Genomic DNA, 71,899 nt, shown 5'->3' on the forward strand with positions numbered 1-71,899 from the left:
AACTCGATGGACATGAGTTTGAGTGAACTCTGGGAGTTGGTGATGGACAGGGAGGCCTGGGGTGCTGTGATTAATGGGGTCGCAAAGAGTTGGACACGACTGAGCGACTGAACTGACTGACTGACTAATGTCAGATGATGTGAAGCATCTTTTCATATGTGTATTTGCTGTTGACATGTCCTTTTTTGGTGAGGTGTCTGTTAAGGTCTTTGGCCTGTTTCTTAGTTTGGTAAGTTTGTTTTTTTATTATTAAGTTTTTAAAGTTCTCTGTGTATTTTAGATAACAGTCCTTTATCAGACATGTTTTTCACAACTGTTTTTTCCCCAGCCAATAACTTGTCTTCTCATTCTCATGACATTATCTTTTGCAGAGCCAATGTTTTAAAATTCAGTGAAATCTAGCTGATCAATTATTTTTCTCGTGGTTCATACCTAAAAATTCATCACCATATCCAAAGTCATCTAGATTTTCTCCTGTGTTGTCTTCTAGGAATGTTAGTGTTTTTTGTATTTTATATTTAGGCCTGTGATCAGTTTTAGCTAAATTTTGTGAAAGACTTACGGTCTGTGTATAGATTTATCTTGGGGAAAAGATTCTGTATCCATTCCAGGGGGCAAAATCCACTTTCCTGCCCTCCTTTAAGGTGGCCAAGGCAGAGCAGTCTCTGTGCTAAACAGCCTGGTGAACTTTGAGTTTCTGGGATCAGAAGGGTTCATGCCTCGCCCTTGCAGAGGGTTATTTCCAGAGAGAGACCTCTCCTCCTGCTTAGGTGGCAGGTCAGCTGGACTCTCAAGAGTTTTCTCTTCCTATAACGTTATAACCCCCTGATCAAGCAGTTGCGTTCTTAACATATGGGATGGAAGGAAGGAAAGAAAGAAGGAAGGAAGGAAAGAATGGAGGAAGTGGGGAGGGGGGAGGAGGGGGGAGAGAGAGAGGAAGGAAGAAAATCCTCAAAAGAAATCAAGAGTAAAAAAAAAAAAATTGTACTACTTTAGTTTTTATCTTCTATGCTTTTCCTGAAAAATAAGTGAAAGTGAAGCAAAAGTCACTCAGTCATGTCGGACTCTGCAACCCCATGGACTGTAGTCCATGGAGTTCTCCAGGCCAGAATACTGGAGTGGGTAGCCTTTCTCTTCTCCAGGGGATCTTCCCAACCCAGGGATAGAACCCACTGGGTCTCCCGCATTGCAGGCGGATTCTTTACCATCTGAGCCACCAGGGAAGCCCTAAGTAAGTGTGTGTGTGGGTGTGTGTATGTGTGTTTTCAGTGGAGAGACGTGACCAGGAGTGTCTGTGTCACTTGCTGTCTGGCCTCAGAGGCTCCTGATCGCAGGGGCTGGTGTGCCCGTGAGTGTGAGGCAGTTCCCCGGGGCCCTGGACTTAATTTTCCATAAAAAGCGACAGGAGAACCACGCACAGAAAGGAGTAGAGGCCAGAAGTAAAAATCCACTCAGACCCTTGAAATGATCTTCCTTCAAGTACATAATGAAACCTGAACACGGGCATGCTGGTTGGGAACATTTCTGGGAAAGATAGTCAAACTTTCTTTCCTAATCCCTGCAAGAATCACACCCCACCCCAGGCCCCAACCCCAGATGCATGACTCTCCAAAAAACCTGCCTAGCCTTCCTCAGCATTTCATCCTAGAGATCGCGAGGGAGCACCTCTTCAGTAGTATCATACAGGAGAACATGCAAAGGAGGAACAGTCGGAAGACTTCCCTGGCCGTCCAAGGTTAAGAATCTGCCTGTCAATGCAGGGGATACGCGTTCGATCTCTGGTTGAGGAACTAAGATTCCCACATGCCTTGGAGCAATTAAGCCCGAGCGCCACAACTACTGCTGGAATCAAGATTGCTTGGAGAAATACCAATAGCCTCAGATATGCAGATGACACCACCCTTGTGGCAGAAAGTGAAGAAGAACTAAAAAGCCTCTTGATGAAAGAGGAGAGTGAAAAAGTTGGCTTATAGCTCAACATTCAGAAAACAAAGATCATGGCATCCAGTCCCATCACTTCATGGCAAATAGATGGAGAAACAGTGGAAACAGTGGCAGACTTTATTTTTGGGGGCTCCAAAATCACTACAGATGGTGACTGCAGCCATGAAATTAAAAGATGCTTACTCCTTGGAAGAAAAGTTATGACCAACCTAGATAGCATATTAAAAAGCAGAGACATTACTTTGCCAACAAAGATCCATCTAGTCAAGGCTACGGTTTTTCCAGTGGTCATGTATGGATGTGAGAGTTGGACTATAAAGAAAGCTGAGCGTCAAAGAATTGATGCTTTTGAACTGTGGTGTTAGAAAAGACTCTTGAGAATCCCTTGGACTGCAAGGAGATCCAACCAGTCCATCCTAAAGGAAATCAGTTCTGAATATTCATTGGCAGGACTGATGCTGAAGCTGAAGCTCCAGTACTTTGGCCACCTGATGTGAAGAGCTGACTCATTGGAAAAGACCCTGATGCTGGGAAAGATTGAGGGCAGGAGGAGAAGGGGACAACAGAGGATGAGATGTTTGGATGGCATCACCGACTCAATGGACATGAGTTTGAGTAAATTCCGGGAGTTGGTGATGAATAGGGAGGCCTGGCCTGCTGCAGTCCATGGGGTCTCAAAGAGTCGACTGAGCAACTGAACTGAACTGAACTGCTACATCTACAGGAGCCTACATGATGTAAGTACGGCCTGTCACAGCCAAATAAATGAAATAAAAATTTTTTAAATGGAAAAAAGGAAAGAACAGTCAGGATTGCAAAGTCCCGTGGCCTGCGATCCAGTTATCTTACGGCAGTGGAGCCATTCAGTCATTCAGTGGAAGTGTATTGATCATTGTATCAGTCGGGGTCTCAAGAGGAATCAGGTGACACATTCAAAATAGTGCTATTCAAAGACAGACAGTGGCAGCCTGGAGGGGTGGGGAGTTTGGAGGAGAATGGATACATGTAGATGTATGACTGAGTCCCTGCGCTAATCACCTGAAACTGTCACTACATTGTTAATTGGCTATACTTCAATGTAAAATAAAAAGTTAAAAAAAAAAAAAAGGATTGTTTATCAAGATGGAATGTAAGGGGTCCTAGGGGGACAGTTTGTGACCCGCAGTGAGTAGCAGCTCACCCCTGAAGGAACAAGGAAGCGATCCCATCCCTGAGGGAGAGAGCATGTGGAGGAGACCACGTGCTTGGGGGTCAGCCTGCTTGAGGTGGCTGTGGGGAGTCAGAAATCGGTCCCCGACCCTGAGGTTCCTGCCTGAGGCTCTCCTCCCTGGCCATACAGGCTGCGTGGTCCCACAGGTGTGTCCCGGGGAGGAGAGCTGGGTGGGGGTGAAGGATGAATCTAGGGTGGCTGATACAAGACACCCGCTCAAGGGTCCATAAGGCACCAGCATTCCTGGAGGCTCTTGGAACGCATTAGGGACCAAGTCAGAAAAAACCCTTGTTCTGATGGAGGGAATATCCTAGCGAAGGAGGTGAACGACAAACAATAAGCATAATAATCAAGTGAAATATATGGTAGGTTAGGTTACCTAACCTAACCATATGTTGGGCTTCCCCGGTGGCTCAGTGCTTAAGAATCTGCCTGCAGTGAAGAGGCACAGGCAACTCAGGTTCCATCCCTGGGTCAGGAAGATCCCTTCCTTGGAGGAGGGTGTGGTAACCCACTCCAGTATTCTGGAGAATTCCCATGGACAGAGGAATCTCATGGGCTATGATCCATGGGGCTGTGATCAATGAGGCTACAGGGTCGAACACTACTGAAGCAAATGAGCACAGCCCATGGTAGATTAGAAAGCAACAAGTGCTAAAAAAAAAACAGAGAAGGAGCCTGGGGGGGCAGGGTCGGTGAGGGGTGGGGAGTATGAAAGGGGAGGACCTTCACCCTGGAGGGGTATCTTGACATGCCCGAGATCACTGGACCCCCAGGAATTTTAGAGACAGCCCGCTGAGTTCCTGTGGTTTTCTCCCCTTTGCACACAGGTACTCACCAGTTTACTGGAGAAGCTATTACCTGCCATTCCTGTTTCATCAGTGGAATGGCAAGGTGACCGAGGTCCCCTCAAACTAGACCTGTCTGAGGGCTGGAGACTCAGGATACCGCTGAGCTCTGCAGCAAAGGTGTGACATTGGTCCTGGCAGCTGGAAGTAAAGCGCTTCTGATGGTCTTTTCTAACAGTTATGGAGAAAAAAGTATTTGCCGAGAAGGGTAAGCGTGACACTCAGCCTGCACTCATTTTATTAATGCCATGACATCCCATCGGGCTCATAAATGGGTCTTCCTTCCTGAGACTGAGATTGGTCAGGTATCTCCAGTGGAGATGGGCGGAATTTCAGCAGTGGAAAACTGGTGGTTTATTATCTGTGTGCTGCTGACATCATGTAACCTTGTGAGACATCGCTGAGTAGTATCTTTGGCAAGAGGGCCAGGATGGCTAAAGAGGAATGGGGGGCAGTGACAGGTGAGGTCAGAGGGTAAGGGCCATGGACCCCATCCACATTTAGGGACCTTGGCTTTTCCTCTGAGTGAGACAGGGAGCCATTGTAGGGTTTTAAGCCAGAGAAGCTTAATCTAGATTCATATTTTAGAAGGCTCATTTCCTTCTAGATTGAAAATAAAATGAAGGTGGAAACAATGAGTCTAGCTGTGTTGTGCTGTGCTAAGTCGTTTCAGTCGTGTCCGACTCTGTGACCCTATGGACTGTAGCCCACCAGGCTCCTCTGTCCATGGGATTCTCTGGGCAAGGATACTGGAGTGGGTTGCCATGCCCTCCTCCAGGGGTTTTCCTGAGCTAGGGATCGAACCTGCATCTCTTACATCTTCTCCATTGGCAGGCTGGTTCTTTACTACTAGCACCACCTGGGAAGCTCTGATGAGTCTAGTTGGGCTACTGCAAAGATACAGGTGAGAGCTGAGGTGGTGCGAGATGGCTGGATTCTGGATGTACTTTGAAGGATATAACAACAGGGTTTGGGGAAGAGACTGGATACAGGATGTGAAAGAAAGGGAAACTGATGATGACTTCAAGGTTTTTGTTCAGGGCAACTAAAAGCATGAATTAGCATCACTGTTTGCTAGTGAACTTCTTTATGCCAAGCACAGTGCTAGACTTCAGAGCGGGGTAAAAAAGCATGGTGTGTGCCCCTATCCTGCTCCCTGTCCCTTGCCCCCTGCCCTCCTGCACTCTGGAATAGGGCTAGAGAGGAGGACGGACAGATATCTCAACAGGTAACTACATAGGATGCTGGAGAGGCCAAAGGAGGGTGTCCATACTTCACCAGGGAAAGTGGAATGCCAAGGAAAGCTCTGAGTTGGTGACGGGTGAGCTGAGTCTCAGAGAATGGGTGAACATGCTCAGCCAAAGCAGAGAGGAGGTCTCCAGGAAACAGGACAGGTAAGGACTCATGTGCTTGGAGATACGCAGATAGCGTGGACTCACGAGCAAGTCTGGACAAGCCATCTGTGGTTTATCGTGACAACTCTGCACTGTGGAGAGAGCCTGTGGGTTGAAGAGTGGCTGAGGGGTGGGTGGGCTACATACAGGTGGGCAGGAAGCTATTTCAACAGTGGAGAAGTGGAAGAAGACAAGCCAGGCCCAAAGGTCTGGAGTGGACGCTGGGATGAGAGAGGTGGCAGAGTCAAAGGTGACCCTGGTTTCCAGCTTGGGTGCCACGCACAACAGGAACCATGACGAGGAGAGGAGCTCAGTTTGGGGTATGAGCCAGGCAGAGAATGTCCAATATGGTTTGGATTTGGAGCTAAAGGGACAGTTTGGATTGGAGAAAGAAATCTGGGAATAGTCTATGCTCAAGACATTAGAATCTGAGGTTGGAGAGATGAGAATAGCAGCACTTCCTGGGCAGGTGTAGGGTCAGAGAGGGTCAGCCAGACATAGGAGAATCAGAGGATGCTGCCCGGTAAGTGTGTCTTATTCTTTCTCTGACCCGTGTCCCCTCTCCAGTCTCCCCAAAGCCCTGATTTCAATTTTCCAAGCTGTGTGGTTGAGGGGAGGAGACTTTTTTGGGGGGATCTGATGACGGTTCACCAGTGGATGGGTAAACTGAGATATTCTGATCCAAATGAATTTCAGGACATTTGCTGGGAGTCCTATGCCTCTGGACTTGAACCAGGAGACACACGGATTTAGGAATTGTTGGCAGTCATCTCGAGACCACACAGGGAGAGTAAAACTTAGGATGGAGCCCCCAAAGGAGGCAAGAAATTAGGCTGCTGGTAACATCAAGGTCCAGGACCAACCTGGGCCACCTTCAGCTTCAGCGTTAGGAGAGCAACACATTTCCTTTATTGTTGAACCAGCTTGTCGTTTCTGATTTTGCAACCAAAACTTTCTAGCTGATATACCCATCACGAAAGCCAAATAAATTGAGAAGGTTTTCTTTACGGTCAAATGTCCGAGAGAGAGAGAGAAGACGAGCAGCTAGGTCATCCACGACCTTGGCTGGAGCGTTTGCAGTGGACACAGCATGTGAAAGTGGAGAGAACTAGAGGTCTGGAGGTGGACACACTGCTTCTTTCCCCAGCAGTGTGCTCTCCTGGGCCTCAGCTGTGAAATGGGGCTACACCCCACTCACTGGCCCCGGGAGGATTAAAGGAGACCACCCAGCATCTGGCAGAGCTCACTGCACGGTGTGGCAGGGACAGAAGTCAGGCTGTCCCGGGCTGAGAGTGTAAGAAATGAGGAAACGGGACAATAAACAGACTAGTCTTTCAAGGAGGTAAACAGAGAACAAACAGCCCCCAAACAAGAAGTTACGCTCAACTGCCCTCCAACAGACAAGAATCAAAGCACTGAGACGTCGAGAGACAGACTCACACTCAGTGGGCAGGAATGAAACTGGTTCTCTCTGGATAGCAGTTTCACAGTCTCTACATAAAGTTTACTGACCACTATCTCTGACTCGGTACTCCTCTGCTAAGAACTCACTGTGCAGTTCCACTTCACAGGTATGGAAGGACAGACCTGTCCACATTTTTTGCAGCAATGTTTGTAATAGCAAAATTTTGGTCTAAATGTCTACCAGTAGCTACTGATGTGTTGTTCAGTTACTCAGTCGTCTATGTGACCCCATGGACTGTAGTCCACTAGGCTCCTCTGTCCATGGGATTCTCCAGGCAAGAATACTGGAATCTCCTCTAGAGAATCTTCCCGACCCAGGGATCGAACCCGCATCTCCTGCACTGAAGGCAGATTCTTTACCATTTGAGCCACCAGGGAAGCCCTGGGTACTGATTAGACGGTGGTCATTTCTACAATGGAATACAATGCAGTCACTAAAAAGAACTCATGTCTAAAGAATAGTGATAAATGAAAACATCTGCAAAGAATAGTATGACCCTACCTGCAAGACAATATGCACAGTGCACCTGAGTTTGCCTGGAGGATTCTGGTGTGGCCTTGGAGAAACAAATGGCTGGTTCTCTCTGGGGCATTGGACTGGGTGTCAGAAAACTCACCTCTCAGAGAGACACTCTTGTGGAGCTCTCCTTGTTCCTTCTCATGGCATGTGATTTTTTTCTTGGCATGTGTTACATTTGTAAAATTTTCTAAAATTTGGCTAAAAGATTTGAAGGGGGATGATGGCTAAAGGAGTTCAGGATCGAGGGTGTGTGTATGAGACAGAAATGAGCGGAGCAGAGAAGGGACTGTGGCCTGTTGGTGCACACCTGCTGTGACGCCCTCGGGGCAGCCAAGGTGTGGGTTCAAGGCCTGACCACACCGCCCACCAGCCCATGCTTGTATGCTGGTGGCAGTGTCTGCAGGTGAGACACAGATGTTGCTGACACCGGATGACAGTGATACGCCAGCTCCACAGGGTGGACAGAGGACACTGACCTTGAACGAGTGCACACCTGGTCGGCGGAAGCAGGTATGGTGACCCCGCCCTCTGCACCTGCGGGCTGCATGCACCCCCTGCGACTCTGCCCCCATGACATCCAGTCGGCTCCTTGACACCCCTGCTCCAGGGCCCCGGCTCAGGAGCTGTTTTCCTGGCTGCCGCCAGGTTAGGCAGATGATCCCCACTGTGTGCCATGGGGCCAGGTCCAGCCACGTCTGAAGCTCACTTCTGAGCTTCTGACTTCTAACCCGTCTCACTGCTGATGTCCTGCAAGGGGCGGGGCTTGTCAAGGGCACCAGCTTGTCACCTCATCATTGCAGGATCATTGACTGAGCACCTGAGCACCGGGCAGGCTGCCAGCGATCCAGGGAGACAAGAGGCTGGGGAGGGCGGCAGGCAGGTTAGGGTCACAAGATGCGGTGTGTGTGTGTGTGTGTGCAGGGTCAGGGGACCTGGGCTCTCCACTGGGGAGACAGGAGAAGCCCCTCGCCTCCAGGGCAAAGCCAAGCTCTGAGACAAAAGGCAAAAGGTAAGTGACCAAGGTAGAAAGAAACAAAGACGGAGGGAAGGCAGGAAGTGTGAGGGGACGGGGCAGCAGAGTCCAGAAGGGTCCCCTGGGCCAGGCCACAAAGGCCCCACCCCACAGGCTCTGGGGCCTCAGGGGACCATGCGCGGGGTCTCCCCCTCAGGTGTTCTGACCTGCGGCCCCAGGATTAGAGCGAGAGGTCCACAGCCATTGCAGGAAACCTCCCTGGGAGTTACTTCATTTCTGCGATCATGTGTTCACTAGAAATATACTTCAGTGTCTATCACATTTTGGCCCTGGATTACCGGCGGGTACTTAACAACAGCCGTTTGATTTAGAAATTCTGATGATCTGAAACATTACTGGTAGATTTTTGTTCCTTTTTTTTGGCCAAGCTACACAGCTTACAGGTTCTTACTTCCCTGATCAGGAATGGAACCTGGGCCCTCTGCAGTGAGAGCGCAGAGTCCCAACCACCGGACCACCAGGGAAGTCCCTGGTAGATTTTTAAACCAAACATTTTCTGTTAAGCTTTAAACTAAGAACTCTGAGATTTCAGGTCTGAAAGCATTTACCTTAAGCTTTGGTGGTTAAATTTTGGTAGTAGTTAAAAACTCAGTTGGGGCCCCCTCGGTTAACAATTACTCAGATCATTTTAGACCCTCTAAGGTGAGACTAAGAGGAAAGAAGAGAGTTTTCCCAAGTTACATGCTGGGAAACAAGGAGAAAACATGAAAGTGATTCTTTTTAGCTCTACTTTTTAAGATCTGAGATTCTGCTTTTACTGACTAATGAAAGGAAAAGCCAAGATGAATAACAGGAAAGGACGTATTACGAAATAGACATATAAAATTTAATCCCTTTGGTTTAAAATACATCTTCAATTATACAATTAAGACAAAATCAATTTCATAAAACAAAATACAAAATATTGTTATATGACCCGTGTCCCATAACATCTTATCTTAGAAAGCCAGCAATTAAGTTCACATACTTCATTAGAATATTTTAATGGAAGAATGTAACTATCAATCCTATGTATACAAATAGCCTATTCTACTTCCCTGAACCTAAAGATACCTGCGATTTTTATTTCCATTACAAAATTACACTCTTTAGTATTTTTATATATTTAAACACGTATAAAAATGTTCCCCATAGTAATACAGTCTCATAAACTCATGAATGCTTTTTAGAACTGTTAGCATACAAGACAATCAAAGCCTGGAGGTTCTGAAACGTGATAAAACAGAAGTCACTTCCTGTAGCTCAGAGATCTGGAAGTACTCCGTCCCGAGTTGCATCTCCTGGTTCACGGTGACGACAGTATGTGCCATGATCACCGTGTTTATGCCCGCGGTCGGGGACGCCTGACTGATGCTAGCAGACACAGCAGACGTGAGCTGCGGTAGTGCTTTTTCCTTTACTTCATTTGTTAAACAGTGCAGATTTCCAAATAACAACCTTCTCAAGAGCGTGCAGCATCTCTGTCATCTGAGGTTTTGCTATGCTACAGAATGGTGGCTGTGTTTGGGAAAACCCAGAGAAAGCTTGTGAGTGGGATTCACTAAGCACAGCATGCTACCTGCTGGGTGTACGTGGTCTGAAATAACTTATCCTCTCAAGAAAGTCCTTAGGGTAGACCTCATCGCGTCTCTTCACTGTATGTACAGACACCACACATATATATTATCTATTTATATAAGACAGGTATGTACACATTTACAGACACAGGCCTTCAAGACGTATTGCACTTACACACACGCAGCTTTAGCCTGACGGAGGCGCACTGTCACCGTTCGCGTTCTTCATAATAGAGGCAGTTGATATGTTCAAGACAGTCGCAAAGGAAGATTTCGGTAACCTGCCCTGTTGGAGTAAACACGTACTGGGGAATGAGAGGCCGAGGAGAGAGGGCACCCCTGTCTGGTGGGGGCACCGTGCCCATGACCTGAGGCGGTCAGAGTCACACCGAGTCTGACCTGCACCGTGCTGAAGAGACAGTTCCATAAATAATGTAGCAGATATCCTAAAGGTTCCCAGGTAACCTAGCAAATCTTGGAACAAAGTTTCCACTTTTAATCCTAAGTATTTATAGCAGAAAATTCAAATATGCTTTCTGGGGTCATCTGAAAAACGTCAATGCAATACATTCAATGCTATCTCCAAGCCAAAAGCAGTGCCACCTCCAACTTCCACTGACATCCACCCACATTTGGAAGGTGGCCGACTGGCAAACCTGTGGCCTGCCAACCCCAAAGGCCCAGGTGACAGCTTCGCTGAGCTTGCTGGGAGTCGTGGGCGGGGCGTCCTCAGATCTCAGTGAGGGTGAGCTTGAACGATCCCCCGGACTCTTCCATCTGCAGCTGGAAGGTGTCTTCGTTGGAGTAATGCTTCACGATATTGTCATCCATGTTCACCAGGATCCTGGAAAAGGGAGACGAGACAGGCCTGCTCACTCCTACCCATTCTGCAGTCACACCCAAACTCCACAGCTAGCGCTGCCAGTTGCTAGCTGTGCCACGTGAGGCGAACTAGTTACACTCCCTATGCCTCACTTTCCTCATCTGTGAAATGGGTATAATAGTAGGGTCAATCTTACACGGTTGTTGTAGGGATGAAATGAGGAGCTTGGGTAAAGCACTTCACATGCAGGGTGTACGATAAAGAAAACACAGTAGCTGAGTTATTATTTCAGTGTGCAGTAATCATTCAATAAACAGTACTTATTACAGTGAACAAAGTACGTCTACAGAAGCAGCACATGGTCCAGCTACAGAAGGTACATCAGTCAAGTCAACCTACGCGATGGAAGCCACAGCTCCCTGACGACTATTTTCCCCAGTGAGTTACCCTCAAAGTTTAGCCAATCTACTATCAAGGCCAACCCTTCCCACTAGGCCCATCAGGGACATTCCACGTGCTTTAGAATTAAGCCGAAAAATGCTTACTCTGTACCCTGCTTACCCATGCCAAACAGTACTGACACTTAAGTACAGTTCTAAAAATATTAACTTCTGAACAAAGAAGCAACATTCCATGACTGAAAACATGACTCAGGGCAGGAGGGTGGAGGGAGATGGAGCAAAGGCTTTGATGTTGGTCAAAACAGAACCTGAAGCTTGGCCTTGGCACTAAGCTGACCTTGATCCTGGAAAAGCTTCCTAGGCTCTCTGGGGCTCGGCTGCCTCATCCAGAAACTGAGTAGTAACCCCTGTCTTAGAGTAATGGTAACATGAGAATTAAGTAACACACGTGTGCCTGGTCCAGCACCCGACTCATGATGGGGGCTCAATAAATGGGGCAGCGACTGTTGTCAGCCTTGGAAAATTTTATCATGCGCTCTGGAATTTGGAGCCACTGCACTGCTGCCAAGCATGGGAGAAGCAAAGGTTCTACTCAGAAAAAATCCACAAAGATGCCCTAGAAAAATAAATCAACTTTATGTGGATAATCTAGTATGAAAAACTGTATTTTTGACTGATATTTCTATAACTGGTTCTTGACTGGGCACAAATTCAGGTGGATGAAAGTAATTTTCTATGACACTGACATTACTCAGAGAGGCTGTTCTATGAAACTGACATCACTGAGAGGGGCTGTGCTATAACACTGACATCACTCAGAAGGGTTGTTCTATGACACTGACACCACTCAGAGGGGTTGTTCTATAACACTGACATCACTCAGAGGGTTTGTTCTATGACACTGACATCACTCAGAGAGGTTGTTCTAAAACACTGACATCACTCAGATGGCCTGCTCTATGACAGTGACATCACTCAGAGGGGCTGTGCTATAACACTGACATCACTCAGAGGGGTTGTTCTATGACACTGACATCACTCAGAGGGGCTGCGCTATAACACTGACATCACTCAGAGGGGTTGTTCTATGACACTGACATCACTCAGAGAGGTTGTTCTAAAACACTGACATCACTCAGAGGGCCTGCTCTATGACAGTGACATCACTCAGAGGGGCTGTGCTATAACACTGACATCACTCAGAGGGGCTGTGCTATAACACTGACATCACTCAGAGGGGTTGTTCTATGACACTGACATCACTCAGAGGGGCTGTGCTATAACACTGACACCACTCAGAGAGGTTGTTCTATGACACTGACATCACTCAGAGGGGTTGTGCTATAACACTGACATCACTGAGAGGGGCTGTTCTATGACACTGACATCACTCAGAGGGGCTGTGTTATAACACTGACATCACTCAGAGGGGCTGTGCTATGACACTGACATCACTGACAGGGGCTGTGCTATGACACTGACATCACTCAGAGGGGCTGTGCTATGACACTGACATCACTCAGAGAGGTTGTTCTAAAACACTGACATCACTCAGAGGGGCTGTGCTATGACACTGACATCACTCAGAGGGGCTGTGCTATGACACTGACATCACTCAGAGGGGCTGCTCTATGACACTGACATCACTCAGAGGGGCTGTGCTATAACACTGACATCACTGAGAGGGGCTGCTCTATGACACTGACATCACTCAGAGGGGCTGCTCTATGACACTGACATCACTCAGAGGGGCTGCTCTATGACACTGACATCACTCAGAGGGGTTGTTCTATGACACTGACATCACTCAGAGGGGCTGTGCTATAACACTGACATCACTCAGAGGGGTTGTTCTATGACACTGACATCACTCAGAGGGGCTGCTCTATGACACTGACATCACTCAGAGGCTCTAAGGCTGCCAGTCAGCACTCACCCTTTTTTACACTTCTTGAAGATTTTCCCAATCTTTTCTTGGGGAACATCATATTTGTCAGAGATCTAAAAGAACAAAACAAAAATAATATTACAAAGTTGTGTGTTCATGACTTGACAAAACAAATACATTCATACAGTGGTATAGACACTTAGCTTTCTGTTTCTCACATCTGCACACACAAAGACGAGGGCCTATCTGTCCTGGGGAGCGGGGGCTACCCGCCTTTGGAGAGAGCTGGAATCAGGGGTCTGTTGCTTCCCAAAGTCACAGGTGTCACAACTCTATTATATGGCCATGGTGTTTTGAAATTAATACCTTACAGAGCAGTGTTAGGTTTACAGAGAAAGTACAGAGCTGCTCTCTCCACCCAAAATCCAAGTGCTGCACTTGTCCTGTCTGAGGAGCAAACGCTGCTGCAGCAAGAAAACTAAAGTCCTCCATCCACCTCTCTGAGCTGGGAGCTCCACGCATGTTGACATCCATGTGTGTTCCTCTCTGAGCTGTGTGCTTCAAGCGTGCTGACGTCCACATGGGCCCCTCTCTGAACTGGAAGCTCCATGCATGTTGACATTCACGTTGGCCCCTCTCTGAGCTGTGTGCTCCAAGTGCTGATGTCCACGTGGGCCCCTCTCTGAGCTGGGAGCCCCATGCGTGTTGACATCCATGTGGGCCCCTCTCTGAGCTGGGAGCTCCATGCGTGTTGACATCCACGTGGGCCCCTCTCTGAGCTGGGAGCTCCATGTGTGTTGACATCCACGTGGGCCCCTCTCTGAGCTGGGAGCTCCATGCGTGTTGACATCCACGTGGGCCCCTCTCTGAGCTGGGAGCTCCATGCGTGTTGACATCCATGTGGGCCCCTCTCCGAACTGCAGGCTCCATGCATGTTGACATCCATGTGGGCCCCTCTCCAAACTGCAGGCTCCATGCGTGTTGACGTCCACGTGGGCCCCTCTCTGAGCTGGGAGCTCCACGCATGTTGATATCCATGTGTGTTCCTCTCTGAGCTGTGTGCTTCAAGCGTGCTGACGTCCACATGGGCCCCTCTCTGAACTGGAAGCTCCATGCATGTTGACATTCACGTTGGCCCCTCTCTGAGCTGTGTGCTCCAAGTGCTGATGTCCACGTGGGCCCCTCTCTGAGCTGGGAGCTCCACGCATGTTGATATCCATGTGTGTTCCTCTCTGAGCTGTGTGCTTCAAGCGTGCTGACGTCCACATGGGCCCCTCTCTGAACTGGAAGCTCCATGCATGTTGACATTCACGTTGGCCCCTCTCTGAGCTGTGTGCTCCAAGTGCTGATGTCCATGTGGGCCCCTCTCTGAGCTGGGAGCCCCATGCGTGTTGACATCCATGTGGGCCCCTCTCTGAGCTGTGTGCTCCATGCATGTTGACGTCCACGTGGGCCCCTCTCCGAGCTGCAGGCTCCATGCATGTTGACATCCACGTGGGTCCCTCTCTGAGCTGTACACTCCAAGTGTGCTGATGTCCACATGGGTCCCTCTCTGAGCTGTGAGCTCCAAGCATGCTGACGTCCACATGGGCCCGTCTCCGAGCTGCAGGCTCCATGAGTGTTGACAAGCATCCTGTCTAGGCACTTTACTCAACGCACAAAGGCCTCACTCTGGAGTGAGACACGCCTAAACGGCGTCAGTTCTGACTCAGTTTCCACTGGCAGGTGACTGTTCTAACCCTCGGCCTCCTCTCAACAGGAAAGAGAGACCCTCACCTCACATACCCCACGACTGTCGTGGGATTAAGGCATGTCCAGCACAAAGCAGGAGTTCATTTCAGATACAGACTCACCGGAAGGAAGGAACTGATTCCCCAGCTCAGAAGGCACATCCTCGCCGGGGGCGGAGCCTGTCCGGAGGGCAGTGGTCTCTGGCTGAGGCGTGGCCGCGGGCCCCACTCCCGGCCCCCCCCCCCGCCCCCGACCAGGGGCGTGGGGTCCACACGGTGCAGTGAGCTCTGGAGGTTTCCTCTCAGGCACGGAGCGGTCTGCACAGGGAGGGGACAGCTACTCCAAGGACCAGGGGCTGATTCAATCTAGGTCAGACACTGTTACCTGAGGAACTATCCAGACCGCTCCCACCCAGGGGTCACTGCCCTGCCCACCCTCGATCTGAAGAGCACGGCTCTGCGCGGCCCTGAAATCGGGGCCACAGAAGACCGGCCTGCAGATCACTTTCAATCTAACAAAGATATACCGTACACATCGAACCACATCCCAGCTGCCAGCATACACGTTCACCTCTTTTCTGTACCACTGGATGCTCACTGTGTTTATGAAACCCCCAGCCCAGGAGATGGGAGGCTGGGATGAACTCTTTAAGCGCTGTGAATGAATTATATTTGGCATAGCGAGTCCCAGTCTTTTCCACACTCTCCTCTCTCTCCATCATCAAGAAGTGAGGAAGGGCTGTCAGGAGACAAGGAAGCCGGAGGAACAGGGAGAAGTCACAGGAAGCTGAATGACCCAGAGCAGAGGGCGACAGGTGGCACTGGGCGCCGCTGGCTGAGGTGCAGGGGAGGAGCCGCGGTGACACCCCGTTCCCAGAGACTGAGCGACAGCACCCCCTGGCTGCCATCCCCTGCACTGCCTTAGTTCTCCCCGTAGCATCCAACAGTTCAATTCAGTTCAGTCGCTCAGTCGTGTCTGACTCTTTGTGATTCCCATGGATTGTGGCACACCAGGCTTCCCTATCCATCACCAACTCCCGAAACTTACTCAAACTCATGCCCGTCGAGTTGGTGATGCCATCCAATCATCTCATCCTCTGTCGTCCCCTTCTCCTCCTGCCTTCAATCTTTCCCAGCTTCAGGGTCTTTTCAAATGAGTCCGTTCTTTGCATAAGGTAGCCAAAGTATTGGAATTTCAGCTTCTGCACCAGCCCTTCCAAAGAATATTCAGGACTGATTTCCTGCAGGATGGACTGGTTGGATCTCCTTGCAGTCCAAGGGACTCTCAAGAGTCTTCTCCAACATCACAGTTCAAAAGCATCAATTCTTTGACATTCACCTTTCTTTATAGTCCAACTCTCACACCCATACATGATCACTGGAAAAACCATAGCCTTGACTAGATGGAGCTTTGTTGGCAAAGTAATGTCTCTGCTTTTCAATATGCTGTCTAGATTAGTCATAACTTTTCTTCCAAGGAGCAAGCATCTTTTAATTTCACGGCTGCTGTCACCACAGTGATTTTGGAGCCTCAAAAAATAAAGTCTCTCACTGTTTCCACTGTTTCCCTATCTATTTGCCATGAAATGATGGGACCAGATGCCATGATCTTAGTTTTCTGAATGTTGAGCTTTAAGCCAACTTTTTCACTCTCGTCTTTCACTTTCATCAAGAGTCTCTTTAGTTCTTCTTCGCTTTCCGCCACGAGGGTGGTGTCATCTGCATATCTGAGGTGACTGATATTTCTCCCCGCATCCATCAGTGCTACCTGGCAAATTACACGGTGGCCTCTGCCGATTTCACTGTAGCCATCTTCCTAACCAGAACGTAAACTCCATTCAGCACTGGGTCACGTACTCCTGTATCTCCAGTGCCAAGAACAGTGCCTGGCACAAAGTAGGCCCTTCACAAACGTTTGTCAAATGAATTCTACATTCAGCAGTAGTCAGGGGAAACCTGCTTCCAGCCGAGTTATGGACTCACTTTGAGCTCAAAGATTACAATGATTTATAGGGGCCCGCGGTGGATACATATCAAGACACAGTGCTGATCCCTCGAATTTCACTCTGGGGCAAAGCCAAAACAGGGATCAGCCTGGCACCCTTCTCGTGTCTCTATGATGTCCCCAAGGGCAGGCTGGGGTCAGTGTGCTCTTGGGCCATTTGCTGAGATGCTGCGGCAAAAGGATCTCCGAGCCATTGAAGTTGTACGGGCCCCTTCTCAAGCTAGACATGCAGGTGATCAGAAGTGTGCAGCTAGTGACTTCACTTTAAATCACCTGGCTGTGGTCACCTCTGGTCACAATTCTGCCTTTTCACAATTTGGCTTCAGGTAAGATCTTGACACGAATTCAGTCATTCCCCAAGATCAGGAGTTCCAAAAAAAAAAAGGAGTTCCAAAGGCCGATGAAGGAGCCACTGTTTCATGTGTCAAGTTTTTAAGATTTTGATAGAAATAATTTTTTGTTGGCTTCTAAATAGTCTGTTAAGTGGCAATCTCTTTTTAACCAAGCACAGGAAAGTTAAACCATTCCAAGGGTCGTTACAAATCCACTCAGTTCAGTGGACTAGACGCTGGTGGGTGATTACTACCTACCAATGGGTGCGCTGGGCACAGTGGTGTGAGGTAGGCACAGCCCTGCAACTGCCGAAGACTAAGTTCTGGGGCGGGGGGAGGCGGGGGTGGGTCAGGGTGAAACGTGGCACGTGCCTCAGCCACAGACAAGGTGCTGGGACTCAGGAAAGGCTTCAGCACCACCAAGGAACCCGGACGGGCTGGTAAAATTTGTTCTGATCGAATTCTGTGCAAGTAAGAGGATTACGAAGTTCCTACTACTTACAGCTTCCATCAGGCCTTTCAAGGATGGAGTCTTGAGCATCAGGGCATCGAAGACTTCTTCTGACTCCTTCCGCACGTAGAGCAGCACTGATCCCCAGTGGGGAAGAAGGAGGGAAAAGTGTAATTCATTGATAGGAGCAAAACAAGAAAACGGATTGTGGGTATTGGGAAAAATAAAAAGAGAGGTCCACATTAAGGACAGCAAACATGAAACAATATAAACTCTGTCTCAAGGAACACAGCTTTCAGCTTCTTTTTAACTCTGCTGGAAGTCCCAGCTCAAGCCAGGAGGAGCTGCTCTGATGGAGAAACACTCAAGGGAAGTCAACACTGATGAGGTCTGTTTGAGGAATTCATGCTTTGGCTGGATTCAGAGCTCACTTCCCACTGAAAACTCCCACTATGAAACGTAAACCAACGCACCTCTCTTTGGTTCCTCTACCCGGGTCAGCTTAGCAGGAGGCGGGATCACAAAGTCGTCTTCCGTGCTGTACGGCCCCCTCTTCAAGCTGGACCTGCAGGTGATCCAAGGTGGGCAATTAGTGACTTCACTTTCAATCACTTGCAGAAACAAAAGGAGTTTCCAGGTGTTACCACTGGATTTTACATTTAAAACGCCCTTCGTTTTAAAATGGGCCAGGCCTATTTTGTGGATGAAAATCTGGGGCTCAAGGGAAGAAGCTGACTGAGCCGGGCTCGTGTGACTGAATGGCAGAGGGGGCCACACGCTCAGAAGCCTGCAGGACACCCTGCTGCTCTCACATGGCTCCAGCTGCCCTCTCGGGAAGGGGGTTTCTCTTCAGGAAAAAAAAACTTATGAAGGAGGTGGGATGTGAGATGCGTGTGAAGGTGGTTAACAGAGGAGAGAGCACGTCAAAAGAGGGAGGGTGTGTGAGCGGGAAAACGCTCAGCCACACTGGCTGAGACAGAGAGTCCCGAGGAAGATGAATTGAATCCAGAAAACCTCAATCACTCAGCTCTCGGGAGGCTTAAGACTTTTATGTTGCAGTGATCAGGGTGTGGCAGAGACTGGAGCGGACACCAGGATCCATGAGCAGAAGACAAATGGGAAGACTCTGGAGACAACCACAGCACCAAACCCCAGAGGATCGGAAAAAATACAGCAGTGTCAGCGGAAATACAAAGGGAGGGGAAATATTTCCAGTTGCATATGAAGAAAGAAGGGCTTCCCTGATAGCTCAGTTGGTAAAGAATCCGCCTGCAATGCAGGAGACCTTGGTTCAATTCCTGGGTTGGGAAGATCCCCTGGAGCAGGGATAGGCTACCCACTCCAGTATTCTTGGGCTTCCCTGGTGGCTCAGCTGGTAAAGAATCCACCCTCAGTGCGGGAGACCTGGGTTCAATCCCTGGGTTGGGAAGATCCCCTGGGGAAGGGAAAGGCTACCCACTCCAGTATTCTGGTTTGGAGAATTGCATGAACTACAGTCCATGGGGTCACAAAGAGTCGGACACAATGAGTGACTTTCATGAAGAAAGAAGTGAGAGACCGGTGGGACTGGCTATCAAAGGCACAAGTCACAGTGAGCTCACTGTTGGGAGGTTCAGTGAGTGAGCAAGAAAATAATGAAAAAAAAAAAAAAACAAACCCAAAAAACTGAAAATGAAGTAAGTGCGAGCTTCTGAGCCGAACCATCACTTTAAGAATAGCAGCTGGACCTTAACATGCTGTCTCAGCTTCCAGCACAGAACAGGTCTCCAATGAAAGCACTTGCAGGACTCAGGTCTGAGAACACGAGTTAGAGAGGCTGCGGAAAGTCTGCCTTCCGCGAGGCCCGTGACCCATTTGGGTGGGTGTGGGGAGCCAGGATGGCTCACAGAAGGTGACCAGACCCTCGCCTGGTGGAGTGCTGGGCGGGAGGGCTGCCGGCGAGGCTGAGAAGGGTACCCCTGGGAGCAGGGGGCATTGACACCATCACAGCAACCAGCACACCCAGGGGCCTCCTCCGGCTTTCCGAAGCTCGATCTCCACAAGGAATCTGGGTTTCTTAGAGCAGAGGCTGATTTCGGGGCCGGAGTAGGGCAGAAAAACAAGTGCCTGGTAGACGCCATGCCTGAAGGTGAGGAAGTGCTGGAGCAGTGAGGGCAGAAGGGTTGAGCCGGAGAGATCCAGGAGCAAGTGAGAGGGACCCCGCTGGCTCTGGGACCACGTGAGCAGAGTAAATGACGATGACAAATCACAGCGTATTAAATACAATGGGAAACCACAAGCCCATGCAGATATAATGCAAATGAGAAATTAACAGCTTGACAAGGAGTGAGATGTTTACAAAGCACCTCCCCTCAAAACACCTACAAGAGGAGAAAGAGTTTCACTACACAGCAGAGAAGCCTGGCAGAGCCTGCCTGAATCAAGTGACCAGAGCGAACATCACCAGCAGGGGTGCCCTGAAAACACGTGTCCCCGACAAGACACGCTGAGAGCAGGGCCTCGTCTGTGCCAGTCCTGCCCAGATGCATCATCCACCCCAAGAGGAAACCATGGACAGATCCAGACAGAGGGATAGCCTACAAAACGGCGGGAGTGTGACCTGCAGAAGCATTAGCTCAGGAAAGCCAAGGAGAGGCGGAGGCTGTTCCCAGTGGAAGGAGATTCAGGAGCCAGGACAGCAAAAGACCCTGTGTGAGACTGAAAGGGACCCTTTTCTGCCATAAAGTATGTTTTTGGAACAATTAGCAAAGCCTGGACTGGCTGGTACCATGCTAAGGCCTTGATGTCAACATTCTGACTGTGTTATGCAGGGGAACATCCTCATTTGTGGAAACATACAAACCTAGACAGAGTATTAAAAAGCAGAGACATCATTTTTGCCTACAAAGGTCTGCCTAGTCAAAGTTATGGATTTTCCAGTCATGTATGGATATGAGAGTTGGACTATAAGGAAAGCTGAGCACCAAAGAATTGATGCTTTTTGAACTGTGGTGTTGGAGAAGACTCTTGAGAGTCCCTTGGACTGCAAGGAGATCAAACCAGTCTATCCTAAAGGAAATCAGTCCTGAATGTTCATTGAAAGGACTGATGCTGAAGCTGAAGCTCCAACACTTTGGCCACCGGATTCAAAGAACTGACTCACTGGAAAAGACCCTGATGCTGGGAAAAGATTGAAGGCAGGAGGAGAAGGGGACGACAGAGGATGAGATGGTTGGATGGCATCACTGACTCAATGGACATGAGTTTGAGCAAGCTCCGGGAGTTGGTGATGGACAGGGAGGCCTGGCGTGCTGCAGTCCATGGGGTCGCAAAGAGTCGGACACGACTGAGCAACTAACAACCACCACCACCAAGGACTCAGGGGCACTGGGTCACTGCCAGCAACTTACTCGCCAGTGGCTCAGGAAAAAGTGAGTTCTTTGTACTGTAATTATTCTAGAGGTTTGAGAATGTTTCAAAATAAAAAGTTTAGTAAAACAAAACATAAACCTTACCCTTCACCCTCCAATTCTTCTGAGGCAATGGGAAGGACCTAAGACCAAGGGAAAAAAAAAGATTGTTTTTCAAGCATATGCTAAAGTATTTCAGACCTTAAACAAATTATTCCTAAAACGAAAGTAATTTGGAATGTAAATCTCACACAAAATCCGTTAGCCTTATTCAATGACCAGATTCTTAAAGATGTCTTGAACTCCTCCAGTTCAGGAGCTGGCAAACTGCAGCCCATGAACCGAGTCTGACCTGACGCCCATTTATGTAAATACAGTATTTACTGGTGCACGGCCACGCCCATTCCTGGCGCAGTGCTTAAGGTGATTTTGGCCCCGCAACAGCAGACACAAGTCACAACAGATAGCCTTCAACCCCAAAAAGCCTAAAATGTTTATTCTTGGGCCCTTTACAGCACAAGATTACTGAACCCCGCTCACCCGAGACTCATGAGAAACTGAATACCCTGGCAGTGCCCTTCCTGAAGAACTCTGCAAAAACATCTGTCTGTCGGAATCTGTGTACAAAGCTCCTGGCATACGTCTCTGGGGCATCTACCTGAACTCAGGTGGAGGGCATGCTCCACTCCGCCCGAGTCCAACCTCCACTGAGCTTCTGCTCCAAGTAGAGTGTGCCTGCAGCTTTGATAAATTTCAGATTAGTGGCCAAGACACAACCAACCATGTGCCAGTGACGGTCCCCTAACTGAAACTGCGAGGAGAGTGCTCAGACATCCTTCATCCTATTAAGGCTCCCACTCCTGGTGTTCCTCTGGCTTTTCCCTCCTGTCCAGACCCATGGAAGTGAAATTCACAAGATCACAGACTCAACTCCACATGTTATCATTCCAGTGTCTTTTAAAGAGCGAAGACACCAACAGATAACATCCATACAGAATTAAGTCGGCAGGTCTGGGGCTGCGGATCCACAGCAATGATGCTTACACACACCTAACCATGAGAACGTCACGTCGCCCAAACCAGACACTCCAAAGAGCTGATCCCTAACCCTGAGCAGACCTCACCAAGCTCTGGCTTCTGTTTGCCAAAGACTCTCCTTCTGGGGCCTGTCGCCTCCTAGCAGCCACCCTGGGATCCGGGTTACCTACGTGAGCACCCCGCTGAAGGCTGGCAAAGTGCACATCGGGGATGAAGAGGACAGGCTGCGTGTCGAGATCAATGAAGGGCTTGAAAACCGTGATGTCCATGCGCTTGTGAGAGGGAAGAAGCGGCACTTTGACGTCGGAAACTGAAAAAAAAAACCAAAATAACACGAGGACACCACAGTCAACAGCTTCCATTCCCAGACTGCAGGCAGGCTACAGAGCATCTTCCTTAAGAGACTTAAATTATAGCAGAACAGCAGATACAGGTCACGCTGCCTGAAGTGCGAGAAATTACACTTAATGTGTTTGTATTTGCACTAAAATCAATCGCACATCTTACCAAAGGCGGGAGAGAAAAAGCCACGTTTAAACACAAAGACACACACACACAGAGAAAGATCCAGAACAGAGACAAAGTATGTGACTGTTTCTGCCTGAAAGGCTAAAACTTAACGATTGTATAAACATAATTTACAGGTAGTTTCACACTGGCTCTCCTCATTAGGTAATCTGTTCTGACAGCAGTGTACTCTTGACCTCAGAACAGGCACCTCAACTCCAGACCTTCATCTTCAGAACCGAACCCCAGGGAGGCGGAGAGACAACGTGACTGTCTAATTCTTTATTTACTGAATTACAGACTCCACCGTCCCCCAGCCCCCGGCCCTGAGGTGCTTAGTGATGAGCTTTCCGAGCTGCTGAGCGGCTCTCTGAAGGGACATCTCCTGAGCAGCACTGTGAGACCAGCAGCAGAGCCCGGATGGGAATGCTCAGGCCACATCTGCTGGGCGGCAACCATGCAGAGAGCAGGTGCGGCCGTCTGAGCTCCAGCTGCACAGAGCATATGCCCCAGCTCCAGGTGTGCAGAGTGCGGGCTCTTTTCCTTCTTTTTAGCTGAGAGCTACGGGATTCTGTGAATATGAATGCTGGCCATATTAAAAAGGAAAAAGAAAAAAAAAAGCTTTCCCAGTACAACGTCCAAACAGAAGCCCTATAGATTCTGCAAATGTTAAGAATATCTGACAGAAGAACACCATGCTATTTCAAATTAAGACAACCTGAATTCCAAAGGGTGTTACTATTACTCTTAAAAATCTAGGCCAGTTCCAATCTCATCATCAGCTATTCAGGTGGAACGTGTGTTATTTGTCAGGAACGGGAGCCAGCAACCTGAACCAGAACTGAGGGCCAAATCGTCTGAACTCTGGAAAAACTCAGGACTTCTTCCTGGAGCTTCCTGAGCATGACTTAGTTCAGGCCCTCGTCGGTCTTTGCTTCCTAGTTAAAGGAAGCAAAGCTATCACTTCACAGCAGTAAGAAGAAAATACCCACTACGCTAGCTTCTGTTTACAAACTTGAGTTACTGTTGGAACGAAAAGGTCTAAAACACTTGGCAGAAACACTTCTACTTACAGGCGTTCAACTGGGAGCTGGGGTCAGTGCACTTGCCTTTTCTTTTGCTTTGTTTTCGTTCTTCATCTCTGATCTTCCGTTCGGCTCCCTGGGTGGAGAGAAGACAAGACGTGGCTCTGTTTACTGACCCTCTTAAAATGCTTAGCTCTTATCCTGACCTTCAGTGGGAAAATACCTCCTCTTTGGAGATGAACTGCACTGCTTATTATACTTCTGGAGCTTATTACGGTAGTTTCCTCTAAAAAAGCCCTTTCTTAAAACTATTTTTAAACTAGAAAAAAAATCACAGGAAAACCCTTGTTTAAAAAACTGAGAGCGCAGAATTCCCTTCAACAATGGATGAGGCCAGGTCAAATGGAAGCCAAGAAAATCAGCTAATGTACTGCACACTGGCTTCAAAGACACAAGTGACTTTGCTTGCCGTCTAATAACAAGAAAATGAGAGAAAAAAATACAAGCTGGTCCCACTTTGAGTATACCGTCCTGTACGGCCAATGTGGTTACTGAAAACTGTGATTCTGTCCAAAGTCTTGGCATTGACTAAGTGATAGATCCAACCAACTATGACTCATAAGAGCAAATATTTAGCTAGAAATCTGCAGTCACTTAAAAGAAAAACTTTACTCCCAGGCTTACAAAGAGGATATACACACAGAACTACACAAAGAACAGCAGGGCTGCACGACTGGACCCACAAGTACATCAGGAACCAACGCAACCTGAAATTGAGCAAGCAAGCAAAATGGAAACAAAATTATTCGTTAGCTATTTTGCTTGACCTACTTGCATTTATTTCTAGATGGTACAGATTTGTTTACAAAATTATTCACATTCCCTGGTAGCTCCACGGTAAAGAATCTGCCTGCAATGCAGGAGATCTGGGTTCGATTGCTGGGTCGGGAAGATCCCCTGGAGAAGGTAGTGGCAATCCACTCTAGTGATTTTTGCCTGGAGAATCCCACGGACAGAGGAGCCAAGCAAGCAACAATCTATGGGGTTGCAGAGTCAGACACAACTGAGTGAATAGCACGTTTTTTTTGGTTAAAGAACTGGTTATTTATTCTTCAGTAAATACATTCCCTGATAGCAAACAGTGGCAATAAAAATCATCCAGTTGATTCGGCACGATTATACAATAAAACATTTTAAAATATGGAATGAAAAACCAGCTTCTACATTTATCGATACATCACTAATGTATCAACACACACAAACTTTCCCACCACCACTGCTAGCTGATGCAAACACTACGTCCCTGCTGGAGAAGAAGAGGCGAAGGTCACCAGGCTCCTTGCTGTTACCATCTGGGGTTGGTCTGTGTCTTGCTCAGTTCCCTCTGAGAGTCTAAAAATAACTCCATATCAAAGTCTTTGCAACCCCACGGACGGTAGCCTGCCAGGCTCCCCTGTCTGTGGGATTTCCCAGGCAAGAATACTGGAGTGGGTTGCCATTTCCTTCTCCAGGGGGATCTTCCCGACCCAGAGGTTGAACCTGCGTCTCCTGCATTAGCAGGAGGGTTCTTTACCACTGGGCCACCAGGGAAGCCCCCAGACCCGCCTAGCAGACCTGGAAGATCCAACAGAAGACCTGGAATTTGCAACTGTTTCCAAGGAGGTTTGCCAGATCTCAGGACAAGGCTCAGGAAGACTCATGGCTGACAGGCACACCCGACAGCCAGCAACGTCAAGGTCACAGCCTTTGGTGTCCTGTAAGATCCCAGGAGCCAGGAAACCCCGAGTGAGGAGGAGGATGAAACCACCGCAACAACCCAGAACTGACACGGGAATCCATGGCTAGGCTACTGAAGCCACGGTCCATGTGCTCAAAGAGCCTGTGGGAAAAACTGAACGTGGTAAGCAGAGTCTTGGAAGACATAAAATAGATCCAAACTCATCTTCCAGAGACGAAAACTACATAGGCGGGACTGTAGCAGTGTGGCCAAGGCACAGGGAAAGATGTGAGCACATGTGAAAAAAAAATTTTAATTAAATGGATAAAACTTTAACCTCTCCCTAGAATTTTTAGAAAAAGGACATGGACATAATGATCATTTTTCTTTTGGCTCTAAGAAGAATGTGGCATGAAGGAAGAAAATCCGAGTCAGGGTCAGAGACCTCTGCTCCAGAGCAGATGTGACTTACCCCCGGTTAAGATGCAGCATGTGAGAAAGCGGGGGGCAGGCGGGGGGAAACGGAGGAGGAATGAGCCCCCTAAGAGACACCCACATCTGATGCCCAGAGCCTGGGCCTCCATCGCTTCCACAGCAAGAGGAGGAGGCTGGGCTGACTGCAAGACCGGGAGAGTCACAAGTGTCCACACGGAGGAGCCAGAGGAGGAGGGGGCAGGATGGCTCGCAAGGTGGCGGGGCCACGAGCCAAGGACTGCAGGCAGCCCTAGACAGCGGAAAGGCAGGGGAACGGGTTCTCCACGAGAGACTGAAGATGGAATCAGGCTTCTGGCACCTTGACTTTTGCCCAGTAAGACTTGGGTCAGACTTCCTGACCTACAGAACTGGAAGAAGACAGACACGTGTCGTTTCAAGCCACTAATTTTGTGGTCATTTGTCAACAGCAACAACAGAAGACTAATACAACTGATAACAGCATGACGAGGCAAATGGCAGGTACTCAACATCACTGGACCTGCCCTCTGGACCTAGAAGGTCTCAGGCTCACCCCCTGGAGCCGACACAGTGCTCCGTGCACCCAAAGCACAAGTCAGGACACCAGGCCTCTGATGGCAAATTCACTTCCGGGTTCTTAGCACTTTCTAAAAAAATCTTCATAACACAGAGGTTCAAACAGGATGAAAAGAGGAGATTTTCAAGAAAAAAAAATGCAACCTGGTATTTCTGAGTGGGAAAAGTCAGAGTCATCTTCACTCTTAGTTCAGTGGACAGTTCTGCCCCGTTCTGGAGGACACCACTGTCTCCAATCCCCAGGGCACCAGGGCCTGCCAGCTTCTTTCTGAATTTAATCCAGCTGAGCGCTGCACCCGGCAAAAGTGCCCATTTCTTCTCCAGAAAACAAGGCGTCACAGCAGACAAAAGGAATGACACTGACATCATGAGGGCCCGTGCTCTTGCTTCCCACCCACCTGCTGACCTGCTGCTGTCAGCAAGAATCTGAAGCTCATCTTCCCCTTCCTTAGTGAGCTGCTGAACAACCTGCTGAACAGCCTGGAGGGAGGTGTGCCAGTGACAGCACAGACTGGGAGTCCGCGGACACAGAGCTCAGAAAGAGCTCCAACTCCAGGCCACTGCCCACAGGTCCCTGCGAGCTGAGGGCACACCCAGGACTGGGCGCACTGTCCCTGCGTCCCACCCTATCAGGCACGCCCGAAAGAACGTGCTTATCGACCCTTCTGGTTTTTCAGTCAAAAGGATAGTAGTTTTCTCCCCTGTGTAATGTGGTTTTGCATGGCTAAAACATGAACTGCTAATTTAAGATCAGCTATATTATGTGATCAGCAATATCTGCTTCAGTTCTGTTAGTTGCTCAGTAGTGTCTGACTCTTTGCAACCCCATGGATTGCAGCACGCCAGGCTTCCCTATCCATCACTAACTCCCGGAGCTTGCTCAAACTCATGTCCATTGAGTCGGTGATGATATCCAACCATCTCATCTTCTGTTGTCTCCTTCTCCTCCTGCCTTCAATCTTTCCCAGCTTCAGGGTCTTTTCCAATGAGTCAGTTCTTCCCATCAGGTGGCCAAAGTACTGGAGTTTCAGCATCAGCATCAGCCCTTCCAATGAATATTCAGCACTGATTTCCTTTAGGATAGACTGATTGGATCTCCTTGCAATCCAGGGACTCTCAAGAGTCTTCTCCAACACCACAGTTCAAAAGCATCACCACTTCTCTAACACCACAGTTCAAAGTACATCCTTACTGGACTTAAGTATAAGAAAGGCCCTGGTCTTTTCCTATGAGGAAGGGTGGATTCTAAGTGTCCATATCCAGTCGATGGCCTTACCTTGTCACAGAAGACCTTTATCTGGCAGTATGCCCGATGCACAGGCTTGTTGCTGCGGTTGTTATAGCTGTAGGTGTCAATCTGGATGTTCAGAGGCAACCCCTTCACACCCTTCTGAGAAGAGAAGTCTGTGCTCAAGCAGTTCACAGAGATGAAAACCTGCAAACGGAAGAAAAAGATCCTGTAAGCAACAGGCACCGACAGTAACCCATTGCACAGCTGGTAAAAATACTAACACCATGGAAATGATTCAGATTATGTTTGAAATGAGAGCTTGTCTTCTCATTTAAAAGAAGATTTTTTTTTAAGAGGTAATAAGGGGTTAATTTAAAACCACTTTGGGCCATAGGAATGACAGCTCTGTCCCCTGTCAATTCTCCTCCCAGAACACTTATTTAATAATCGGAAGGTGGATGAGGCTGGTTGTCTTTCTTGATGTCATCTTTAAAAGTTCCAAGGGGCACAGGTGCTCTTTGCAGCTTTTTGAGAGCCTGCTGCAAACTCTTTGGGGATTCTGCCTGCATTTGTGTCTATACCGTCTCCTAGGATAACCTGTAAAACCTATGTTCCACCATCCTGGAGTTTATGAACTCAGTGAGTCACATGGTTGAAGTGGCACTGAAGGCTGTCACTTAGAGAGACTCAGGTAAATCCTGTACACAAGCATGAACATGCTCAGGGCTCACCGCCCGCCCCCGGCCCCTGTACCTGTGAGTCTGGATTCTAACCTCCCCATACCCGGTCCACTGGTGTTTGAGTTCCCAGTCAATGCTTTTATTTTAGAATTTATTTCTGATGCATAAGCACCACATGGTGGGTATTACTGGAACTACAGTTTGTTAAACAGCCTGGCACATTTCGAAGGCCCCAGACCCTTATTCTAGATTCTGGCCAGTCCATGAGGTGACAACCCAGCAGCCCTAACAACTAAACACAGACCTACCACAGTGGTGCACTATTAGTGAGTGAGCCAAAGTCGCTCAGTCGTGTCCGACTCTTTGCAACCCCATGGGCCATATAGTCCCTGGAATTCTCCAGGCCAGAATACTGGAGTGGGTAGCCTTTCCCTTCTCCAGGGGATCTTCCCAACCTAGGAATCGAATGGGGGTATCCCACATTGGAGGCAGATTCTTGACCAACTGAGCTATCAGGGAAGCCCCAAACTAGATAGTAAATACTCAGTAGGCTAGGTCCATTTTCTCCATTTGGCACCTTTTAAAATAGAAACCTTTTATTTTATGCTGGGTCTAGCTGATTAACAATGTCGTGAGTTGCAGGTGGACAGTGAAGGGACTGAGCCACACGTATGCATGTGTCCACTCTCCCTCAAGCCCCTTCCCATCCGGTCTGCCACAGAACATCAAGCAGAGTTCCAAGAGCTGTTGGCACTTTTCTTAATACTTGGCACAGTTTCTGATCTAGTACTGCCTTACCTTGCCTATCTTTTTTCTTTCCGTTTACCTAATCTTCAGCATATGAGCAAATGGCTCTAAGTTTTTAGATACATACGTCTAGATACACAGGCAAAAGTAGCACATGTGAATTTCAGATCTACGCAAACTCAAGGCTTTGACTTTATACCTTTTCATATGTTTTTTTTTAAAAAACATTTCATATACATTCTGTAAGTCCAACTTAAAAAGTTAGTCTATGGAATAGATGAAAGAAGGACAAACAGAATTGCAGACAGAAAGACAACAGTTCATGCAAACAACAGAGCACATACAGTAACCGAACGGTCACATTTTTTATTTTACAACTTGGTAGAAAATCTAAGCTTTTCTCTTATCACTCTAGGCCGCAAGGCTCAATTCCTAACTCAAAAACAGCTGCCTGGGAAAACTGCACTTTACCCTCCACAATTCCAGGAAGTCTTTGCTCCAAAGTGATATTCCCTTTACAAGAGGATTTCACGGTAATCCAACCTAAAACCTAACCTCCCCTGGCTTCCCAGCATCAAGTTTCTATTCAGAGCAGAAGTAAGCAGGCGCCAAATCCCAGGGTCAGTATAAACACGGAGCCTTCAGAGAGACACCACTCTCCCTGCCGTTCACGACCACTTGCGATAACTTTCTTGCATACGCTCTTCTAACACCAACTCTTTCCAAACCTGACAGTTTTCTACATGGGATCAGAGACAGTGGACAGCATCCCTAACTCAGCATTAAAAAATGCCACCTTGTCTCGACAGACACGCAGACATACCAGTAAAAGGTGAACCGCATGTGCAGTGTCTGGTCCAGGAACACAAAGTTCAGAGTCAGTGGGCTAAAGGCCCGCAGGAGAAAGACAAGGGCGGCTCGGGAACACGCCGGACAGTCACAGGGACAGCCAGCACTGAGGGGGACTCACTGGCCCTGAGGGGGACACACCAGCCCTGAGGGGGACATGCATGCCGTGTCTAAGCCTCAACCAAAGGCTGACAAGGGGGCAAGAGGCCGTACGTGCGTCCTAGCAAGCAGTAATGTGGTCAACAGGAAAGGCTTTGGTCTGAAAATCAAAGCATCCAGTTTCGGTCCCAGCTCCGTCACTAACTGTGCTGTGACGTGGGCCAGGGTCCACTGGTCAAGCACAGGGTTGTTGAGACCACCCCAGGTGACTTGTAACTGCAGTGCCAGGTTGGTATTTACACTGAAAGACGATGAACCCTACATTCCTACTCTGCAAGTCTAGTAACAACAGTTTTGTGTAGTATGTTGATCAATCAACTTTTACGTATCATACTCTTAAAAGAGCACCATGTAAGGCTGCCACTTAAAGCAATCATACTAACTACTTGTATAAAATTCAGAATCTTGTGCAACAGTGGTTCTCAAAGTGTGGCCAGAATATCAGCCTGCCTGGAAGTGTGAGCGCTGATCACCCTGACTCGCCTGAAGTCCGGGCCGTCAGCCTGTACCGGAGACCGTGCGGCCGCCCCTGCTGCTCCTGCTCCTACCGGCCTGGGGTGGGTTCTGGGCTTGAGGACAGTTTCAGGTCCTCTCTGGTCATTCTTGTGATTTGGCCAAGTCAAAACCACTGCTGTCAAGTAATTACTGTTTACAAACTTACACACTTTGAGCCATAAAAGAGCTCCTTTGGATCCAAAACTCTGAGGTTAGTAAAACAAGTTGCAATGTATGATTTCCTTTCTTTAAGAAGTTCAGATGTGCTTACATGTGTTTATATGCATCCCATCAGGCATTTTTATATTAAAAAAATTTTTTTACAGAGATACAGTCCTATCAAATAATAATATTCATTTAATCAATGGAAAGATAATGATTAAAGCATCTGCTCAACCTTACTATTCAAGAAGGTCATGCAAATCCTCAAGAATTCCTAGTTTAGAAGACAAACAGACCAGAGAAGAGTGTCTGTCAGACTGTACTTCTTAAGTTTATTCCTCGCGTGACGTTTGGTTTTCACAGGGGCTGATGGCGTGGGGATGAGCTGTGTGTCTGGATGGGGGTGTCAGGCTGACTGCTGGTCGTCCCCAAGGAGGACAGAGACCAGCCTTTCTGCTCCTGGGGCTGGGACACAGCACATGCTCGGCACGCAGGTTTTTAACAAGAGAAAGAAAATGTAGAGAGAGGAGTGAATAAACACAACCGAGATGCATGAAGGAGTTCTCAAGTATTCTTCTAAACCAGGAGTGGGCTAACTTTTTCTGCAGAGGGTCAATAAGAGTTTCGCCTTCATGGGCCAAATGCAACCACCCAGCTCTACAGTGATGGTGCTAAAGCCGCCACCACAAACAACACGTGAGCAGAGAAGGGTGGTGGTATCTTGAAAAAACTACTCACATGAACAGCCCGCTGGATGGCCAGAGCCTGAGGGGCAGTCTCCAAGCCGCTGGGACGTAACTGACCTTCACATCGCCACGACATGGGAACAGTGAGGAAGTGTCAGGCCCTTTTTGTGACTCAGCGTTTCCACTTTCCACACAAGTGGCCCCCTGAGAAGGCAGGCGCTGGGGACGTCTCACCAGTGTGACCTCTCCCGTGGACCCCCACCTCTATCAACGCAGCCCAGGCTCGCAGAGGGGACTCCACCAAGTCCTGAAGGAGAAGCGCGGTGTCCGGGAATCTTTATTTAGGAAGGTGACAGACTTTTATCAGTGGCACCCATGACAGGGAGACGGCAAATGTACAACACAAGACCCAGCTCTGCCCCGGGTCCCAGGGCGGCAACAAGACGGGGGTGTTCTGTTCCTCACCTGCGTCAACCCAGGGGCTGGTTCTACCTGGCGGCTTGGCCTTGACTTGCCCTTGGACAACAGGCCAAGTCACCCACGTCTGGATAAGAGAACGTTCAGACCATTCTCACTGTGTAGAGAAATACTTTCTATAATGAGATTACAGAAAAACTCCAATATCCGCTAAAGAAGGTGGGAAAGAGATAGAAAGATGAACTATTACACGTCCAATCCCTCCTCTATAAAACACAAGTATGTGTGCATGCACACAGACACACACAGATACACACACACTTTAAAAAGTCTTATATCTGGAATCTGAGAGTAGGCTGAATAATGCACAATCTTCCTTCTTCAGAATGACATAAAGATCTTTAAGAACTCAAATAATGACGCTTTCTCTATTTTCGTATTTCTTTACCACTGATTTGGAGGAAAAGTTAAATTTTATTCAAATAATTGGAACATAAATCTCAAAAGATGAGGAATCAATGTCCCCATCCAAAATCACTAGAGAAAAAAAAAAAACCCTAACCCTCCCCTCCATCACACACACACACACACACACACACACACACACACACAAAACCCTGCTAAACAGGTGGAAGATGCTTGGCAAGATTCCTCTTTCAATGTCCAGCCCATTTTTCTAAGACAGTTCCTCATTACTGGCTGAGAATTCACGAACTTAGAACTTTTCAAAAAATCTAATTTTGTTTTCATGTACTTAGAATTTTTCAAAAGATTTAATCTTGTCCTCAAAACTCAGTTTGAAAATGAAAACAAGAGAATAAAGAATTGCATTATCGAAGAAGTAACTTGTATAGGTTTTTTTTCACTCCAAATGTTGACAAGCACAGAACCAACAAGCAACCAGACCCTGAGCTAGTTTATGATGACTTTCCCAGGAAGCATTACGGCAGCCACGCAAGACAGGTCTCCAGCCAGCTGCCATGCCCATGACCACCCCTCATGGAAAGAAAGAGAGGAGGAAGACAGAGGGAACCAGTGTGCTCAGAAGCAGCTCACGTTCCAGCAGGTGGAGAGAACGTGGCTAAGAACAGATTCTATAAATTCCCAACTTGCCTGCTCTTCAGGGGCTTCGTCATCTATACCACCAACCAAGACATAATTCCAGAAAACTTACTCTCTAGTCTAAAGGGAGTAGTCAGATGTGTGAGCTTAAACAAGTGAATTTCATCTGCAGGGAGAAGTTCTAGAAATATTGTTCATCTACCTAATTCACAGAAAGAAAGCACTAACAAAGTAAGAAGAATTCATAACGTGACAGTTACAAAAATTATAAGCAGTTTAGTCAAAAGCTGAGTGATGAGACCAATTAACTTAAATATATTATATTAGGTTAATTTTCATAAACAAAAAGGCTGTTTCTTATCAAAAATCTACCACAACAGTCATACTCACTCCCTATTCTTCACATACAAGGAAAGAAACTGAGAGCCAGATAATACAGTTTTAATTTTTTTCCCCACTGATTTAGGTGAAATTTTACACGTTATTGTATGACAATGACCTTGCTGCTACACTGGTGAAAATCATGTCCTCTGACTTTCATAGTATGGTTTTCTCAATGAAAGGAAAGAAAAATTTCAAAATGTGAACCTTTAGATTCACTGAGAACATTCTGAACCACCCTTATGACAGTTTGGATCAAGTTTTCTTAATTAAACTTTTTTTTTAAGGAATAAACTTTTCATTTTAAGGGCTCCAATTTTTACATTATGATAAAGTATCAAAGCAACGCTCCTAAGTGAGAGGTGAGAGTTGAGGAGCCACGTGACATCACCTCGGTGACGGGGACAACTGAAGAGCTTAGAGAAAGAGCCTGAAGGAACGGACCTGAGTTCCCAAGCCCTCCTATGCCAGCTCTAAAAAACAAAACACTATTCGAGTACCGCACCTCCTTCACAAGACTTTTTATACACACTTTGCAGGGGTCCTTATTTTTGTGGCTCAGCTGGTAAAGAAGCTGCCTGCAATACAGGAGACCTGGGTTCGATCCGTGGGTTGGTAAGATACCCTGGAGAAGGGAAAAGCTACCCACTCTAGTATTCTGGCCTGGAGAATTCCACGGACTGTATAGTCCATGGGGTCGAAAAGAGTCGGACACGATTGAGCGACTTTCACTCACCCAATTTATGATAACCTTTATTTCATTCTCTACTGGCATCTCTCTTATGACTAAAGACCTAGTAACAACTGAAAGGACTTCTCTGAGATGCGTTTCCCTAGCCACCCCCAGAGAATCGCAGCTCCATTTTAGTATCTATCACGTGGTAGTTGAGTAGCCTCCCCAGACTCCTGTGGCCTTTTTCAGGCCAAGGGCCTCTGCACCCATCACTGAGGTCAGGGAAAGGAAAGAACAAGAGCACCGAACATGCCACCTCTACCGAATCCCTGGTCACTGCGTCACCCTGTGAGTGCTGCAAGCCAAGGGTCCCCTACTGCTCGACGATCTGAGATGGAGCTGATATAATCTCAATAGAGAGAATGTGCACAGTAAGTCTCATGTGCCTGAATCATCCCAAAACCGTCCTCCCCACCCTGTCCGTGGAAAACCTGTCTTCCGCAGAACCGGCCCCTGGTGCCAAAGAGGCCGGGGACCGCTGCTCTAAGCCCCTTGATGGCAGGGATTATGTGTGATCCATTAAAAAAAATTTTTTTCCCGGTGTTTAGTATATTTTTTGCATTTCTCCTAACTGGTGCTGGATTAAAAACTGTTAATGAGAGACAGAAAAACCATAGGTAGATAAAAAATCCACCTATTAGCTCCAAATCTTAATTTAACAAGTTTCAAATCCTAACAAAACTTTAAATACACATAACAGTGTCCTGCCCCCAGAACAGACAAAAGCACACAACCAAAAAAAAAAAGCTAATATAAATTTACATAAATTAACCCACCTTTCTTCCAACCCCTAGGAGAGGACTGTCTAAACAATAAAATGGCCACAAATCAGGAAATGAAAAGAGAGAGCCTGCTTCCTTGACATTAGGCAACCACCAAACACCGGGATCACTACAGAACCTTAATCATTTATTCTTACTCAACGGCGTTCAATCACTCACCTCTGCCTATGTGACAGACTAAATTCCTCGGCAGTCAAAAGCTGCCTGTGATGCAACCCACCTGTCCAGCTGTGTTTCTTACCACCTACAGCATGTTTCTCAAATGTGAATAACACATGCATCCTTTTTGAAAGAGGAAAAAAAAGTTCCTTGCCCCCTAAGAACATATCCAATCCTAGTCTGAGAAATTACTGCTCTATTCAAACAGCTGAATGCATAATGTTTGACCACATAGCACCCCCAGGAACTCACCTGGCCTGTGTCTGGCTCTAACTTAATACCTAAGCACAAACACTAGCGATGAAACCTCCTGGCAGCAGCTGGCCACCAGAGTATATCTGTGAATTTAAAAAGTCTTATCACTGAATTGAAAACGCAAAGAAACTCCAACCCTGATCTCCTTGGTCGATAGACCCCCAAGGGTTTGAGACAGCTTGCTTACAGGGTGACGTCCAAGGTCTTCACTCGGGCAGGACGGGGCCTTCAGAGTCTGGACTCACCTCCTCACCCCACCTCTCACTCGTCTTGGGTGTCAGATTTGAGCTCTGTACTCACTCATATCACAGGCTCATTCTGGGCTCTGAACACTTGGCTCATTCTTAACTGTTCTTTAGGACTCACTCAGTTCAGTTCAGTTCAGTTCAGTCGCTCAGTCGTGTCCGACTCTTTGAGACCCCATGAATCACAGCACGCCAGGCCTCCCTGTCCATCACCAACTCCCGGAGTTCACTCAGACTCATGTCCATCGAGTCAGTGATGCCATCCAACCATCTCATCCTCTGTCGTCCTCTTCTCCTCCTGCCCCCAATCCCTCCCAGCATCAGAGTCTTTTCCAATGAGTCAACTCTTCGCATGAGGTGGCCAAAGTACTGGAGTTTCAGCTTTGGCATCATTCCTTCCAAAGAAATCCCAGGGCTGATCTCCTTCAGAATGGACTGGTTGGATCTCCTTGCAGTCCAAGGGATTCTCAAGAGTCTTCTCCAACACCACAGTTCAAAAGCATCAATTCTTCAGCGCTCAGCCTTCTTCACAGTCCAACTCTCACATCCATACATGACCACAGGAAAAACCATAGCCTTGACCAGACGGACCTTTGTTGGTAAAGTATTGTCTCTGCTTTTGAATATGCTATCACAAGCATCGCCTAAGGGAACCTTCTCTCATCTTCCTATTCTAAGGTAACTTCTACTCTTTTGTGTTTACTTCTATGACTGCACATACTAGAGTAGAAACCTTCACTAAATTCTGAATTTCCAGAGAACTGGGCCATGTTCCACTCAGCTTTACACTCCCAAAGCACCCTGGCAGTGCCTGGCCAATAAGAAAAAAAAACATTCACTGAATGGATGACCCCCAGATTCCTAAAGTCCAGCCAAACAAAACTACATGCTGCTATGATATGTGAGTTACATTTGCTGTACTCTGACAATGTACCTGACTCTTTGGCCCTCAAAACAATATCTGAAACTGGCTCTCTTCTGCCCCCAGTGCACAGATGAGACTTTTTCGAGGTTAGGTAACTTGCTGCCCAAGTTCACAGGTTATTCACTTCACATCTTTTTTCCAAGCACATGTGAACACTGAGGTCATCTTTAGAATCCAGGACATCAAGCAGTTTACCATACACACCAGATATAGATAACTGTAAAATGAACAACTGACTACATATACCCCTCAATCTGGAAAAAGATTATGGAGTTTCGAGGCTCACTGACACAGAGAAAGGGACAGATATGGAAAGTTCTAGGGCAGAGGTAAACCCACAGAGTGAGCCATGAGGTGACTGTCTACTGTACTGATTTACTTTTACACTTTAAAGTATTATGTACAGTGACATCTTTCCTTCACAGCAACTGCAGGTACCTAACAGTGGGATGTGATAATTAGGCATGTTATCCCTTCACATGTAGCTTCATGTCATACTGACAGTGTGGTAATGTCTACGACTTTCTTACAAGATTCGAGCATCGTAGCAGCTAAGTCCTGGTGCTGTTTCCCATGCTACAATACACCAGAGTACCTCTGCAGACTGAGCTCCTGCAGGTGCCTCTGAAATTCACAGGAGCTACTCTGGGGGCAGGAATAAGGGAGAAGAAAGGTCCCATCAAACGGCCTTTGCAAAAACACTCCGCAGCCACCATCTCTCAAAGCACAGAGCCGGTGCCGTCTCTTCTATAAAGCCTTCGCCTCCCTTAGCTGAAGGGACCCCCTTAACCTGGAAACCCTGGGAGCACTCTTTAAACCTCACTTATGACCTGTACATCACATAGAAAGTGTCCCCTCTTTTGAGGACAGGCTTTCTGCTTGTACTGCTTTTCACTCCCTCAGAGTGATCCTAGAGAGAAAAGCACAATGAATAATGTGCTGAATGAATGGAACATACCGTCCACACAGTAGCAACAGATTAACTGCCTTGCATAGAATTTCCTGGAAGGCTATTAGAAATGAGTTAAAGGGATCGATAATGACAGAAACAATTTGTCAAGGGAGAATGGTGCTTTCATCTTTGAAATAAGACTGTACACGATAAGAATTTTGGAAAAGCATCAGCCTGCACGGCTGAGAGCATGCCTGATCAGAATTCCATGTGGGTCACTGTGAATTAAGTGCACATTCAGACAGTTCGATGGAGTTCTAACTGCCTGGTAAATAAACACAAGAAAAGAAAAGCGATCTAATAGAAGAAGGAAAAGAAAAAAAGAAAAATGGGCTGATTTAACTATGGAAGATGCTTCAGAAAGCTGATCACCATAAAATGTTTTATATCCCAAGAATGCACTTCTCCTTGTTGCGCTCCCCTGAAACGTCTACCTTGAACGTGAGCATCACCTGGCTCAGAAGCTGGCTACTCAGCACCTTAACGCAAGAGAGACACAGAGTTCAGTTGTGGCTCAGGCTCTGAAGAGTCAGGCACACGGGACACAGATGACAAAGCCAGAGCCAGGACCCACGCCTTCTGCACACATCTGTGCTCTTGAAATCACAGCGACACAATGAACACAGAAAGCCTGAAGAAGTTCCCAACGGAAAAACTGTGTGTTGCAGCAGGAAACAGGGGAAAGAGTGACCCTCAAGGGGCTGCGAGCAGAAGGTTCTTCTTTGATCAGGAGGCATGAAATCAAGGGTTCCTATATTCCAAATCAAACAGGGCTTCTACGCCCAATTTCTAGGTGATTTCCTGTACTCACGAGACTTAGTTGTGCCTCGGCCCCGTTAGGCAGTGGCAGCCCTCGTGGGTATTGTCCCAGCTGCCTCTGGGAGTCATTACTGCTTTAACTCATTCTAGTATTAAATTCAACTCATTCTAGTATTAAATTCAACTTAGTCAAAGAGATCATATTCATAATCTCATTCCTGGGATGTAACTGGTCTGTTAAGATGGAAGTAGGAATCCTAGAACAAGCTTTCATTTAACTCATTTCCATATCAGTCCAAAAAAAAAATCACTTGAAAATATTTCTAAGTCGCTTTTCTTAGTTAGAAACCTCCTGACAAATTAAATTACAATGTGAGATCAACAGCACAGGTTTATTCTTACCCCAAATCTAATACCACTACTTCAAGATAACAAATTCCCCATTTTTCCAATATGTGTATAGGGAAGTTACGCCAGCTGAAACCAATGGAGTAAGAAACAGTTTAAAGGAAGGAATCAAGGTCCAAGTCTAATCAGACAGGAACATCTATTGAGTATTCTACAGCAGACACTTAATTTTCAACATTCCCTCTCCCACAACTGTGGCGGGGGGAGACCCAAACCAAACAAACTCTGATTATCTTAGTTCTGCAGGAGCCTAGCTGCTCCCCTGCTTACTCCCGATGCACAGGCCTAATTAATTAATTACACCCCAGAAGGTATCAGAGGCTGAGTCAGAGGCGGAGACGCAGAGTCCAGCTCCACCACTGATTCATCGGCTAATCCCAGGAAAGTCACACCTCCCCACTCTTCTGATGACATGCGGGGAGTAAAAAGTCCCACTACAGAATTAACATCGGCATGAAACAAGAGCCTTCAAACATGCGACCAGTGTGTGAGTGTGTTCTTTCTTAGACGATCAGACGGCCATCAGGAGAGGAGAGAAAGAACAGGAAGGCTGGGTGGCAAGGGGAGGGGTGTGGAGAGAGCAAAGCACTGACTTGCAATCTTCTGCCAGCAACGTGGGGCGTCTCCCCAAAGACAACATAAGGGTCTAGTCATCGCCCCAACTGCGGCCACAGCGCTGCCTTCCCACGCCGCCCACACGTCAGCTTTGGTCTCTGCAATAGATTGCAGAGAGCCGGGAGAAGTCCCAAAGACAAAGAAAGAGAAGGAGAGAGAAAAACTTCCTGGAGGCACCGTCTTCCCTCTGTCACGTCCTACAAGCAGGGCCTGGTGAACCTAAGGACACTTGGCAGATACAGAGGCTTGGCTCCTGTTGTCCCAAATAAACAGAATGGTTGTTTGAAATGCGAAGATCTGGATGCAGGTGTGAAGCAAGGTAAACACGGACACACCAGCATCTCTAGTACAGAGTATAGGACCGGGAGCAGATGGTCACAAGGGCAGGCTTGGCCAGCAAACTGACTTCCAGTCAAAATTTCAAATTAGACACTGGAACTTTTTTTAAAAAAAAGCGAAAGAAAAAGTGCCTAACTGGGTAATTAATATAGAGTCCACTTATTTTTACTACCAGATTTGGAGTCTCACATGAAGAAGACCTGCCTTGTTAAAAAAAAAAAAAAAAGAAAGAAAATCTTAACTCCCAAGTCCTACACTGTCCCCAGATCTCTATTCCAGGTAAATTCAGTTATGACTAATAACGTCCGGGCAGAGTCAACCCTCTCTGGCTGAAATGACAGACTCAGAAAACCACTCAAGATGGAATTTCCAGGAAGGACCCAGGAGCAGGCGGGTTAAGGTGACAAAGCGTCAGAGAATAAAGCTTGAGAGACGAGCTCACTAGACCGCGGCAGGGCGGAGGGAGGGGGAAACTCTGACCCGCCCTGCTCCAGAGAGACTGAAAAACAAGTTCAAGTGACAGCACTTTTCATAGTGGCTGACATAGTGCCTCAAACCCGTTTCACAAGATGCAGGCTTCACTACCAAACCGAGGCTTTCTTCAGCTGCCAAGTGTCTCCCTCGTCCAACCAAAACCATCACGGCCTGGCCTCGCCCGCAGGTGTGTGCAGCGATGAACGTGCGCTTTTGCGACCTGCAGGTTCGGGAGGCCCACCGGGAATTGGCGCATTCAGTCTCACCACGGGGCCGACCTCCTGCCCAGACACTAGGGTAATACGTGAAATGTTTCCAGCCCAAGCACAACAACCCTCGCTCTAAAAACAGAAACCTCCCTCGTAGTCAGACCCAGGGCGGTCTCTTCAGAGTCAGCTTTCCAACTGCAAAGTCAAGAATTCATCCCGTATCAGCTAATGAAAGGCATACCCCACACATTTCCATTCCAGAAAAATTTCTCATCACTTTCAGTTCTGATCAAACCACAGCTCAAAGACTATTCATTCCCTGTAGAGGAGAGTGACTTTCTGGCACCAACATTTTTTACCTTTCACTTTAATAAACACATACTTTCCAACTGCATGGAGTAGAAAGAGGGTCAGCTCAGAAGCTCCCGGGTTCCCTTGAGTTCTCTAGGGTCTAAGGACAGGACGCTTGGAGAGTCCAGCCCGCGTTTGGCTGGACTCTGAAAGTCTTGTACGTTCATTTTAAAAGTAACAATGCTTCCTGGCTTCCTCCAGTATTTAGGCCAGGGAAGATACACTTTTGTTTGAAATTTCACGCCTACACTTAATTGCAATCGCAAGTAAGATGTCTGACTCACCTCTCCCGCCTCCCTCCCATTCACACTGGAAATTTAAAGTTGAGAAACAAACCAAACCTGCCCCATGCTTAATGCAACCAGGGTGGCAACACCTTCTTTTACTGGAGCGCTTGCTGGGTGCTTCACCAGGATGGAATCCCTCTAAATGCAAGCAGTAGGCTCAGTCCAAACAAACTAAAGACTATTCTCATGATGAATTCCAAATATTATGCTTAGATGAAACAACAAACTGTTATTATACTCATAAACCTGCATCTCACAAGCACACACAGAAAGCCTTAAGTTCAAGTCACCAGCACGGGTCCACCCCTCTGTCATCCTGCGGCAGGAATGATGTAGCCCTCTGCTGAGACAGGGAACAAAGGGAAAGACCGCCATGCTCCAGCCCAACCCAGGCTCTCAGTGCTCCTGGTGGGCTCTGTGTTCTACTCCAATCCTCTTTACTTTGTAACATGAGCCTCTCGGTGACACAGAACACATTTGGCTCAGAAGGACAACCCGGCAGAAGGCCTTGGCGTTTCTCCTGAGAGCTGGCACGTTAGAATTCAAAGCACACAGCGCTCTCTCTCCCACGAGGGAGAGGATGCTCTGATCTGGTCCTGTCTCTTCTCTGCGGGCCCTGGCCCTGCCCTGAAGGTGAACCAGGCAAGGGAACTGAACCAGGAAGAGACAAATGGCGTGTTGAAACGGGCTCTGACCACCCCCTCCCAGAGATGAGATCCTGCCACGAGGAGAGGAAGGCGCAGCTCCATCCACCGCAAGAGCCTTCCTCCCACCTGACCCCGAGTGCCTCCTCCTGCGGGTCCGATGAAGACATCAGGAAGCACGGCCCACAGGATGGACTCTTCCGAGTCTTCAGGTGGTTTTAAGCCACGAAGGCAGAATCCAGACTCCACACCTACTCCTCCTCTGACGGTGCTCACTCCATTAGGAGCTGAGCGCATGTCTGACGGCAAACTTCACTGTTAGTGTTTAGAAGATGAAATTGTGTGATTGGCAGCAGCACCCAACCCACCTGGCAGTAAGGATTTAGAAGTCACCTCTAGAAAAAAACATGTGACATATTCCACCTCCCTGGAGTTTCATCACATCTTTAAAAGGTATGCTCCATACTCAGGAGCTCAGAGCATGTACAGACGATCAAAGCGACCCTGAGCTCTGTTTGCAGCGGCCCCTGCTTTCCTTCCCACCTCCTACACTGTCCAGTTAACTATAACCAAGTATGTCCTGTCCCACTAGCACAACCCCTTCCTGCGAGCGGGGCTCTGCTGGATGCCAGGCTCCCTCAGAACTGGCTGTCCAGTGTCTTGATTCCATAAGGATTTTGGTTTCCAGGAGGATTTTCGGTTTATAATTTCCACTCCTCTGGAGGCAGACACCACTCATCCAACAATCAGTATAAACTGTTCCCTTGTAGCAAAAGTGCTCTACTTGCCAAGGCAATCTGCATTAGTGAACCCACAATGCCTTGCTATTAGTAATTAGGGCTGACACTTCTAGATGTCTCCCCCTGGCAGGATCACTTTCTGTCCATTTCAAGGTGGAGATGCCTGCCTCCTTGGGTGATCTCACCTGGATGACAAGCAGCAAACGTCTTCCCACCTGGAGGACTGAGCGCCTTTTCCTGAGTACTGGGCAGGTGGTACTGCCCGCTAGGTGCCAACACAGGGAAAGCCCCTCAGCATGGTGCCGGGCCTAAAACTGACGTTCAGACAAGTTAATTCTCTCCCCCTAACTTCTTTTTTCCTCTATTTATTTTAGATCTTCAGGCTTTGAGAGGCCCTTACTTCATATCACTATCCAAATCTCAATGCTCTTGTAAACTCTTAGATCTATAGTCCAAGCAAAAAATTAAACCTTGTTCCAGGACGTGAAGGCTATCCAGAACGACTCACTTGACTGGAAACACGGAAACTGGTGCAGAACAGACAACCCCAGCCAATAAGTTATCTGTGTCTCCAAAGTTCATTGGTGAAGTTTCATTTCCTTAGAAACATGATGCTATATTTAGGATCTCAGGCCACAAAAGCCCATTTAACCCACAATACACCTGAACTACAACACCAGTGTTTTCAGCCAGGACAGAGCACTGGGCCATGGGCACAGCAGGTAGCTGGATATTTGGAGGATAAAGTTACGAATTCTTGCAACTGGGGGCAAGGGGCACAGCTGGCTTTGGGTGAAATCTTTACAGAGCCCAAGTCTGTGTTTATCTTCCTCCCACCTTCCTTTACATCTCCCCCTGACCCCTGCAACAATCTCCTAATCCTCCAGGGACCAGAGTCCTCCTACCTGACAAATTCTAAACTCCACCAGAGCACCCTGTTTTAATGTTTTGCAGGGAACCGCTTCTCCCTACCAGAATCACCTCAAGCATATGATCTCAGTCATAAATCAGGAAGGAAGAAATCTGATGAAGTCATTTCCCAATGAAGTGTGAATGCCAGACGAACTTTAATTTGTCTGGGTACTCCTGACTCTTGAGAAGATGCATGGCTACCCAAACAGACCTAATTTTGTGTGGAGTACAGAAAAATGAACGAACTGGGTCTAGACATGGGAGAGCCCAGGGCTGCCACGGGGGCTTGTTTCTAAGACATTTCTGCTTTTCCAAGCAACTTCCTTTTCCCCTGATGCTTTGAAGTCTAATAAACTTTTTTTTAAATGTAAGTTTCATAATTTCTTTGCATTTCCATGGTAATAGCAAGTACATGCTTATGCTGGTAAATGGAGTATAGACAGGAACTGGAGAAGATGAGTCTAACTTAGACAGGGCTTTCCCCAAACTAGAACCTAAGTCAAGGTGCTCAAGATTAAACCGGATGAGTCCGAAAAACAATCACCCCTGAAGAGCAGTGCAATCTACAGAGAAGACGCTCGTGTTGACCCTGGGCTAGAACTCTGGTCTTACTTCTCCTGGTGTGGCAAAAAGGATATATGTTAGTATCTTTTATTTTTTTTAAGTGGAGGAAGAAAGGAATGCCACATGTCTCTAAGAAACCCTATGTTTGTGGCGGAGAATGAACTGGAATTAAGAATCAACAAACGCATCCTAAATCAGACAAGAAAGTGGGATGATTTCAGAAACTGAAATTCAAAAAAAGCCACCTGTACAGCATTCTGCGTGTCCATCTGTTCACACTAGTTACCCTGGGGCATCCATTACTGTAAGTGTAAAGACAGAAAACATCAACTTGGCCAGGGGAAGCAAAACATCTACGGACTCCATTCCAACAAACGCTTGAAACTGATGCCCGATACCGCTTCAAAAGGCAGCAGCCTCATTAAGAAACGACACCAGCACCATCCAGGAGCTGGCAAAGGCTGAAAAAAAATCAAGTCTGCGTGGGGGTCTGGAAGGGGAAATGAAACTGAATTTACCTACATCAATTAACAACGCTATTAAGACTACTTAGGGACACGCCTCCGACACTATTTCTCTTTAATGCAAACATGCTGAAGGCCTTCAGAATGAAACCAGCCATGATCCCCGCCCGTCAGCTGGGCTTTCATTACTCCCACCCTGAAGAGTGACACATGGAACAAACAAGCCGCCCTGCCCACACGCAAGGCCTTTCCATCACGGTCTCCACGCACCCGACAAGCGCCTGTTGAGTCCTGATGACACCCCAACAGAGCTGGCCACCGTGAGGTTTTCATTCTCCAAGGGGAACAGGGGGGAAACTGAGCCGGTGAATCAAGGGACCAACCCGAGATCACAGATAAGTCAGAAAAGTGAGTTCAGGACTTAGGGGTGCTTGATCAGCTCCTCCACAATTTCCCCACAGCCCCTCATGGTGATCAGGACAGACTTGCCTGGTTCAAGGACAGAAGCGCCCAGGGGCAGGTGGGCAGGGACACAGGGCCCACTCTTCTTACAGGCTGCTTGCACAGCGAGCCCTATTTAAGGCATTTCATTTCAGAATAACTGCAACAACAACTATACAAAGTGGAAAGTTCACTTTTCCTTCTACTAGCTTCTCTGCGGTGTTTGTTCCAAACTCTGGGATAAGCAGCCTGCAGACTTTTGCATAGGCTGGAGGTGGTCAGCAGGAAAACCTTGGGGCAACTACAAGAACGTAAGCTTCCTAACAGACTGGGGGACCCCACTGACTATACCTTGCACTCTTAAAGATGCACTTTTGCTTTAGACAATAAGAAAGGAAAGCAATTATAGTACAAACTTAAAACTGTTCTCAAGAATCCAGTCAGAGAATTTTTTACAAGCAATCAGGCGGGAAAAATTAAACTCTACGATATTTAGCACTTAATATAGTGTCTTACTCTGCAACTGCTAAAATTCTTGTTGAATAAATAAAAGAGAAGTTGAGAAAGGACAGGAAGGTGAGGATAACTTCAAACATGGACCTTGATAGAGAAAAGTATTCCTACTACTGCCACAAATATTAAGATCAATCTTACTTTAACAACTGCCCCATATTCATATGTTTCTACTGTGTTACCTGAGCTCCCAAACTTTAATGCAACGAAGAGAAATAGTGGAACGCTGTTCAGTTCAGTTGCTCAGTTGCATCCAACACTTTGCAACCCCATGGACTGCAGCACATTAGGCTTCCCTGTCCATCACCATCTCCCAAAGCTTGCTCAAACTCACGTCCATCGAGTTTGTGATGCCATCCAACCATCTCATCCTGTCGTCCCCTTCTCCTCCTGCCTTCAATCTTTCCCAATGTCAGGGTCTTTTCCAATGAGTACTAGTATTTTATACTAAAAGAAAAGAAGGCTGTGGGAAGGGCAGGAATGACTTTAAAATATACTTAGTTTTTCTTAAAAGGTACTAAAACTTCCAAATGACCATCTGAATTGGAGGCAGTTCTTCACTTGTCAAAGCCCAAGAAAGAAGAACCGTAAGTAACAGTTGCCTTCGCAAGGCATCAACATGAGACGGAACCTTCTGATGACAACCTGTAGGTCCCCCAGCTTCATGGTCCTGTTCCGACAACCCTTAGAACATGCCTGGAGGAGGGAGCAGAAATGGATTAACTCCACTTCACAAAGGAGAAAGCAATGCCCAGACTGAGGAGTCCAAACTGAGGCTGGATGGTGGCTGCTGGCCCCATCAGGGCCCTGCTACCCGGGACACAGAGTGTCCACCAAGACTGTATTTTGGGGAGGAAGAAAGAACAGAAAAGGGGAGAGGGACATCTGGGAAGATGCTGTGCTTCCAGAAAATGTGCACGAATGAAAAGGGAGAAAGTGAGACCCAGCTGGCTAAGGAACAGGACGCAGGGACAGGCCAAGGAGGGGGGCTGTCCTGCTCCGCGCCCCTCAGGACCACGGCTGTGACCTGCCTTCCTAGCCCTGCCTGTTCTCCCTCCTCCGTAGTGAAGGAGTGAAAACAACAAAAACTGCGCCAAAAAAAAAAAAACAAACAGCTGTCAAATCACTAAGCCCCTCCCGCTCCTCCAAGAGCTGGTCACCTACCTTTGCTTCATCGTTAATGTCCCAAGTGAAAGAAATGGCATTATAAGCGATCTCCTCAATGTTGCTGATGGTGTTGAAGCTTTCTTTGTAGTCAGCTGGGTGAGGGATGAGAGACAGAAGTCATGATTTCCAGTTTCCAACGTGAGATTATAGAGTTCACTGTAAGGTTCAGCTTTTCATATAATCATTGCTGGATAATTTAAATTAATATTTTTTGGGTTGAAAGAAGTTCAAAGAAGGTAGAAAAAGAATAACAGAATCTTTTTCACAGAGGTAAACTTAGATGTATTTAATTTTATCCTGTTATGTCAAAATTAGGACATTTAGGTCTAAAAAGTTTAAATATCTGTCCCAAGGCCACAGAACTAGTCCAGAGAATCAAGACTGGAACTCGATTCTTTTTACACTTCTGAAAGAGAACATGAATACTACCAAAGGCAAAGAAAAGAAGTAACTCAAAGATTAAGAGCTGTTCTGTGACCTAGACAGTGCTTTCACATGAAGGTCACACTCACGTCAAGAACAGGGTTTTCACTAAGCTACTTGACAAAATACGGCGTGCATGGGTCTGCTGCTGCATGCGAGTGATGATGAACCTTTGGGTGTATTTACAGACAGAAGAGACTTGCAATGCAGTTCAGCATGCAACAGGAAGACTAGTTGTGTTACTGCACAACAGCAGTATTTTCTTTTACTTGTTGATTCTTTTCCTCCACCTTACAATTATCTCCAAAAAATTCAGAATGACTTAAAGAAGACATCATCCCTCAAAACACATCTGTAGGCTGGAAAGCAAGACGCTCTTCCGTGAGCCAGGCTCCGCAGCTCTGGGCCCCAGTGTCACATGGAAGCCTCTGCACGGGGCACCTGTCCTCATGAAGGAAGTAACGTTAAGAGCACCGATTCCAGGAGGCCAAGGACAGAGTTTGGAACGGAGCAGTGGCTGGCAGAAAAATTCAAATGTGTTCGGCAGGAAGCTGATCACTGCCAAAAATAACTGGATTTAGAAAAATCTGGATGCGAGCGCCTCTGGGAATGGAAGCGGCTCCGGGGCTCCTTACCTATGTCAATACACCTTTGTTTCGCCGTGTGCTGCCGCGAGTGCCAGTACTTCCAGTGCCTCAGCTGGTCTTCTCTGCTCTTGTCCTCAGCAAAAACCACCATGATCACACTCTGGGAGAGAGGAACCTTAATCAGATACAGACACTACGGGCTGAGTATCTTTCAGAAAACCTAGTTTTTTGATTTTGCAGTGAATTGAGATGGCAATTTTATGATACAAATGAACTTACAAAACAGAAAGAGACTCGTAGACTTAGAAAACGAACTCCTGGGTGCCAGGGTGGAAGAGGGGACAGATAGTGGCGGAGTTTGGGAAGGTCATGTACACATTGCTCTATTTAAAATGGAAAACCAACGAAGACCTACTGGAATTCTGCTCAGTGTTATGTGTCAGCCTGGATGGGACGGGGTTTTTGGGAAGAATGGATACATGCATATACATATGGCTGAGTCCCTGCACTGTTCACCTGAAACTTCTACAACACTGTTTTGTTTTCACCACAACATTTTTATTTGGCTATACCCTAATACAAAATAAAACATTTAAAATAATAAATATTTTTTTAATTAAACAATTTTCATTATTTTGAAATTGAAACTTTTTGAAAAGAAATTTCATTATTTTGAAATGAAAATGCAATTTCATTATTTTTTAAATGTATTTAATTTTTTGGCCACCCCGTGCAGCATGCAGGATCCCCGTTCCCCGAGCAGGGATGGATCCCAATCTCCCCATAGTGGGAGCACGGAGTCTCCACCACGGGGATCTTAATTGAGATCCACCTCGGACCTGGCAATAAAGAGCTCCAACCGGCCTAGAGCAGGACTCACTCGGACTTTGCCGATGGGATGGTGGACGGCCTCGCTGCCGCTCACTTCCTTGAGTGTGACGGGGTAGAACTGGCCTTTGTTCAGGTATGTCATGGTGCTGTCTCCTGGCTTCTGTCGGAGCGATTTGGAGGCTTCCAGGGTGTATTCAAAGTTGTTCCTAGAATACAATAAAAGTCACAGACCTCTAATCCACCCCCCTGGAAGCTTCCCCTATGCTTGAGCTCAGACGTGAGACACTGCGGGGTGGACGCATGCACACCGCAGGTGAAACATCCCAACGGACAGTGTCAAGTCACCCCCAGCATTCGCTGCTCTTCCCCAAATCACCTCAAGCGGCCCAGAGAGCCTCCCAGATGTGGGACTACAGACCGCCTCTAGAAAACCTACGAAGCCATGTTAACAAACTAGAGGTCTGGAGGCTAAGGATACTAAAGCTACGAATGAGTGCCAAGCACTCTGGAAGGAGATCTCGCAGGACACGCTGCCAGCCCAGTGCTTACCCAGCAAGGGCTGCGAACAGGAGGCTGGCAGGCCTCTGACGAAAACGGACTTGGCCGCGTAGCACTTTTTTGTTGTTTTACCTATAATTTAAATGTCCTCGGATGGTACTCCATGGTCCTCTACATTTCTATTATCTTCTAGCCCCACCTATACATCCCCCTAAAGTTGTTTAATAACCTTGTCAGGCCAGGGGTTGGCACATTACCCCTATCTTTATAAATAAAGTTTTACTGGAACGTGGCCATGCCCTTTGATTCTGCATTATGACTGCTTCTGTGCGACAGCCCAGAGCTGGGCAGAGCTGGGCAGTTTCAACAGAGGCCATATGGCCAACATTGCCTGAAATATTTGTTAACTGATCCTTCAAAGAAAAAGCTTACTGACCCCTGCATCTCAGGTCCTGAAGGGACCGGAGTTTGTGACTTCTGGACCTTGATGCAGTTGTGCCTTACAGATTCCCGTAAAATCCTAGACTTTTAAATAAAACTTTTATTTTAAAATACAGCACATATAAAAATGCATAAAATGAAATTACAAAATGAACTCCTAGACTCCTAAAAAACCTGAAGATGTTTATATATAATGTTGAAAATATTCATATTTGCAGAGTGAGATGTAATTCTGTGATGCATAAAAGAGGTTGTCAGTCCAGTAAACAGTTGGCTTACAATTAGTGAGACTAATAAAAATACAAAAGCCTTTATCCACTTGATGCTATTCCTAAATTATCACAGGATCATATACTTTTGGAAACAGAACGGACCTCAGATCTGATTTAATCCTTTCATGTCTTCTTTGAGATTCCACTCCACTACATCACATAAAGAAACCAAAGGAAGGAAAAGCACCAACACCAAGAATCACGGAAACGAGAAACACAGTTCAGAGATCAAAACTGAATGCACTAAAACAAAGCAAAGGTCCTCCAGCAAAGATGTCACCACACTAACTGCAGGAAGGTAGAGTTGAAAGCCGCCAAAAGCCACCTCTGATTTTTCAAGATCAAATTAATAAAAAGAGTTAAGTTGCAAAAGTTGCAAGTTAAAAGTCAAATTGAAAGACAACTATTACCCAGAAACACTGTCAAAAACATAGTCCTCTGAATTCATGCCAGGCATCCGCAGACTGAGATCCGAGGGGAAGAAAACCTGAAATACCAATGTGATAAGCCACAAGGATGTAACTGGTGATCAGGCTCACTGAAGACCGACGTCAGGTACAGCATCAGAGTCTGTGGCTTAAGGCAACCCACCACTCTTTTAGAACTCGTCTAAGACAAAAATTTTAACTCTACAAAAAATTTAAAGAGAAAATTAGAAAGAAAAAAATGTCCATTTTATACACCACTTGATCAAACTAAGATAATCTATGTAGGTGGTCTCACAAAGCGCTTCCTTCTCTCTTCTCCCACCTTTCCCACACATCCTACTTCTGCCCAAACTCTGGGGTCTGTACCCCAGATCTCATGACCCTTAGGAGTCAACTCCGCCACTGAACCAAGTTCAGACAACAGTATCAGGTTGGCACCGTGGCTGGCTGGAGTGAGGTGCTTTCTCAGGAAAGGCTTCTGTTGTATTCACTCTGTAAGCGGGTAGGGACTCTCCGCCACCCCATGAGTCATTAAACACAGTTCCAAACGTCCTCAGTCCCTCACTTTGACCTGAGTGACATGTGCATCACCCCGAAACCCTCAGAAGTATTGGAAGTGATGGGTAAATGTCACACAGTGCATTTGTCATTGAGATCTACCTGCTCCCGGACAATACTGCCAACCAAGAAATACCAGGCAAATATATGATAACTCCTTTTATACTAAGACCGGTTGTGGGGAGCTTGTTTTGGTTGAGGACCAAAGCTGAAAACAGACTGTGAGGCTGTGACTGTTGTCTGTGGAAGAATATGTATGCGGCTTTCCTTCTTACTCTCCAGCAAAGCGCTTGGTTGAAATCATAATTGTTAACTCAGCTGCTGGTAAGATTAGCCATGTGCCCTTGATAATAATTTCTGGTTTTATAGGTTTAGTTTACAAATTATACCCGTGGACCTTTTCTCTTAAAAAAAAAAAAAAAGAGAGAGAGAGAAACCTCTTTTGTTCCCAATCCACTCACTTCAGGCTGAGTTTCAAGCTTATATAACAAGGAAGAGGTGGAACCCAATACTTAAACAAACACACAGCGTCTTAGAAAGATGCCTGCGTTTCCTGTACCTCCTGAACGCCTTCCTTGAAGGTCTCCGAGAAGGTAGAGTCTGGTGTGCGCCTTTGCGCATTTGGAGGTTGGGCGCTGGAGCCGAACTGGTCAGCATTCAGGTTCCGGTCGAAAACCACCACGCGCTCCGTGGGCTCGGGGTGATACACTGCTGGGGGGATGCCCACAGTGAAGCCGTGGGGCTGGCTCTCTGTCTTGATGGCGTGGGTGGGCATCGCCGAGATGGAGACGGTGACCGTGGTGTCGGGGGCCGTCGGGTGTCCTCTCTTGTCGATGCCCAGCTGGTTGCCGTGGGGAAGGACGATGTTGAACGGCACGTTCTTCAGCACCTGCACCCTGTTCTCGCCAGCAGAGATGAGGGGCTGCTCCGTCACATTTGGTACATTTCTTTAAGGAGAGAGAAGCGTGTTTTCAAACTCAGAGCTGAGACAATTCCTGGGACAATTTTAACTTTCCGAAAGGCACTGGGCTGTTGGGTCCTGGGCAATAATAATAATAACACACTTGGTAGAAACCAAATGAATAGGCAATGGCATGATAACTCATCACAAGAGAAAGGAAAAAGCCCTCTACAGTTACAAGTCAAAGCACTGAGTAAAACTTCATTTGGAATGCTGAGAACTCAGAGCTTTCCTCTGCTGCTGCTGCTGCTGCTGCTCAGTCGCTTCAGTCATGTCCGACTCTGTGCGACCCCATAGAGGGCAGCCTACCAGGCTCCCTGGTCCCTGGGATTCTCCAGGCAAGAACACTGGAGTGGGTTGCCATTTCCTCCTCCAATGCATGAAAGTGAAAAGTGAAAGTGAAATCTCTCAGTCGTGTCCGACTCTTAGGGACCCCATGGACTGCAGCCTACCAGGCTCCTCCGTCCATGGGATTTTCCAGGCAAGAGTACTGGAGTGGGGTGCCTTTGCCTTCTCCGGAGCTTTCCTCTACTATATTTTATTTCCAATAACCCCCATAAAATTGGCACATTTTACTAGCAGTCTGAAGCTACACACGTGATTAACTGGAGCAGTATAGGCTGGTGGTTAAAGTATAGATGCCAGAGTCAGATAAGGTAGATTCGAGATCTCTTAGTAACCACATGCTCATCTATAAATGAGGGTAATGATGGCACCTATCCTCACAAGGTTGTGATGAGGATGAAAGGAGTACACTGAAGAGGGCACAGTGATGCCTGGCACACGGGGGCCCACCGCCGGCACTTTTCCTGGGGAGCTTCCGGGATGGCTCAGCGCTTGTAAAGAATCTGCCTGCAATGCGGGAGACCTGGGTTCAATCTCTGGGTGGGGAAGATCCACTGGAGAAAGGAATGGCTACCCACTCCAGCATTCTGGCCTGGAGAATTCCACGGACAGAGGAGTCTGGTGGGCTACAGTCCATGGGTTCACAAAGAGTCGGACATGGACTGAGCAACTAACACTTTCACTTTCACCAACACCATCCCTCACCCCGTGATTGTATTGAACCATCATACACATCAACATAGAGTTACTTTTGGCTCAACAAATATCCTGGGCAATATAAGATGATATTTAGTTTAGGGTAAAATTCATAAATTTTCAAAGTTCCCTCAAATCATACAGGCTGATACAAGGAAAAAATTTGGTAATTTGGCAGATTTCAAGATCAATAAAATATTCAAACTTAAAACCATCAATTCACTTCCATGACTATTTTAAAGAAATTTCTTTAGAGAAAAAGGAGAAAAAAGAAAAAGCTATCTAGAAAGTTGTTCATTAAGGCTTTGTAACAACAAAAATCAGATACAGCCCTGATACTGAGGATAGCTAGGGTTTGATTTAAAATACTCCAGCAAAATAAATAAAATTTAAATATTAACTAATTAGAAAGTTGGAGAAAGGGAAGAGTAGATCAAACAGATACCAGTCAATCCTAAAGGAGATCAACTCTAAATATTCATTGGAAGAACTGATGCTGAAGCTGAAGCTCCAATACTTTGACCACCTGGTGGAAAGTGCCAACTCACTGGAAAAGACACTGATGCTGGGAAAGATTGAGGGCAGGAGGAGAAGGGGGCGAAAGAGGATGAAATGGTTAAATAGCGTCACTGACTCAATGGACATTAATTTGAGCAAACTCCCGGAGACAATGAAGGACAGGGGAGTCTGGTGCGTTGCAGTCCGTGGGGTCATAAGAGTCGGACATGACTTAGGGGCTGAACAACAGCAGCAGCAACAAGGATCAAGCGGCAGGAATTAAGCTGAAACAGTTGAAGCTGAGTACCTATTGGCTTATGCTACTTCTCTACTTTTGTTATGTTTGAAAGTGCCTGTAACAAAAAGTAAAAAAATAAAAGCTATAAGCCCTTTTCCAAATTATGAAGACTAAAACAGTAATGTAGAAAAAACTTATGGAACATATTAAGTAGAAGAAAATCCTACCTGTGAATACAACCACAACCACATAAAATGCACCTCCCTGCCCAAACAGTAAACAAATAAACTGTCAGCAGAGTGGGATTCCAAGTGACCATTTTTTCTTCAAAAATGTTTCATTCTTGTATTACTAATAGAGCTCAGGACAATTTAAAAGATATATTTAGCTTCTTTCCCAGGTCTATAAAGTCAAGCCTTAATTTTCTGAAAGTTTTAACTTAAAATATTTCAAAAATAACCTCAATAGGCATTTGGAATACAGCTGAACATACTCTATTAAGTTTCACATGGATAGTTATTTCAGGTCATTGGTGATGACTTTTTTAAATGGACCCCTGCCATTGCCTTAAGCCACACTGTTCTTAAGAGAACCTAAAAGACAAATAAGCAAACAGTGCAGTCATGTTGTTAGTAAAAAAAAAAAAAAAATCCCTTTGGATGAGGAGAAAGTTGTCGTTTTTGTTTTCAAGAAAAGGGAACTTCTACAGAAACTGGTGACTTCTCAGTAACAGAATCAGAGTAAGGGGCAGATCAGTAATGAAATCTGTGTTCAGACATAAAGAGTCCAACTTACCTGTGTCTTCCTCTAGTTCCTGTTCACCTAAACAAGCTCTTGCTTTAACTTTCACAGAAACCGGGACTTTGCAGTGTACTGTCTCACGCTCTGTCTTAAACCTTACCTTTTGCTGTGGTCTGGCTCGGCGTGCTCAACATCTGCCTTTGCTGCTGATGACCTTCTCTCACGCGGAACCTGAGACATCAACACACAACACCACAGTTTCGTTCTCACTCCCGAAGCAGAGACACAGTCCCTGCTTTTCAGTAAGTGCAACCCTTCAGGTGACTATGGACTGCCTTCCGAGCCCCGGCTCCAGGACACACAATGAATAAGACAGTGTCTGCTCTCAAGGAGTCTACAATCTGGTCACTGGGTTGATATGCAAAAACCAGCTTCTATTCAGTTGGCAAAGAAACTCAGAACATCACAAATTTACTTTGTCATGGAGCGTGGGTTTCATCTCTTAAGAGAAATACCTCTGGTTGGGTTTTACCCATTTATCTATGTAACATGACAGAGAAGAAGCTACTGAAAAGACAACCAGGCTCTTTCAGGGTTCTCCCTGCTCTTCTCTGCTACTCTTCCCTTCAGATCAAATGCAAAATCAAAGGCATCAGCCCCATTAACAGTTCACTCCAAGATCCAAACGGTGGCTCCAAATGATACATTTCGTCAGAGACGCTGGGATTCACAATGTCTGTCACTCAAAGGACAAAGCGGACTCTGTTGGGTCTATTCCTTTTTCAAGCCTGCTTCTCTGCACAGATGAGAGCAGGCCAACTTTAGTGGGTGTCCTGTAGACATCAACCCAACTGAAACTTATCTGCAATACACACTCCAAAAACAATAAGACATTTGAAACCACGTGAAAGTAGAAATTCTATTCCTCCATTCTTATTTTACCCTTAAAGACAGAATGAATTATTGTTTCTGGTAGTAACAACGTGTTTTTTAAGCTTTACCAAGGTTATTATGGAAAAATGACTGAGGGGTACATTCAAACAATTGAAACAAGTCAGTTGATTTAAAAAAGGAAAATAAATAACCCCACATCTGTTGCAAGAAGGCTGACATATAGTACTACTAAGACTGCCACCCTTGATGGGCAGACATGAGGATTTATCTTCTCCTGGATGGCATCACTGACTCTATGGACATGAGTCTGAGTGAACTCCGGGAGTTGGTGATGGACAGGGAGGCCTGGTGTGCTGCGATTCATGGGGTCGCAAAGAGTCAGACACAACTGAGTGACTGACTGAACTGAACTGAACTGAACTGAAGATGTATAATACTTTCAGGACCCTTTATTTAAAACACACGCACATACAATCACTGCAACTAGTGTTACTACACAGGTTTTTCTGGCACTAGACTTGGTTTCCTCCCATTCTAGAAAGTTTCAGTTTAAAATATCTAACTTCAAACTTCATAATTAATACTTAGGAACTTACAGTTTCTATACTGAGTCAATAAAACAAGCCACAAGAAGAACAGATATGTAAGTTCTACTTCAAAGGAACCCTTTGTGGCTATACTTCCCAGGCAAAGTTTCTTCTAGCATCCTTGGTTACTATGCAAGTTTCCATTCATATCTAAGGGGGGAAAAAAAACACCTTACCTCATTCCTTCAAACACAAGCTGGATACATGGCCTTACATCAGAAAATAGAGCTTTGGTTTAGGTTCCCCCTCCCCACCCAGTTTTGATAATCAAGCTATCTTCCTTGCTTTTTACCCTCTGCATTTCTTGTATTCCGAAAAGAATACAGTGTGAGAACGTAACAAAGAGCTGGAAACTGGTGAATCTGAGAGTTAGCTATCTTGTTATTTTAAGTTTTCTATACGTGTGGACGTTTTAAAGACAAAAAGATGGTGAAAATAAACTGTAATATATAGCCATCCCTGCATGTGGGTTATCGGTTAAAAAGAATGCCAGAGTGAACACAGCAAGCAAAGCCTCGCCCCCAGGAAGCAGAATGGCATACGGAAGAGGGGGCCTGGCACAACCCAAGTCCTGGCTGCACATACTAGTCATGTGACCTGAGAACCTTATTTTTTATCACCCGCAGAATGGGGATAATGGCACAGGACTTGCAGGGTTCCTGGAGGGATCAGAAACAACATGCATTCTGGTAACATGTCTAGCACAGTACAGGTAATCAGTAGGTGGTACCTGGTATCACTGGGATAATGATGTCGACACAGACCAGGGGTGTCAATCCAGACACAAACACCAGGTAAAGCTTCAGGCAGAGGACAGACTGCACTGAATTAAAACTAATCCAAACCTCAAGGAACAGACAATAAAACACATCCTGAACCTTAAACTAGAAAATATGAGGGTTTTTTTTTTTCCCACGAAATCTCACAATCAAATCAATCAGATGCCCTGCAATACCATTCAGGGGAAAGGAAACCACGCTGACTACCTAGGAAGAAAGGGTTAGTGCACAGGCAAAGGGAACCCCTGTCCACTCTTGATGGCGCTAAGAGCTACCTCTGAAGAAATGATCAACCTCATTAAGACACAGTAAATTTCTTCTTTCGTGGTAGCTCCACCTTTCAGATAGAGCCAGAACAGTTGGCTACTGCATACATTTTAGAAACAACCTTTTGATTCTGTGATTGTAGATTTTCAGCTTTGAACCACAGCACGTCAAAGCACTCATTAAACTATTTATAGTCACTACAGAAGCAACTTGCATTACAGTCTACCAGCAAATTACTGTTTTTTACCCTGCTGGATCAAGTGCACCTTGCACAGTAGTTACGGGGTTCTGAAGAGCACGAAAACCCACCTTGTAGTAGTCATAGAGCAAGCCCAGTGCGGCGGCACTGTCCTCATCGCCATTGATACTCATCATCGCTTTGGTTGCTGCAGTGAGCGGGTTTTCCAGGAAAGACTTCCAGGCTTCATCCTCACTAGTATAGGAACGCCGCTGTGAATAAAGTGCTTCATTCTGAAGAACCAAGACTGGCCGTTTGCTTGGGAGAGATTTTTTTTAAAAGAAAAGAAAAAAACAATATATATATATGCGTGTGTGTGTGTGTGTGTGTGTGTATGTGTGTGTGTGTGTAAAATCACATCTTCTGTTGCAAATCATCATAAGCTAATTTTTGAAAAATCAAACAGCCAATTCATGATTTTGCAATAAGAGTCCACTGTTTCATCATTTCGTCATTAGTAAAGTAAGTTAAGACACAATGAGAAGACAACCCACTTAAATGTAGCCCAATGGATCACCCAGGAAGATGTACAATATTTAGGCAGCCAGGGAACCTGCAGTTAACCTTCACGTGGAACCCTGGACACACTAAGTGACACACACAGAAAACCCACTAAAACCAAAAGTCAAAAACTCACTCCAAGAAAATGTGAAGCTATTCAAACGCTTTACATAAACAAACCCAAGGACAAAGCAAGGCCAAGGAGAACACGCACTCTCCTCAAACACAGGCAACTCAGGACTGTCCCCTCTTCAACAGTACATCCGGTTCCATCCTCAGGCTGCTGTACTGCTATTTCCCTCTCTCTCCCGGTGATGCCATGCCTCAAACTACCAACAAGGGGGAGAGAAGGTGGGGATGGAAGGAAGAAGGGATAACTTGGTTTAATCCTCGGGGGTATATGAGAAAGTTAGAATATTCTACTGATTACCGGCAGATTGAGCATGGAATGTGGCCAAAGGGGACTGTAAACCAATAAGGAGACACAATTTTCTGGCATGGGAGTTCACTGTTTATCTTAGAGATAAACACTTAAGAAGCTACAATAATAAATGAAGCTGCTGGACAAAAAGAGATTTTTTTTTAAATGAAATAGGTTGGGGAATCTGTCCTCAAAAATCTTTCCTGGTTTTTCACACAGGGCAAGAACTGCTTCACATTAATGCTGTAGTTTGGTGGGAAAAATCCAGAACATCAACGGAGAACTTTAGTAGAGTCTTATAGAAGATTTAACTTAAAAGAGTAAAGCAAACATGACTGATTCCAAAAACCTGAAATGTAAACAGCCTCAACAACTGTTCAGTTGGCTCTGTTTAGTAAGTCAATAAAAAGAAAAAAGTGGAAAACTACCTCCAGCAAAATCAAGCACTTTTTTTCTTTGGAAAAAAAAAAGTTTAAATATTCAGAACTACTCCGAATCATCACCATTCTAACAAGCAAATTAAAGGAGCTATTCTCATTGCAACACACAAATGAAATATGTAAATTGCCTAAAGGTGACCTACCTACTCTAAAAGTGAATGTAGAAAGACTGATTATCTTCTCAAGTAATCAACAAGGTTAGGGTTTGGCAGTCACCTAGGCCCTTTAAAAACAGAGATTCTGAAAAAGGAGCGGGGGAGGGAATCCAACAACTTAATTCATCCTCAGTCAAAATTAAATCTTATTTCAAGGAGTGCACATTTGGTAGGAAAAGAAATCTTGAATGTGGTATACTATTTTAACCCAAAACAAACACAATGGGTTGTTCAAAGTGCATGGTTGGTTTAAAAATGAAGACTTCCTACAAATCTCAAATTTAAAAAAAAATTAAGAATATACAAAAGAGCATTCCTTGTGCCACCAGGAGGAGAGAATAAGAGCTGCTGAGCCAGTGGTACCCCAGGGTGAGTCTCTGGGATCTTGCTAAGCTGTAATATTAATAGTATAATAGCTACTTCCAAAAGATTATAACAGCACTTGGCTCACTCAGTTCCCCTAATGCTAGTTCTTAAGCTTCCCTTCTTCTCCTAACCTCATCCCAAATCTGCACAAGTAACAGAAAATAAATATTTCTTTGCAAATGATTTTGTGTGTGATCACCCTGAAGGTGTCTTAAACTATTTCCAAACTGTGCCTCAGGCCAAAATTTTAGCTCTGGAAATATGCCTTATCTAAACTATAAGTCAAGAAATAAACACGAAACCAGCAGCCTTTTTTAGTCTACTTCCTCATGACAGTCCCTAAAGGCTCATCACTGCCCTCTCCTTGAATTATATATTTTCAAGCAACAATTTATCTGCATACTGTACAACACAAGGTTAATTTAAGTTATTCCACTTAAGCTGTTCCATATATAATACTATCTAAACCTCTCCTCCAGAAAAAGAGCACCCTTACACAAAATTATTCTCAGTAAATAATTACAAAACTGGGAGAAGTACTGCTGTGCCCTGGATTCACTGATCTCAAATATACCTGATTGGTTGGGTGCGACTTACTTGCATTTTTTTCTGAACAATTTTATATTTACAGAAAAGCTGCAAAGGAGCTACAGAAGCGTCCCTGGCCCGGTGTCTCCTAATGTTAACGGCTTACGTTACCGCCTTATAGTTTATGAAAACATTTCTTCAATCACGAGCTCTAGAAAGCATTATTAGTTAAGTACAAAGCTTCCTAGTTTACCACTCTTACTTCAAAGTCTCATCCTTCTTGATATTTCTGAGCATTTTTAATTACAGCAATCTGTAATTACCACCAATGATGCAAGCGGCAAAAGAACTCCTACAGCAATTTTCTCACTCACACAGTCAGCCAGGGGAAAAAAAAAAAAGAAAATGCCAGGACACCCGAGCACTTCAACTTTTCCCTAGATCTCTCGGTTCCGAGGTTCTAGCAGGCGGCCGAACGACACGGTTGAGCGACGAGAGACTTGATTACCTGAGAAGGCTCCCCTTTTGCAGCCACGGAGTGCGTCCCAAAGAGCAAAGCCGCCCGGCTTAGGGGGGGTGGGGGTGGGGGGTGGGAGGCGAGGCCTCCGCGCCCCCCTCCCCCGGAGAGCAGAATCGGGGCGCGCCCGGGGGGTTGGCCCCCTACCCACCCCAGACCAGGACCTCGAAGCGGCAGGCGGGGTGTGGGGTTCCACTCCGTAGCGCAGGGCCGCACCCCCCAAGGCAGGAGTCTCCCCCTGGGCGGGGGGGCTTTGGAGCAACAAAGGCAGGGCGGGGGTGCGGAGAAGCCCAGGCCACGGACAGCTAGCTGCGCGCCCCCTCCCGCCGCCCGGCCCCGCGCCCCCCGCCCGGCCTCGCGGCAGGTGCGGCCGACCGGCCGGACGGGCAGGCAGGCAGCAGCGGCCCCGGCGGCACGGCCGGCCTCGCGTACGCCGGCGCCCTCACTCACTTGTCGTACTCCTGTGTCATCGCGCTCGCTCGCCGCTGCCGGGCCGCAGAACTGGACTTTCGGGTTGGGACAGTACACCCGATCCGGGGGGGAGGAGGCGGCGGCGGCTGCGGCGGCGGCGGGTCCGGAGCAGCGGCCCCGACGGGTTGGGTCGGCTTTTCTCGCTCGGAGCCGGCCGGGCACGGGCAGCGCGCACAGGGCGCCCCGCCTCGGCCTCCCATTGGCTGGCGGCGCCGGCACGGGGAGGGGCCTCGGAGCCGCGGGGGGCGGGTGCCGCGGTCTGATTGGCCAGCGGGCCGGGCCGCGGGGCGGGGCCGATGGGCCCCGGGGTGGGCGGGGCGGGGCCCGGCCGCTCCGCGTGGCCGCGTCCGTGCTGCGCGCCCGGCGCTCCAGGGCCCAGCTCCGTCCCAGACTCCAGCCAAGCTGCGAGGCCCGCGGGCGCGCACTTGCTGCCGATCGACGCTCCCTGGCGCGCCCGCGGCTGAGGAAGCCGGGCGCTGCGTCCCCGCTGTGCCCCGCGGCCACCGTGCTCGGCCGCAGCAACCGCCGGACTGGCCGGGTCCCGGCGCCGCCTTCCCGGGGCCCTGGGCGCTCTTCCAAGCCCACCGCCGCTCCAGTGATGGAGGCTCCCCTCCCCACCCGGCGGCTGCATCCTCACGGCCCCCCGCGGTCCGCTGCTCGGCCGCCTCGGGCATCTCCCGGCCTGGGGCCGGTGGAACCGGGGCCCTGCACCCTCTCGCCCCTCTCACGTCTCCGAGCGCGTCCTCCTTCTTTACGAGGCTCCTCTGCCTTTTACCCGAGGAAGCGCAAACTTGTCCCTCCTCGCCTTACCCTCCGCCGCCGCCCGAAGCTGTCCGGCTTTAGAACCGCCACACCCCCACCCCCCTCCGCCCCGTTCATCCACTTTAGATTGTTCGCTATATGACAGTCGCCACAAAACTGCCACGACCTCCTAAGACGGCGCTTCTCTCCCGCCCCCGCGCGGCCAGGGTGGGATGAGTGTCCGCCGAGTGGTAGCCCCAGCATCACTCCAGCCGCCCCCCTCCTAAGTGCCTGTTCCTCCCCCTCTTCTGTGGGCGCCCCCCCCCCAAACTCCGGACGCCCCCACCAGACTCGAACTTCCATCCCTGCCCACCTCTTTAGCCCTCCGGGAACTGCATCTGGACGTCCCCGGCCACCCTGCGTTCTTATCCCCCACCACTGCGGCGCCTCCCAGCACCCCCAAGTCTCATCACTCCTCTGTCACTCCTCTCCCCGGCCAGCTTCTGTGCATTTCCACCCCTGCTTACTCCTGGCCCCAGCTGGCCTTTCCAAGTGGAAGCTCCCTTCTCCAGGGTCTGCCCTTCCTTCCACAAGTATTTATTGAGAGACGGGCCTCTATGCCAGGCACTGCTCTAGCTGCTGGGGATACCTGCAGTGAACACAGGGGACAATATTCCCTGCCTTCTTCCAGCATCCGACTTGGGGGTACTAGGCCATAGCAAAATTAATTAATTGTACTGATAGGTTAGGAAGCTATGTGGGAGGGAAAGTAGAGGCAGCAGCTGGGAGCAGAGGGTGGGATCCATTTGAAGACTTGAAGAAGGTGAAGCCTTCAGGAGGTGGGGAGGGGTGGTCCAGGTGGAGGCATGGCACCGCAGAAGTTGGGAACACCTGGTGTGTTCAGTAACCCCACACTGAAGGGCTGGAGTGCTGAAGGACAGGGGAGATGAGGACAGGGAACACTGCGGGCCTTGTGGGCCTTTTTGCAGACTTGGGTTTTACTGAGTGAGGTGGGGAAGCATTGAAAGGGTTGGAGTATGGCAGGCACGTGACTCAAGGGACATGAGTTTGACCAAGCTCTGGGGGATGTTGAAGGACAGCGAAGCCTGGTGTGCTGTTGTCTGTGGGGTTGCAAAGAGTCAGACAGGACTGAGCGACTGAATAATAATAACAAAGGCACGTGTTGGGTGGAAGGGGACAGATCTGGGAGCAGGGAGACCAGGCCAAAGAAAATAGTTGCTTGGCTTAGGGTGGTGGGGTAGAGTGGTGAGAAACGGTCAAATGCTGGAGATAAACCCAACAAGATTTCCTAAAAACCAGATATGAAGTGTGAGAAAAAAAAAAGAGAGTCAAGGACTACAAGGTTGGCAGCCAAAAACTGAGAAGAATGCTCAGCCATCGCTGAGATGGGGAAGACTGCAGGCAGAGGAGGTCTAGGAGAGGTCAGGAGTTTCATTTTGAACATGTTCATTTCAAGGCTTTTATTGGACAACTAAGTAGATGTATCAGGAGATGATTGGATATGAGTCTGGAGTCGCAGGGAGATGTCTGTGTTGAAAAGACATCTGGGAACCATCAGTACAAAGATGGTGTTGAGAGCCTGGAGATGGGGTGAATCATCATGGCCATGGAGAGGAAAGAACAGGTCACATGCTGCCAGGATGTCAAGGAAGATGAGGATTTAGCAACATGGAGGCCATCAGGACCTCTGCTTAGCCCTAGCCCCTCATCTACTCCCACCATCTTCCTGCTCCCCGGCCTCTAGGTCTCTTGGGGCCTAAACAGCAGCCACAGACACTTCTCACTGTCTCCTTCCTGGTGGCTCAGACAGTAAAGAGCCTGCCTGCAGTGCCAGAGCCCCGGGCTCAGTCCCTGGATCGGGAAGATCCCCTAGAGAAGGAAATGACAACCCACTCCAGTATCCTTGCCTGGAAAATCCCATGGACAGAGCAGCCTGGCAGGCTACGTAGGGTTCATGGGGTTGCAAAGAGTCAGACGTGACTGAAGCGACTTCATCTTCACCCTTTCACTTTTCCGCCATTGCCAGCTTCTGTCCTCTAGCCCTGAGTACCATGCTAAAGCCAGAGAGTCTCTTCTTTTTTCTTACTCACTAACTTGTTTAAAGAAATTTTATTTTTTTTAAAGTGGGCTAACTTTAAAAACAAATTAAGTAATAGTACAGGTGGTTCCCAGGTATGGTGCAGCTCCACAGAGTTGTGCTGCAGACGAGACTCAACTGGAGAAACAGTGTCTCTGTGTGTAGTCTTTCCCTCTTCTTCCTCTGATCCATCTCCAGATATGGCCAGAGGGACCCATACAAAGCACAGATTTTAGATCACATCACCTTATTACACTCAGAATATAAGTCCCAATGCCTTTGCATGGAGTGTGTCTGATCAGCTTGCCTGCCCTTCTGCAACTCTGCTCCGTCGTGGTCCTCTCCTCTGGGAACCTCCCCCACCCTACCCCCACCCCCCAGCCCCTACTCCTCATCTTGCTGCTTGGGAGAGTCCACTCGACCCTCCAAGCCGGGCTTGGACTCCCTGCCCTCCCTTCGGGTGGCCTCCACGGCCTTCTGGGCTGGGTTGTGTCCCACATGCACACACAGTACTTAAGCATCACCCCGTTACCACACTTACCACTTTCTGTCTGTAACACTTGACTCTTTGCTTATATCTGTCTCCACCATAGTGGGAGCTTTTCAAGAGAGAGTGGGGACTGTACTGCTTCCATTTTCCTGTCCCCAGCCTCCTGCTATCCACACAGAAGATGTCCATGAAGTGATCCCCGAAGAGACAATGTTCCTCTGCAGGCATCCATTCTGCTCCTCAGCCTCCTCCCATCAGTACCACATCTGCGACTGGTTTAAATGACCCTCCTATCGCAGGAGATGCACAGTCTCATGCTCCCATTCCCCTGTCTGATACATCAGTTCAGTTCAGTCGCTCAGTAGTGTCCGACTCTTTGCAACCCCATGGACTGCAGCATGCCAGGCCTCCTTGTCCATCACCAACTCCCAGAGTTTACTCAAACTCATGTCCATTGAGTCGATGATGCCATTCAACCATCTCATCCTCTGTCATCCCCTTCTCCTCCCGCCTTCAATCTTTCCCATCATCAGGGTCTTTTCAAATGAGTCAATTCTTCACATCAGGTGGCCAAAGTAGTGGAGTTTCAGCTTCAGCATCAGTCCTTCCAATGAATATTCAGGACTGACTTCCTTTAGGATGGACTGGTTGTATCTCCTTGCAGTCCAAGGAACTCTCAAGAGTCTCCTCCAACACCACAGTCTGATATGTAATAGGCACAAGATCAATATGGGATGAATGAATAAACACCAAACCACAAAAACCAGAAAAAAGAACAGTAAAGGCCAGAGGTTATTAGAAAATCAATGTATTAATAAAAAACATTGGGTCTATTTTGTAAATCTGAATACCAGCTTATTTCATTTGTCTTTAAGTGCTCTCTAAAATGGAAGTTAAAATCCACATCTGTATAGCTATTTGGAATTTGCTGTGTGACTCAGGGAGCTCAAACCGGGGCTCTGTAACAACCTAGTGGGGTAGGAATGGGGGAGGGGAGGGGCAGGGAGGTTCAAGAGGGAGGGGACATATGTGTACCTATGACTGATTCCTGTTGATGCATGGCAGAAACCAATGCGATATTGTCAAGTGATTATCCTTCAATTAAAAATAAATAATTGTTTTAAATGTAAAAAAAAACCCTGTATTTGTAAGCTGTTGACAATATCTTTTTTATTTAAATTTTTTCTACTATTCTTGAATTATAAAAATAATATGTATTTATAGTTTAAAAAGAAGGAGATGTAAGCAATACAGAGGGTTTAGAGCACAGAGCTGCTCCCTCTTCCATCCTGTCCCGCCCCACAAGAGATAACCACTGCTTCCAGTTTTCCTATAACTTTCCAGATATTTCCTGTGTATCCGCAAGTAATCTACATATGGTATATTTTCTTATACAATGGAGTCCATACTGTGTACGGCCCTCTTCAGCTTACTCACTGTCACTTACTATAGAGTCTCACACGTTTTCCATGTCAGCACCTATACATCACCTGTATTTTTAAAAATGACTGTTGTGGGGTCGGTTGAATTGGGAGATGGCGATTGACACATATATATATATATGTACTATTGAGACTGTGTATCAGCTTCCCTGGTGGCTCAGTCATTAAAGAATCCGCCTGCAATGCAGGAGACCCACCTGAGTGCAGAAGATCAGAGTTCGATCTCTAGTTTGGGAAGATCCCCTGAAGAAGGAAATGGCAACCCACTCCAGTATTCTTGCCTGGGAAATGCCATGGACAGAGGAGCCTGGTGGGCCTACAGTCCATGCAGTAGCAAGAGTCAGACACAACTTGCCTATGAATTAAGGTGTAATTAAATTCTATGAAAAATGTGAAGTTCTTTACTTGAAATAGCACAGTATTAAATGTTTCAATAAAGCTCCCTCTCTCTGAAAAAAAAAAATGGCTGCAGATTATTTCTTTGTATTGATATATGATAACTAGACCCTACCTGCAAGCAATTAGTGTTTTTATCTCCAGTCTTCCACAATTACATTCTGTAATATACATCCCTCTATCTACACACTCTGCACACTTGGTCAAGTACAGACATAGAATAAATCCCCAGAATTGGAGGTGCTGTGAAAAAGGCGTGCACAGTTCCAACCTGTATAGATCTTACCCAACTGTTTTCCAAAAGGCCGACCCTGTTGGACTGCTACCAACAGGACTGGGACTACCTAAAGTGCCACCTCCCCAGACGGGAGCATGCTCAGACTTTGCTAGCCTTTAGATGAAAACTAGTATCTCACTTTTTTTTTTTTTAATTTGCATTTTAAAAAATCACAAGTGAGGTTTAGTGTCCTTTCAACTGTTTGGCAATGACATTTTAAGGTCAAGGATAGGGTCATTTTTTTTAAGATCTTTGAGGTAGCTTCCCAAGTCTTGAGCTTCAGAATAGGAAATGAATTTGGGGCCGTGCTCCCGTAGGAGACCCCTGGGTTCTAATAGCCCCGTAGAAGTGGAGAGACAGACTGGAAGGTGGATTGGGAATGTCACAGGTCTAGGTACTAGCCCAGGTCCTTCTGACCTGCTGGGTGAGTTCAGTGGAGTCACTTCTCTCTGGGCCTCTGGGAAAGAACGAGATTGGATGGGTCATCTGGTCCCTTCTAGCTTCAGTGTCTCCTGATTCTAACAGCAGTTGCTAAGAATAGTTCTGATCTTAGCTGCGCACAGTTTACAGATGGCAGTCCAAGCTCCTAAGCCTGGCATTCAAGTTCCCCAACACACAGTCACAAACGTGTGTCCCAGTTAAGAGCGCCCTGCACCCTGGACCCCATCACAGAGTCCCCTGAAAGCGTCCGGCAGTTTCAGGCCCCTGGTTGCCTGTGCTTTTCCTTCTCTCCACCTCATCTCTTCCTGTCCCTGTTCTTCTTTCAAGGCCAACCTCCAATGTCATCTCCTCCAGGACCCCTTTCCCTCCCATACAAATTTCTCCCCCAGCTCCTCAGCTACCCTTCATTAAACACTCTTCAGAAACATCCCCACCTTTTAAGTAATTCAGCTTTGCAAGAGTTTGAGGGGATGATTTCGAGTCCATCAGATCTGGATTCCAAGTTCAGATCTGCCTCCTGTTCTTACCTTAAGCAGTCTACCTCACTGCCAGTCCCCAATTTTCTAATCTGCAAAATCAGGAAAACAATATCAAGTTTTGAGGAGTTAAAAAAACTCAATGCAGTTAAAGAATCTCACGCGATGCCTGGCTCAAAGACCCTGGACTGTCAGCTTCCATCTTCTCTAGAGACCAGCAGGGCCTGAGCCCTGTCCAGGCCCTCCAAGTGCTTGTTTGTTGGCTGTTCAATCTAGCAGTAGCCTGACCAAGCATTCACAGGGCTCATCACAGGCAGGCTCGTCACATACCCTGGTGAGGCAGCCCCTATTGAAGGGGCAGCTGAAGTAGCTGCAAGACAAGGGCACAGCCTCCATGCCTGACTCCAGGAATCTGTACCAGCCAGTTCACCGGAGCCATTGTGTCTTGCCCTGTTTGCCAGTGCCTCCTGTGAGATGAAAGTCATCCACTCTGGACAAACGGGGCGTGGAAAGGAGAGTGTGACATCTCCACCCTTGTCTCCCAGCTCTGTGACTTGGGAAATTATGGAACCCCTGGAGAATACGGGCTAATGACCCCTATCGCCCAGGGCTGATTGGTTTGTTATGTTTCACGATCTCCTTCTCCAGGGGATCATCCCAACCCAGGGATCAAACTCACGCTTCCTACATTGGCAGGAGGACTCTTTACCACCTAGGAAGCCCCAACAGATCTTTTAGAACTCAATAAATATTAAATCTTCCATCTCCCCATTTTCCTAACTGTATTATAAACTGCTTAAGGAACAGAAACTATATATAATATTTTTAAAAATCCCTCATCATCTAGTGTGGGGATAAGTGTATTATAGAGGTAATTCCCTTGTAGCTCAGTCAGTAAAGAGTCTGCCTGCAATGGAGGAGACCCGGGTTCGTTTCTTGCGTCGGGATCCCCTGGAGAAGGAAATGGCAACCCACTCAAGTATTCTTGACTGGAGAATGCCCTGGACAGAGAAGCCTGGCAGGCTACAGTCTATTGCGTCGCAAGAGTCGGACATGACTGAGGAACTAAGCATACACACACACAGAGGATGAATGATTGTTGTTATTCAGGATGGTAATGACAGTAACCTTCTGGAGGCGTTTGGTATTCAAAGAGTACCTGAGTCATTTGATTCTTAAAGCAACCCTGTGAGACAGGACTACGCCCATCTTATAGATGGAGAAACAAGGTCCAGAGAAATCAAACAACATTTTCAAAGTCTCACAGCCAGTGAATTTGGGGTATGAAGTCAGGCATCTTGTTTCCAAATCCCACACTTTCTCCCCAGGCTTTGGTGCTGCTGACACGTATCTCTGCATGACGCCTGGTGTTTCTCCTGTGCCCCCACGGTTGAGCAGCCTGGACACTTGAACAAATGTGGTAGAGTCATGGCTGGGGTTTCTTGTGATGACATCTGTCTTGGGAGATGGTGTTTGCTCGTTCTCTAAGGAAAAAGAAGGAAATGGCAGCCCACGCCAGTATTCTTGCCTGGAGAAGCCCATGGACAGAGAAGCCTGGTGGGCTACAGTCTATGGGGTGGCAAAGAGTCAGACATGACTTAGTGACTAAACAAGCATAGTTAATTCGCAAGCTTAGAGAACATGTCGACCCTGAGGACTCTCTCCGTGGTTTGGTCTTCGTGCCCTCTCTTCTTAAATGTTCTCAGTGGCATCACTTGCTCCTGGAGTCTCTGCCCCTTCCCTGCCTCCCCACCTGTCGGGCCAGGACAGCTGCAGTCCCAGGTGAGTCTCGTAAGTCACCTGGTACTTGACGCAGACGCGATTCTAATAGAGGCCAAAGAGCCATGTCAAGCTGGGTGTCACCCTCTTTCTGGCAACTTGAACCCAGATAGCTCACATTCTTTTCTCATGGCTTCACTGTAGATCAATCATTCCAGTGAAGGCTCAATAGTTGCAACAGAGCTGTCAGAGAGCTCTCAGCTTAGGAACACTGGCCTTCACCCCCAGGAAACCTCTCTGGCCTGTGACTAACGCTGTGCAAGGTGGAGCCACGATGCTTCCTGTCATTTCATGAAAACGCCCTGATCAGGGGAACTGGGAGGCCCTGACTCTGCCTGCTGGCTCACATCTGCATATTCTCCTCTTTGAAGAAAAGGGTTCGAGTGGTAAAACACCCTCAGCTAAGATCCATTTAAAGGTGTTATCGCATCTCATCAAATTTTTTTTAATTTATTTTTTAATTGAAGTTTAATTGCCTTACAAAATTTTGTTTTCTGTCAAACATCGACAAGAATCAGCCATAGGTACACCATGTCCCCTCCCTCCCGAACCTCTCCCCCATCTCCCTCCCCATCGAACCCTTTAGATTGTCACAGAGCCCCTGTTTGAGTTCCCTGAGACATACAGCAAATTCCCGTTGGCTATCTATTTTACATATGGTGATGTAAGTTTCCATGTTACTCTCTCCATACATCTCACCCTCTCCTCCCATCGCCCGGTGTCCATAGAGGTCTGTTCTCTATGTCTGTTTCTCCTTTGCTGCCCTGCATGTAATTTCATCAGTACCATCTTTGTAGATTGCATATATTTGCATTAGTATACGATATTTATCTTTCTCTTTCTGACTTACTTCACTCTGAATAATAGGCTCTAGGGTCCTCCAATTTTATTATAAGAGAATTATCTCACATACAGGTAGGAAACTGGGAATGTGATTCAGTCGCTTGCCCAAAGTTGACAGTTCATGAACTCTGTTTTTATGTGTAGATACACTCACTTCTGTGTATCTTCTCTAAGCCATGACCCTATCCATTCCAGTCTCTGGAATTTTGAGTTACATCTTTGGTGATAATTAGAGAACGGAAGATGTAGAGGTTGAAAAGAGAAGGGAAAGAAAGCCAGGAGAACTTTGTGACAAGCATCAAGAGAGAAGAAGAAGTAGAAGCAGGTCCTGGAGTTTCATAACTGACGTGCGTTTGGTCTGAAATCATCATGGGCATCACTATGACTGTATTACTTGGAGACTGGGAAATAGCTGAGGATTACTTGCTTAGGTATCCTTTAATGCTTTTAATAAAGGTTCCTCAAAGCATCACAAAGAGTCCATAAGACTCTACTCTGAGGCCATAGTGGGAATCAGAGGATGGGGATGCTAATTCAGATATATGAAACCAGAGGGCTGCTGACAAGTAGAGGGAGAACCAGGCAAAGCACCAAAAAACGCTTCTTAGTTGACATACAGTCCTTAGTAAAGCAAAACCGATGTGCAGGCATCTCCTCGAAAATGCATAGAGGAAAAGTCCTGCAAAGTTTCTGACGAGCTCTGGTGGGAAGTGGAAATTAACTGTATAAACCTCATTGTCACCAATTAGGTGTGTGAAATCTCCTAAATATGCTTTTTCTTTCACATGTTGCTTTTATCTTTGTCAACTCTGTTCTTCACACAAGTTCTCAAATGTCTTCCCCCAGCCCTTACTCACAGTCTCGTGGTCAAATAGCTCAATCTAGACACCCGGGCACCTTAGCACAAATGGTATAAATACCCTAACAAGAAACAAATCTCTCTGAGTTGGGAAGGATGGATCCTGCCAGGAGCTGAGGCGGGGAAAGTGGAGGAGGTGGCAATTGAGCAGGGTCATCACAGACAAATAAACATCCTCCTGAGACGAGGGAGGAAGCTCCTGAGACAGCATACAGCAGGGGCAAAGGTACTGAGTGCGAGGGTCACGGCTCACCCAGGAGCCCCTTGTCCTCGATGCAGGGAGCAGGGGCAGGGCACTTGGCAGGGCTGGTTGTGTAGGAGCCGCAGTCTAATGGACCCCAGGCCAAGCCGTCGGCTTGCAGGCAGCAGGAAGCCATCAAAGGGTTTTGAGCCTCAAAGTGTTACTTGGTCTACTTTTGTAAAATAATGGTTGGCAGAGGAATGAGTAATTGTAAAGTTGAGAGGTTTTGAGACTTTCCTGTAGCTCAAATGGTGAAGAATCTGCCTACGATGCAGGAGACCAGGGTTTAATCACTGGGTCGGGAAGACCCTCTGGAGAAGGGAATGACAATCCACTCCAGTATTCCTGCCTGGAGAATCCCATGGACATAGAAGCCCGGCAGGCTACTATGTTCGTGGGGTGGCAAAGAGTCGGACAGAACCGAGTAACTAACACATGCACAGAAGGGAGGCGATGAGGGCCTGACCTGGGCAGTCACTGTGTCATGGAAGACGGGAAACAGGCCAGAGAGGTACTTGGTGGTGGAACTGCCAGAGATGAGTGATGGATGAGATGTTGGGGGTGACAGTCAGGGGGGACGACTTATAGCTTAGTGGTTAGTTGAATGGAGCTAGCAATTGAGAGATGAGGAGCGGAGAGTACAGGTAGGGTTGGGGTGGAGGTTTGGAGTGAGTGTCCGTGAGGGTGCACTCCACTCACTCAGGCTAATGTTGTCTCCTTCTGGGCAGCAGTGGGGTTCCTTAGATTCCACACTGACATCACCAGCTCTCGGAGACACAGTGCTGCAAGCTGGCAAAGCCTACAGATTCTGGAGCTAGGCTGCCTGGGATCAGAATGTCTCAACATCCTTATTTGTAAGATCAATCATAGCACCACGTCATCTGAGATGAGATGAAAGGATTGAAAGAGGTGATTTGTGTCAAGTGCTGAGGATAGTGCCTAGCACGTTTGAGCATCATAGAGTTACTGGGTGAGGCCACAAATACACTTGGGCAAAAGCTATGTCCATTTTTCCCCCTTCTGTCTTAAAAGTCCTTGAGTTTGATTCACAACCAGCGTCTGGAAGGCAGACAACTAAGTTCATTCATTAGGTGGTGATCATTGCACTGTGGTAAACTGCTAAGAACGCAGGATGCTTTTTGTAATTTCCCTTTTTTAAAAAAACAGCATCATTACTTTCATCGAAGACATTTATTAAACAAATATTGGAAGTAGGGTTCTGTATGGAGCCGTGAGAAATGGCCCCAGCCTCAAAGGACAATAAAGCCTAGTCAGGACAGCAGCACACACGCAGAATCAGGCGGCAATAAATGCCAAATATAGGAGGTGCTGTGGGTGCAGAGGCATCATAGGAAAGGCGCTCCTGTTGACGCCTTTTCAGACAGAGGGAGGGTGAAGATGGTTGAGGTCAGGGAGGTGGGAGGCGGGTGGTGGGGGGTAGTCCCTACCCTCCGTGCCTGGGGATGGGCAGTGGAGTGGCGGGTGATGAAATGCAGACTCTGAGGCCAACCCCCCCAATTCTGATTGGCAGGCAGTGGTGAGGAGGGGGCAGGCAGGGGAGCCCCCGGTCTGGTCTGCACGAGCCCTGGCCTGAGCAGATTCGGATCCCTGGGCTGTGCGTTGAGAAAGAAAGTGTGTCTAGATGGGCGTGGAGAGGGCTTGGCAGGAACACACTGTGTTTGGGGTGGCTGGATGGGGGGTGGGAGAGGAGGTCCCTGCCTTCGGGTCCAGTAGGGTGACTGCTTAGGGCAGCTGGGACCCCAAGCAGAGACCTTTCCAGGGAGGCTGTTAATTCAAGTGTGAGTTTTTAAGGAGGGAAAGGTGAAAATAAGTAAACATATTTTATAATATTTTTCTGATCCTTTCACATGGTAAAGAACACATTTTTCCCACTTTAACCTTGGACGTTTTAAAATTCAGAGACCACCATCTTCATTTTAGGTAATGTTTAACTTAATCGCTTCATCTGAATTAACATGGACAAGAATGGTGACACAAAGATAATTACATTTAAGTGGTATTCT

The 71,899-nt window shown here is 47.2% G+C and overlaps 1 protein-coding gene across 2 annotated transcripts; it reads right to left on the reverse strand.

The window, feature by feature from the left end:
- Nucleotides 1–9,217: 9,217 nt before the first annotated feature.
- GRHL1 (grainyhead like transcription factor 1) lies at nucleotides 9,218–59,955 on the reverse strand. Of its 2 annotated transcripts, none has more exons than XM_061433337.1 (16): nucleotides 59,772–59,955; nucleotides 56,465–56,651; nucleotides 53,789–53,859; nucleotides 50,709–51,096; nucleotides 49,574–49,650; nucleotides 48,002–48,158; nucleotides 47,170–47,281; nucleotides 46,109–46,203; nucleotides 27,581–27,739; nucleotides 23,643–23,694; nucleotides 22,197–22,336; nucleotides 21,094–21,131; nucleotides 18,073–18,164; nucleotides 17,651–17,736; nucleotides 13,130–13,194; nucleotides 9,218–10,813 (listed from the first exon to the last, which is right to left on the reverse strand). In XM_061433337.1, the coding sequence occupies exons 1-16, from the start codon at nucleotides 59,789–59,791 to the stop codon at nucleotides 10,699–10,701; spliced, it is 1,854 nt and encodes a 617-aa protein (XP_061289321.1). In that variant the 5' UTR covers nucleotides 59,792–59,955; the 3' UTR covers nucleotides 9,218–10,698. The 2 variants fall into 2 exon arrangements, with proteins under 2 accessions (XP_061289321.1, XP_061289320.1); XM_061433336.1 differs by having other exon boundaries at nucleotides 23,607–23,694; nucleotides 59,772–59,954.
- Nucleotides 59,956–71,899: the final 11,944 nt, after the last annotated feature.

This window comes from Bos javanicus, chromosome 11, assembly GCF_032452875.1.
Source record: "Bos javanicus breed banteng chromosome 11, ARS-OSU_banteng_1.0, whole genome shotgun sequence".
Taxonomy (NCBI): Eukaryota; Metazoa; Chordata; class Mammalia; order Artiodactyla; family Bovidae; genus Bos; species Bos javanicus.

Excerpts from the sequence above, each read along its gene's own strand:
- GRHL1 (XM_061433336.1), bottom strand. The coding sequence starts at position 59,791 with ATGACACAGGAGTACGACAA. Across the intron at positions 51,097-53,788 it reads GAGCCAGACCACAGCAAAAG|AAATGTACCAAATGTGACGG; the intron begins GTAAGGTTTAAG and ends CTCTCCTTAAAG. Across the intron at positions 18,165-21,093 it reads GAAGAATTGGAGGGTGAAGG|GTCCAGCTTGAAGAGGGGGC; the intron begins GTAAGGTTTATG and ends GATCACCTGCAG.